The sequence below is a fragment of the Acipenser ruthenus genome, chromosome 30 (assembly GCF_902713425.1).
Source record: "Acipenser ruthenus chromosome 30, fAciRut3.2 maternal haplotype, whole genome shotgun sequence".
NCBI classification, from domain to species: domain Eukaryota; kingdom Metazoa; phylum Chordata; class Actinopteri; order Acipenseriformes; family Acipenseridae; genus Acipenser; species Acipenser ruthenus.
The window spans coordinates 6,985,425-7,057,513 of NC_081218.1; the positions used below are offsets into that span (position 1 = coordinate 6,985,425).

Consider the following 72,089-nt stretch of genomic DNA (forward strand, 5'->3'; position numbering starts at 1 on the left):
TCAACATCATAAAGCTTCTGAGCGAGAGGAGATCATTCAGCCATCACTTCAGCCACCCCCTTACAAAATAGTTCACAATGGTATTTGTACAGTTTCCCCCCTGCTTATACTGTGCATTTACCCTAGTTTGCCATGTTTACTATACCATACCTTGCTATTCTTTACAATGCTTGCCTATATGCTTTACCATGCTGTGCTTTTATACTTTACTGTGCTTTTACTGTGAGGAAACTTATATAAGGGTCGTGCGGTTCCTAGTAGCTGACTGACCTCAGAACTTGGTAACCGTTGGTAACCTGTTCCTTCCACTCCCTCCTCTGTGTAACCTGTCTTCAGTGTGCATGTGCAGCAACACTGAAAGAAACGGATGAATACTGACAGGAAGTCTTTATGAATCACCAGTAAACCTGTTTGTAACTGTTACCTGTTTCTAGCAGCAGCAAAGGTCATTCAAAATGATCTAGACAGCATTCAGAACTGGGCAGACACATGGCAAATGACATTTAATAGAGAAAAGTGTAAAGTACTGCACGCAGGCAATAAAAATGTGCATTATAAATATCACATGGGAGATACTGAAATTGAAGAAGGGAACTCTGAAAAAGACCTAGGAGTTTATGTTGACTCAGAAATGTCTTAAATCGAGACAATGTGGGGAAGCTATAAAAAAGGCCAACAAGATGCTCGGATATGTTCTGAGAAGTGTTGAATTTAAATCAAGGGAAGTAATGTTAAAACTTTACAATGCATTAGTAAGACCTCACCTAGAATATCGTGTTCAGTTCTGGTCACCTCGTTACAAAAAGGATATTGTTGCTCTAGAAAGAGTGCAAAGAAGAGCGACCACACAATATTCTACCTGAGGTCTTACTAATGCATTGTAAATTTTTAACATTACTTCACTTGATTTAAATTCAACACTTCCTACAATATATCCGAGCATCTTGCTAGCCTTTTTTATAGCTTCCCCACATTGTCTAGATGAAGACATTTCTGAGTCAACATAAACTCTTAGGTCTTTTTCATAGATTCCTTCTTCAATTTCAGTATCTACCATATGGAGATTATAAATATCATATGGGAGATACTGAAATTGAAGAAGGAATCTATGAAAAAGACCTAGGAGTTTATGTTGACTCAGAAATGTCTTCATCTAGACAATGTAGGGAAGCTATAAAAAAGGCCAATAAGATGCTCAGATATATTGTGAAAAGTGTTGAATTTACATCAAGGGAAGTAATGTTAAAACTTTACAATGCATTAGTAAGACCTCACCTAGAATATTGTGTTCAGCTGTGGTCACCTTGTTACAAAAAGGATATTGCTGCTCTAGAAAGAGTGCAAAGAAGAGCAATCAGAATTATCCCAGGTTTAAAAGGCATGTTGTATGCAGACAGGCTAAAAGAATTGAATCTGTTCAGTCTTGAACACAGAAGACTATGCGGTGATCTGATTCAAACATTCAAAATCCTAAAAGGTATTGACAATGTCGACCCAGGGGACTTTTTTGACCTGAAAAAAGAAACAAGGACCAGGGGTCACAAATGGAGATTAGATAAAGGGGCATTCAGAACAGAAAACAGGAGGCACTTTTTTACACAGAGAATTGTGAGGGTCTGGAACCAACTCACCAGTAATGTTGTTGAAGCTGACACCCTGGGATCCCTCAAGAAGCTGCTTGATGAGATTCTGGGATCAATAAGCTACTAACAACCAAACGAGCGAGATGGGATGAATGGCCTCCTCTCGTTTGTAAACTTTCTTATGTTCTTAAGTCAAAACGCGTGCCAAAGAATCATCACCAGGTTTAGTGAGTCAACATTCCTTCAGTTGTTAGTGTTTTACACGTGATAAAAGTTCCCACAGTAAAACCACAGCAGTGTAATAAAGCACAGTGACAGCATGGTAAAGTATAGACAAGCGGTACGGTAAAGCATATTAAAAACAAACCATGGTAAAATACCTCTTATACATGTAAGTTTCCCACAGTAAAAGCTTAGCACAGTGTAATAAAGCACAGTGAAAGCATGGTGAACCATGTTAGTAAACGTGGCAATGTTCCACATTGCGGCAACATGGAGGTCTGGAAATCACTCCTTATGAGTTTTTTTTTTAAGTTCAATCAATTAACTGTTCTGTTGCTTTTGCTTTTGAATACCGGTATCTAACTTTAAAAATGATGTGTTACCCCGAGTCTTCAGCCTGCAGTGTAATGCAGGGAGAGGTGTGCACTCCAAACTAACACACGCGCTCCCTCAACTACACAGCCAGCACCACCTTGTGGATAAACACTGAACTGCAGCCCCCTTCCACATTCTGCTCTGTCCTGATCAGTGAGGGCCACCCAGACTGGACCCCTCCCCTCTCTCCTCCCCTCTCTCCTCCAGCCTGTCACCTCTCTCTCCCTCCTTGTCATGAGAACATAATAAAAGTTTCAGATCGAGAAAAGGCCATTCAGCCCATCAAGGCTCGTCCCTTGTTAACGCACCATTCTCTCCTACTGGGAGGGGGAGTTGGCATTAATTTAAAAGCACAGAATCTGGTCTCTCTTAAATGTTCCTAGTGTTTTACACCCTGCTACTTTCCCTGGTCGGCTATTCCATGCATTTATAACTCTGTGTAAAAAAAGGGATTCCTGCCTTCTGTTCTAAACTTACTCAGCTTCCATTTATGCCTCTTGTTCTTCTCTCTGTGCTAAATTTGAAGTAGCGTCTTGGGTTAACTTTATCTAGACCATTTAGGAATTCATAGACTTCAATCAAGTTCTCTCTTTCCCTTCTTTTTTCTAGGCTGAAGAGATTTCATTATTTTAACCTGTCCTCATAGCTCATGTCATGGGATCAGCCTGGTTGTCCTTCTCTACCTTCTCGAGTGCAATGATGTCTTTTGTAGTGAGGTGACCAGAACTGCACACAGTATTCTAGGTGGAGTCTAACTATGGCATTGTATAATCTGAGCATCACCTCTCTAGACTTGTATTCCACACTTTTTGCAATATAGCCTAACATTCTTTTGCTTTTAAATTGCCTCTTCACCCTCTCCTCCTCCCTCGCCTCTCCCCTGCTCAGTGAAGGACACACTGACTCACTTGCCAGGGAGATGCAGCTTTTATATATCACAGAAAACACATCAAGGGTTTGCACAGCAATTGAATCTCATGAGTGATAGGCCGTTTGCTCAAAAGTGTGCGCTACAGTCTGAGAGAGGCGATAGAGAATGACCTTCAATGACCTTGCAGCGGCTCCCGTGTTTATATGCGCAGCACCACCGCCTCCTCATTGCTTACTCGAGCCGAGCAATAGCGTAAAATAAATATATAAATAACATTAAAAAATACTTTAATGCTGACATTAAATGCTGGGTGAGATTGGATCTGATTTAAGATGCTGACTGTGACTAGAGAAACACAAGAAATAAGAACAATGTCAACAATAATTATTTTAAATGATCGTCAACCATATTTTCTCTTTAAAAAACCACAAATGTAATATAGAACAGAACGAACCCCAGATTCATTTCGATATGTCTCACATCATATGCTACTTGGCTAAACTCGAGGCAAAAAAAAGTCATATATATATATATATATATATATATATATATATATATATATATATATATATATATATATATATGCTCCTGCTCTACTTCCCTTCATCTCCTCCCTTCTCAACACCTCTCCCCTTTCTGGTCTCTTTCTCTCTGCCTTCAAACAAGCCTCTATCACCCCCCTCCTCAAAAAACCTACCCTCGACCCCACCTCCCTCCAGAGCTACCGTCCTGTCTCCCTCCTACCCTTCCACTCCAAAACCCTCGAGCGGGCTGTACACCGCCAGCTCTCTGCTTTCCTGTCCAACCACTCTCTGCTCGACCCTCTCCAATCTGGCTTCCGCTCTGCTCACTCCACTCTGAAACCGCCCTCCTGTCTGTCACTAACTCACTAAACTCTGACCGAGCTGCCTCTCTCTCCTCTGTCCTAATTGTCCTCGACCTCACTGCTGCCTTTGACACTGTCGATCACTCTATTCTACTATCCTCTCTCGCTGACCTGGGAATCTCTGGCACTGCTTTGGCCTGGTTCTCCTCCTACCTCTCCAACCGCACTTACCAGGTAACCTGGCCTGGAGCAACCTCCACACCTCGCCCTCTCTTAACGGGAGTCCCCCAAGGGTCAGTCTTGGGTTCTTGGGTCCTGTTATCTCTCTACACCCGCTCCTTGGGCCCCCTCATTGCATCCTATGGTTTCTCATACCATTTCTATGCTGATGATGCTCAGATTTTCCTTTCCTTCCCCACCTCTGACTCCACCATCTCCTCCCGTATCTCTACCTGTCTGTCTGTTATCTCCTCCTGGATGCACTCGCATCACCTCAAACTCATCCTCTCTAAATCTGACCTCCTTTTCTTTCCCTCCTCCTCCTCCCTCTCCTCTGATCTCCCTATCTCCGTTCCTCTGGAATCTACCACACTCTCTCCCTCCTCCTCAGCTAAGAACCTCGGAGTCACCCTGGACCCCTGCCTCTCTTATTCCCAGCACATCTCCAATCTGGCACGCACTTGCCAATTCTTCCTGAGCAACATACGAAGAATCTGACCTTTCCTCACCAACTACACCACCCTGCTCCTGGTCCAGGCCCTGGTACTCTCCCGCCTAGACTACTGCAACTCCCTCCTGGCTGGCCTCCCTGCGTCCGCCACCCGTCCACTCCAGCTCATCCAGAACTTCGCTGCTCGCCTGGTGTTCTCTCTGCCTCGCTTTTCCCACGCAACTCCACTACTCCGCTCATTCCACTGGCTCCCGATCACCGCTCGCATCCAGTTCAAGACTCTTGTACTCGCCTACAGATGCCTTGACCAGACTGCATCCAGCTACCTCCAGACCCTCATCTCTCCCTACCCCCCACTCGACCTCTCCGCTCCTCCTGCACTAGAAGACTGGCTCTACCTCCTCTATGCTCCCCTGCCTCCAGAGCCCGCTCCTTCTCCCCCCTCGCCCCGCAGTGGTGGAATGACCTTCCTACAGATGTCAGGACTGCCCAGTCCCTCACCACCTTCCAGCGCCTCCTCAAGACTCACTTCTTCAGACAGCACCTGTAGAAACTCCTCTTTTCCATCTGGACACTTTATCACTCTTTCTTAAATGCGCTTTACTTGCTCTTATCTGCTCCCTATTTTACTGCATTTAATCCTGTACTTTAGAGTACTGTAATATGTCGTGTCATTTAATCTGTAGTATTTTGTATTTAATTATATCCTGTTGTAACTATCACTGACACTGTTATCTGCTCCGTTATTGAAATAATACACTTGTATTTGCTAGAACCAAAGTCATTGTATTTTATCTTGCTCTTAATTGTATTAATACTTGTACTGTGATTCTTGAAATGTATTTTTGTTTATAACTGTAAGTCGCCCTGGATAAGGGCGTCTGCTAATAAATAAATAATTATATATATATATATATATATATATATATATATATATATATATATATATATATATATATATATATATATATATATATATATACAGTAGCCACTTCCATTTATAGTACTTCAACACAGGAGAGTAAAAACTCTCCTGCTTTCATTCGATTACCATTTCTAGACTCCCAGTCCCTTACCTAATTACCACTCATTTCAGAAGATGGTGTTGTTAGTTACGGACTCATCTCGGACATGTTTACTCATCGAAAAAAAAATAACCCGCCCGCCCAGAGGATATTAAGCAGGGGGGTAAGGTTGCCACCCGTTCCGTATAATACGGAATCGTCCCGTATTGGTAAATAAAATGTTGTGTTCCGTTTCAAATCGATACGGAACGCAATTTGTTCCGTATTTTGCACCACTGAGCCAAATGTATTTTTCAAGCATGAGAAGTCAGAGATCTCCGTCTCTGGTGAAGCACCAACTTCCTACCGGAACCAGATCCATCTCAGAGTTAGCAGGTAATTATGGGAGGTGTAGTTCATTTGATTAACAAATGTTAACCTATATGTGGGGTTCAGGGGGCGGAGCTAGGCACCAACAACCTATCATCTGCTGTCATCAATTAAACCTACCTTATTTAAACATTAGTCACCTCTACCTCGCTGTCTTGTATTTTTTCGTTTCCTCCTCCTCCCTCCTCCTCCTCTAGCATCTCAACCGCCTTTGCATCGGTCTCCTCTGGGGGGGTTAGTGATGCCACTTTCTCCAACCCTTTGTTAAGCTCCGCTTCATTTACCTCATAGAGGAGGGTTCTCCATGAGTCAGAGGGGACCCCCGGCCAAACCCTTCCATCTGCATGTATGTTTCTTTTGGGATTCTTCTTTCAGGTCTGATGCCTCTATGTGAGGGTCCCCAAGCGGTGGCATCCCTCGTGTTTGTCGGGTCTCCTCAAAGACGGTGGCCCCTCTCCTGTTTGTCGGGTCTCCTCAGTGACGGAACCCCCCTTCTATTATGTTGGGCTTCAAAGAGGTGGAACACCACGCATTATATGTTTTAACAAATACTAACTTTATGTTTTCTTTCCGGTTCGCGAGCCTCTTCGTATGTCGGGTAACCTCAGAGACGGTGCCCCTCTCGTATGTCGGGTCACCTCAAAGACGGTGGCCCCCTCCTGTTTATCGTGTCTATCGATCAAGTAAATGTTGGGCCTGGAAGAGGCGGAGCCCCTCTCTCCATGTGTATATGTTTACTAACTCTGTCAATAAACACTATCAGGTGGCATAGCTCCGCCCCGTGAATTATTCACTTTACACATGCTGCGCGAAACTTATCGACTAGCGTGAGGCAGTTCTGAATCCTATTGGGTGGTGTGTGCCGCTGTCAGCTATGTAGCTTTGAAACATATAACCTAGCTGACCGATTGCGGACACGAACGCAAATTCGTTAACACCTCAAAAAAAAAAATAGAGAGACGAATGGGAGAAGGATTTTACACGGGTGAACAAAATTCATGACAATATTTTCAAAGTTCGGTGCACTGTGTGCAGAAAATTATTTTCGATCTCTCACGTCGGAGTTTGTGACCTTAGACAGCATGAAGCGGGAGAAGGCCATGCTCATAACGAACAAGGAGAACCAATCAGGCTATTCAATCATTGTTTGTTCCAGAGAGATCACCTGAAGCTGATAAGGTAGGCAGGCTACTGTACTTCTCCTTGCATAATTTATTCCTCTAGCTAAAGCGATTACAATTATATTAGCTATCGTTAGATAGCTAATGTTACCCACCGCAATTTCTAGCCATTCACGGACCCGATCACGAAGTTATGAATTATTTTTTTGTTTCTTGTGGACTTTAAGTGTAATTGTTTTAATTAATTACGAATTGGACAGTGTTGTTCTTGTGTAGTTTTGTCTTTTGATCATTTAACGAAATACATTTTTTGGGTCGCTCTCACAAATCAAAGCGCACCAACAATTAGTAGCTAACGTTACTCTTAACGTTTTAAATGGACTTTATACTTAACATGCGTGCTCTCATAATCCTTTCATCATTCTAAGTGTATTTTCTTGATGTGTGATTTGTAAATAGCGTTTTAATCTATAGATCATTTTCTGGGTTCTTATTATCTAAGATGTAGCCTATTTATATATTTGCATTTTAATAGTATGTATTGAACGTGTTGCTGTTATTATTTGCATTACACAATTTGTATTTAAATATTGAAATAACTAGCTAGTATTACTTAATGTAACTAGAGTTAAGTTTTTTTCCTTAGTCATTATTATTGATATATATATATATATATATATATATATATATATATATATATATATATATATATATATATAATGTTATTTAAAATCCAGATGAATCTGCAGATGGCATTGTGAAATGCATCACCAGCTCACTGGAGAGGTTTGGATTATCTCAGAACTCAGTTTCAACACACATGCCAGCTATGGTGTCCATCTCAAAACAAATGGAGCGACAGCCAAAACAGGTGTTCAGTAGAGCTAATCAAAAGTGAGCTCCTTGTGAGCCTCTATTTTGATGTGGGGTGTGCAGACTTCCAGTCCTTGATCATGGAGGAAAAAGCTCTCCTTGCTGCTGCAAGAAGCAACCAAAAATATGCATGGAAAAGGAAATAAAGAACTTAATGGCTGTGTGGCAATGTGCCCCGTCCCTGTGTGCATTTGTGTGTATGCGTGCGTGTGTAAATGTTGGTGTATAGATTGGTACACGGGATATAAACGGGTCTGTGTTTCACGTGTATTTAAAAAGTGTAGATTTGTATTTAGGCACGAGGAGAGCACAAATCACTTCACGTGCTGGTTAAATGTAATATGTGAGCACGGGGTTGCACAGAATTAATTCACGTGCTGGGATTCAAGTGAATAATTCATTAGTAATTGAATCCCAGCACAATAGTATATATAGACGCACATTTCTTGCACTCAGGGTTGGTGTTCGGTGAGTGGAGAACGGGAGAGAGAGAAGGAGAAAATAAAACAAAGTAAGAACGTAAATTAGTTGTATCTGCTCACCGTGTTTTGTTCGTCTGTCTGTGCACTGTTTAGTTCGTTTCGTTTGTCTATTTATTTTGGCGCAAGTGCCGTGTCCCGTGTTTTCTGTTTAAACCTTTTATTTTGTCATTAAACGCTGAGTGCAGCCATTGCACTCAGCATTTCTCATCACCATCACCGTCTCTGTGTATTCCTTTTCTGGTCTGACGCCACCCACTCTGGCCGTCTTTGTGACAGGCTGCCAATAAAGATTTAATATATGTTGCTTTAATCAGAAAACACTGCAGCTTAAAGTCTAACAGTTGCGTGTCTTTTTCTGATAAAAAGCTGAAACTTGGAGCATCTGATTTAAATTCCCCGCCGTTCTGAGATACGGGGGGAGGGGCGGAGCCAGCAACACAACGCAGAAACAAACAAAAGGCAGCCAGTATTCACTGTGGCAGCGGGTGAGGCGACAGCGTGGGAGAAGTACGAGTGGACAAGTACATCACAGTTAGAAGCAGTTTGAAAGCAGGTTGACAGCTGCAGAAGCTAAACTGAACTTCCAAAAAAAAAACAAAAAAAAAAACATGGTCTTCAAGCCAGTAATCTGTGACAACTGCATGATGTGGGAAATCTGAGAAAACCCAACAGAGCTCAACCAAGTTTGTGTAAAGTGCCGCACGATCCAAGACTTGGTTCAACGAGTAAGTCTGTTAGAAATGGAGCTGCAGGAAGAGACAGCAACAGGAGCTTGAGGAGCTGACACACCCACAATTCATGGAAGTCTGCACCCCTAGCAGACTGAAAGCCACCAGGGAGATGGAAGAGAGTCGAAACAGCTGGGTTCAGATAGGCAGAAGCAGGGAAAAAAAGAAACTTTATCAAACACAACCACCAGAAATCAAAACATCCAACAAATTTGAGCCACTTCAACATTTAGATGACCAAAACCAACATCAAGAGAATGAAAGAAACAACACCCAGGACCCTATAAACAGTGCTGACCAGGCAGCAAAAAGAAGGGAGGTCATGATTGTTGGGGACTCCATACTGAGAAACACAGCAAGTTCAGTTCGCAGTTTGGACCCCCTTACTACAACAGTGTGCTGCCTTCCAGGAGCCTCTGTCACGCACATCACTGAGAATGTGGACAGTCTCCTAGAGCGAACAGGAGACAACCCAGTAGTAGTCGTCCACATCGGTACAAACAACATTGGAAGAGACAGGCCAAGATCCCTGCAAAACAAATTCAGAGAGCTAGGAAGGAAATTAAAAGACAAGACCAAAACTGTGGTATTTTCTGGGATATTGCCGACACCTTGCAAAGGACCATATGGACAGCTGGAAATACAAAATCAAAATGCATGGCTGAAATCATGGTGCACACAGGAAGGCTTCACCTTTCTTGAACATTGGAGCACATTCTACAACAAGGACTATCTATGTAGGTGGGACGGACTGCACTTAAACAGAAAGGGAACCAATCTACTCGGAGAAAGGATCCTTGAGGAGGTTCAGAAGCATTTAAACTAGAAAGGAAGGGGGGAGAAAACAAAAAAAACAGAAGGGAGACCACATCAAAACAAGGGCCACAACTCAGGTAAGACAACTATTAAATGTATTTATCTTAATGCTAGAAGTCTCAGAAACAAAATGTTAGAACTTGAAGCTACTGCACTAACAAGTAACTACGATGTGATAGGTGTTACAGAAACTCGGTTGTCTGAGAGTGATGGAGACGAATATAATATTAGTGGGTACACACTGTATAGGAAAGACAGGCAGGACAGAAGAGGCGGAGGGGTAGCACTATACATAAGAAATAGTCTTGAAGCCCAGGTGTTAAATCTGGACAAAGAAAGCAACGCCGAATCAATATGGGTCAGAATAATGGACAAAAATTCAAAGGGCATAATAATAGGAGCATGCTATAGAGCGCAAATTTCAGACGCTGAGCAAAATAATCTGTTATACAATGACATTAGAAATGCGTGTAGAAAAGGAGAAGCCATACTAATGGGGGATTTCAACTTCCCCCGTATAAAATATGAGAACCCGGTGGGGAGCACGATGGACGGAATTGAAATGGTGGAAATGACAAATGACTGCTTCCTTACGCAATTTGTGAAGGCACCGACGAGAGGGGAGGCATGCCTTGATTTAGTCTTTTCAAATAATGAAGACAGAATAACTAAAACAGAGGTCAGAGAGCCATTGGCAAACTCAGACCACAACATGGTCTCATTTGAAGTGTTTTTTAAAACCCCAAAAGTAATGACTAAAGCTAAGGTTTACAATTTTAGAAAAGCAACTATGAAGGTATGAAACAGAGACTAACAGAAGTAGATTGGAGTAAAATAGAGAAAACATCCACAGAAAAAGGATGGCTGTTTTTTAAAAATGTAGTACTAGAGGCGCAAAACAATTACATCCCAAAAGTAGACAAATCTAAATCTAAAACAAAATGGTTTAATAGATCAATTAAATTAAAATATTCAGCGAAAAAAGGCACTTTACAGAGCGTTTAAAAGGGACCAAAAACAAAGTACACAGAAAGAGTACTTGGAACTGCAAACACAAGTCAAAAAGGAAGTTAGAAAGGCCAAGAGAGAGATAGAAATCAATATTTATAAGGGGGCTAAAACCAATTCCAAAATGTTTTTCCAATATTATAACAGCAAGAGAACATTCAAAGAGGAGGTTAAAGGTCTAAGAGACACAAATGGCAAAATCATAAATGAAGAAAAAAATAGCAAATATATTAAATGATTACTTTTCACAGGTTTTTACAAAGGAGGACACGGACAACATGCCCCACATGTCGACCTGTTCCTATCCAGTTTTAAATAACTTTAGCAAATCCCCTGGGCCGGATGAGATCCTCCCAATAGTACTCAAAGAAATGAAATAAGTTATTTACAAACCGCTAACGAAGATCATGCAACAGTCTCTTGACACAGGGGTTGTACCGACAGACTGAAAAATTGCAAACGTAATACCAATCCACAAAAAGGGAGGCAAAACCGAACCAGGTAACTACAGACCAATAAGCCTATGTAAACTTATGGAAACTATAATAAGATCTAAAATGGAAAATTAGCTATATCTTAACAATATCCTGGGAGACAGTCAGCATGGTTTTAGGAAAGGGAGATCGTGTCTAACTAACCTGCTTGACTTTTTTGAGGATGCAACATTGGCAATGGATAATTGCAAAGCATACGACCTGGTTTTAAATCCTAATCTACATTAATGATATAGATTCTGGTATAGTAAGCAAACTTGTTAAATTTGCAGACGACACAAAAACAGGAGGAGTGGCAAACACTGTTGCAGCAGCAAAGTTCATTCAAAATGATCTAGACAGCATTCAGAACTGGGCAGACACGTGGCAAGTGACATTTAATAGAGAAAAGTGTAAAGTATTGCCTGCAGGCAAAAAAATGTGCATTATAAATATCATATGGGAGATACTGAAATTGAAGAAGGGAACTATGAAAAAGACCTAGGAGTTTATGTTGACTGAGAAATGTCTTCATCTAGACAATGTGGGGAAGCTATAAAAAGGCCAACAAGATGCTCAGATATATAGTGAAAAGTGTTGAATTTAAATCAAGGGAAGTAATGTTAAAACTTTACAATGCATTAGTAAGACCTCACCTAGAATATCGTGTTCAGTTCTGGTCACCTCGTTACAAAAAGGATATTGTTGCTCTAGAAAGAGTGCAAAGAAGAGCGACCAGAATTATCCCGGGTTTAAAAGGCATGTCGTATGCAGACAGGCTAAAATAATTGAATCTATTCAGTCTTGAACAAAGAAGACTATGCGGTGATCTGATTCAAACATTCAAAATCCTAAAAGGTATAGACAATGTCGACCCAGGGGACTTTTTTGACCTGAAAAAAGAAACAAGGACCAGGGGTCACAAATGGAGATTAGATAAAGGGGCATTCAGATCAGAAAACAGGAGGCACCTTTTTACACAGAGAATTGTGAGGGTCTGGAACCAACTCCCCAGTAATGTTGTTGAAGCTGACACCCTGGGATCCTTCAAGAAGCTGCTTGATGAGATTCTGGGATCAATAAGCTACTAACAACCAAACGAGCAAGATGGGCTGAATGGCCTCCTCTCGTTTGTAAACTTTCTTATGTTCTTATGTTCTTATGTTTGGACACAACAGCATTGTTATTAGCTCATCATAAGCAATTTGTGAATCAGTAATAATTTATACTTTACTAACAATTTCTAAATTCACATATCTTAGTCATTTTGACAACCAATTCTGATTCTGTAAAGACTTCCAAACTCAGGCTGAGAATTTAGCAGAATTTGCAGAGAGTTTACGAAGAGCAATAGATCTTTTTTTGTATTTATTTATCTTTAGCTTTATGCAGCAAATTCTTTCTGTCATGTGACTTCCTGTCAGCAGAAGTTTCATCGGGAACCAGGGCAGGTTGCATGTCCACTGCTTAATTTGAAATGTGCAATAGCTTTGTCGTATTTATTTTATTTTAAAGAGGAAATTTATTTTAAAGGGAACCTGTAATTCCACATAGTTCTAGGTTGTTCATTGAGATTTGTTTGTATTGAATGTGTGTGAAATCCTGACATTTGTTTGAATTGCCAAGAATCTACAAAAGTGCCCTGGAACTAACATTATATATAATAAATGTTTTTGGCCAATAGAAAACATAAAAAGCCTATGATGCTTTCATTTGTCAAAATATCTTAAAATATATCAACTAATAATTATGTTTTAAGAGGTCTACTGTATATCTGTGAGAGAAATAAATGTGGGGGGGGGGGGGGGGGGGGCACGGGTGTTGCGTGGCGTTGCGTTAGGGTCTGTTCCTTATTTTTGAGGTCATGAGGTGGCAACCCTAAGGGGGGGCAACCAGGACATTTGACTAATACAGAAAAAATGAAAAAACTTAGTGGTGCAACGAAACGAAAAAAAAACAAAAGGAAAAGCAAGCTAGTGAAAAATGTCTGCTGGACAACATTCAGAGACTATCAAATTTAGGTTTTAAATCCTATAAAAATGAAGTAACGACAACAACAAATGAACCTGAATAACTGGTCGACTAGAGTTTTGGCGGCGCTACTGTTCCAAATAACGGGCCTGAAGAATTAGAAAGTACAGAACAAGGAGTCGGACCCAGTCTGCACACATCACCAATCAACGATCAAGGTAACTTCAATCTGCCGTTCGCTTTAACCCATAGACTTGTGGAATAACATTCTGCAGGATCACGAGTGCCCCGGTGTAACTTAAGTTCACTTTCAACTCGAAAATAACCATCAAGTATGGGTTATCGCCGTCAGGTGGTAGGGATTGGCTGAGCTTTATAACAAAGCTGCCGATAGGCCTCTGCGCGAGCTCATGTGTAAGCCTGCCCCCTTGGGAGCTTACAGAGATCCTCTTCCTTTTTTGCCTTCAGCCTATGTAGGACATTGAGCTGGTAGGTTTTCTCTCTGAGAGATCTACTTCACTGATTGTACTTGTTAGCTTTTAAGCTTGAGAAGCTGGCTATTGCCCCTTCTCAGAGTTTATTTCAGTATTCGCTCTGCTGAGCATTTAAAAAATATATATTTTATATATTATTTTCACTCTCAAGCTTTGCTTCGGCATTGCATTCTTTCGGCGTTGGCCTCTTCGCTGCCCGTCTTTCTTACATATGAATATTTATATATATGTATATTTTGGTTTTTTGTATTTGTCTGTTCTCTCCCGTTAGGTAGTAGAATAGAGTTTAGAGGACACGTTGTGCGCTTGGCCTTAGGCCGCGTAATTTTTTGCAGCCTCGGTCTCGCCTGCAGCTAGACCCAGTGTGGAGTCTGTTGCTGCAGTCACTCCAACAAATACCACCCGCGGCTTGTAAACATCACACCGCGTAGTAGCTGTAGGGCTGTAGCCCACCTTTACAGCGATTGTTTGCACTAGTTACAGTGCTGCTGCAGCACCTCTAAGGAAGACGACCGCCAAGTGCACCTATACAGTTGTCTCATTAAACACCATAGGTAAGTATAGCACAGCACCATTGTCTTTTAAGACAAAGACACTGTACTAGCACTTAGTGTCTCCACTCTGCGGGTCAGCTGACGCTTCGGCGTCTCGTGCATAGTGTCTCAATGCTTAGTACTCGCGCTTCAGCGCATAGCACTTCGGCGCTTTCGGTGTCAGCGCTTCGGCGCTTGGGGCTCAGTGCACTCACCCTAGGCGCTCGGTGCTCGACGCTCGGTGCATGCATTCTCAGTGCTCGATGCTTTGGTGCTCGGTGCACGCATCCTCAGTGCTCGACGCTCGGTGCACGCACCCTCGGTGCTCGATGCTTTGGTGCTCGGTGCACGCATCCTCAGTGCTCGACGCTCGGTGCACGCACCCTCGGTGCTCGATGCTTTGGTGCTCGGTGCACGCATCCTCAGTGCTCGACGCTCGGTGCACGCACCCTCGGTGCTCGATGCTTTGGTGCTCGGTGCACGCATCCTCGGTGCTCTGTGCTCGACGCTCGGTGCACGCATCCTCGGCGCTCGGTGCTCGACGCTCGGTGCACGCATCCTCGGTGCTCTGTGCTCGACGCTCGGTGCACGCACCCTCGGTGCTCTGTGCTCGACGCTCGGTGCACGCATCCTCGGCGCTCGGTGCTCGGCACACGTACCCTCGGCATTTCAGCGCTCAGTGCTCGGCGCTTGCACCCTCGACGCTCTACGCTTCGGTGCTCAACGCTTGGTGCTAGGCGCCTCGGTGCTCGGTGCACGCACCTCGACGCTCAACGCTCGGTGCCTGACCCCTCGGCGCTCGGTGCACGCACCCTCGACGCTTCAGCGCTCGGTGCCTGACCCCTCGGCGCTCGGTGCACGCACCCTCGACGCTTCAGCGCTCGGTGCGCGACGCTTCGACGCTTGGTGCTCGACGTTTCAGCGCACGGTATCGGTGCTTCGAATAACACATTATCGACACGCAACGCTTCGGTGATCGGGGTGTCATGAATATGTCCAGGTTCCACCACTGTGTCACCTGCCAGGCAAAATTGCCGGCGAACGACCCACATGAGGACTGTGTGGCGTGCCTGGGTCCAGACCACGCTGCATCTGCCTTAGCGGACAGGACGTTCTATGCATTGTGCGCCAATTTTCAAAAGCGCACTCTCTGCCAGAGGGAAAGGAAAGCGGTTGGGGGTCACTCTCCCTCCTCAGGGTCCTCTCACACCCTGTCTGCCCCGCCGTCTTCTTAGGCGACTCCGCTGGTGAAGCTACGGCTGTCCAGGAGTCCGTCTTCTCAGCTTACAGCCGGTCAAAGGTCTCCGGACACCAGAGCAACGTTCCCCTAGCCCGTCCATGCAGCCGTGAGGCCCCTCCCCTCGCAGGGAACGCCCTCGCTGGATCTCAAGATCCCGTTCCGGGTCACCTCTGAAGGGGACGCTCTCGTTCTCCTCGTTGAGACAGGCGCTATAGGGATGTTCAGCGTCTCAGAGCTTACCTCTAAGATGTCCCAGTTCATGGACGTTATGATGGGCCAGCAATCGCTGCTTATGTCCCTGGCTAATAGGGTGCCACGAGCCACGGACGAGCTGGTCGGGCCGATTGCCAACCAGCTGATGGTTCCTCCGCAGCCTCTGTCTGTCCCGGTCGTGATACAGCAAGCGAAGCGGGTGTTGGCATCCTTTCGACCAATAGACGCTGCGTTCATAGCCTTCGTGAAGACGCCAATGCTCTCAGGGCTGACAAAGGATCCTGCGTGCCCTAACAAGCAGTGCAGGATCACTGAGGTGCACCTCAAGAAGGGCTATTCGGCGGCTACAGAGACGGTTAGGCTGTCCATTGTGGCCAGCCTCCTATCACTGTATCAGGCAGCGCTTATAAAAGACCTCCCAGAGTGCCCTTCGGTGTCTCTTAGGACTGAGTTGGAGCTAGTTGCCCAACTCTTGGTGAAGCTAGCCCAACTAAATGTGCGGGGGCAGGGTAGAAGTATTGCGTCCCTGGTGGTGGCCAGAAGGCAGCTCTGGCTCTTGCAGGCGAGAGTTCAAGAACCTGACAAAGCCACTTTGTTAGATGCTCCCATTACACCGGGGCACACGTTTGGCCCAGCGGTAGAGGAGATGCTGCAACACTCTACTAAAGCCCGGGAGGCATCGCAGAAGATGGTGAAAATGTGGCCGCATAAGCCTTTTCAACCCAAACGCCCACAGGAACAACAGTGGCGTAGGACATCACCACAGCACCAAACACGTGCAGGGGGGTACTAAGACCTCTCCCGGAGGTACAGCAGCACATGGGCAGCCTACTTTTGTAAGGCCGCAGCGCGGAGGTTGGCGTCCTAGAGGAGGCAGTAGACCACGCCCTCATGGCTCCGGTCAGGCCCTTCGTGACCGAGCACAGCGAAAGCAGCCCTGACACATCCAGACAGCTTTCGACCCACCCCTACACTCTCCCACAGCTCCAATTCTGGCAACAGTGCACCAACGACACCTGGGTGCAAAAAAACATTTTCACCGGTTACACCCTTAAATTCCCCCAGGGAATGGTGGTAACTGCAGTGAAGGACTTCGCTCAGTCTTCAGCTCTGAATGTGGAAATACAGACTGCTCAACAAGTGTGCCATTCAGCAAGTAGATCCTGCTCTGATCGAGCAAGGGTTCTATTCAAAATACTTCCTAGTGCCCAAGAAGGACGACGGACTGAACAAATACCTACGGGTGTTATCATTCAAGATGCTTACGCACCGGCACATCATCCAGTCTGTCCATCGCGGCGACTGGTTTACCACCGTGGACCTGACAGATGCATACTTTCACGTTCCCATCTGCCCAGGCCACAGGAAGTACTTGCGTTTTGCCTTTCAGGGCAAGGCATACAAATTCCATGTCCTTCCATTCTATACTAGTCTGTGTCACAGTGTGCGCGTCTTACTAAGAAAACTTGCAACAAAAAAAAAAGCTATAGACCGAGATACGTTTTTTATTTAACATTATTCTTTTTAAAGCTTTTTCTGCTGATATGATTTTTATACAGACAGATTACTTCCACTCACCTTCCCACCAAACACATTCGTTTCGAAACGTGCCGCTGCTTGTGTGTGGTGGGCGGGGAGAGGCGACGCTGAGGTACGCTTGTGGCATAGCTCTGTAGTCGAGTAAAACAAAACAAAAAAGTGAATTAGCTGGCCAGTAAAACGCGGCGGGGGGGCTGGCTTCATAATAAACATTTTACTGTTAGGGATATGCACTTTAATGAAATGCCAAGGATTTTAATTTGTGATCACATGCGATGTTTGGGTTGGGACCCCGGTTTGAGAAACGCTGCCTCAGCAGATTTGGGTGTTATCTATGATTCCTGGGTCATTTCTTCTTTTCAAATCGCCGCAGTTTGTTTACGTTGAATCATGATTGTCGTAGTACAATGTTATGCCAGTAGTAATTGTAATAGTAATTGTACTAGTAATTGATAAATACAATCTAAGTATGACGGCAACGTTCACATTCAAATATTTTAATCCAGCCTCTAGCCTGCTTGATTTTGAAACATTGCGCATGGCTAAAATGAGATCGTCGTCGTCCCCTTTTGCTCTTTAATTCAACGCAAAAAATGGATCCAAGACACACGTCTGAAATAATACACAACAAAGTGTGAATACCCGAGTGTGCTACAAAACAAGCTAATGAATTATTCGGCGACAAGCTGAAAGCTAAGGAACACCTCTAGTACACAGCCTAGTTGAAGTAAGAAGATACAGGTACCTATAATGTGGTGTCGATGTGATATATTGTTGAGGTTCCAGATATAAGAGATAAAAGACAAAAAAAAGTAAACTTCTACTTTTGTGTTTTACAGCTATGTCTAATTTATGAAACTTAAATACTGAAAATATATATACAAATTTTCCAAAAGGTTCTGAGCCTAATAGACGGAAAAAATCATTTTTTGCCAATTAATATAGTTCCGTAATTGATATCCATGGCAGTTTTTGTTTGGTAATTCATTTTAATACGGTACTGTGTAACTCTGCATTGATAGTCTGTTATATTTGAAATATTACTGCATTGGTGGGACGACTGTTTTACTAACATTTTTTTACATGTTTTGAAAAATGAAACAATTATCTCTACAGTCTACAGATATATTTAATTAGAGGATTTATCACACTGCACACACACCCATCCTAGTTGTGCAGCTTTCCTAGAAAAAGGAGGACTGGACACGTTTCTGAGACAACTTCCTCATCAATGTCTTTAGTGTATTTTTAAAGACAAGACGGTTGTCAGTTAAGGGATGCCAAGATATTAGTAATCCAGGGTTTACAGTGGAGAAGAATGAGCTTCATCAGCCTCACCAGAAGCCCCTCTGTACATTTGTGTGTATCTATCTTATATAGACACAGAGTCTTTGGACATATTTAATCTATGTATAACAATGGTTATTTTTACAGGAGAGGAGCTGTATTTTGTAGGGAATCAAAATAATAAGGGAAGGCTTGTACAAGTTGTTAGGTCAGCTCAAGAAGCAGATGAAATCTTCAGACAATTTCATGGCAGTGCTCTTGGTGCTCATTGTGGCATTTCCAAGGATGCCACATCAATAAGTTACTACTGGCCTGGAATGACTCAAGACATAGAGAAATGGGTTTCTATAAACAGTTGAACCATCTTATCTAAACAAGACCACATTGTTCCACAGAGAAACTAAAGGACTTGTGCTCTACATGTGGAGAAAAGAACACAACACAATCAGTCATCTGAAGAGAAATGGGGACATTTCTAGTTTTTATTGCATATTGTGAAAGGTAGGGGGAGGAACAAAGGAAAATATAGTCCTGGGGTTAAAATGGGTAGCAGGACTTTTTCTCCCAGAATACATCTGGTCTTGAAATTAGGGCTGAAATGATTAGCTAACGATACTAGCGTAATGAGGAACACCTGCCTAAAATTAAAATTAAGGCATGTATTTAAGCGCACCTCTGTCTGTGTGAAGGTTAAGGCCTGAGGGAAGACCTCTTAATGGCTGTAATAAGCTGTAATGCACTGACCTGTGTTTTGTTTCACCAGTAAATGGCTTATCTGTCCAGTTGTGAGACAGGGATCTTGCAAAGGTTTGTTTGCACTCCTAGTTGGAGTTAGGTGTTTGTTTGTTCTATTTTATGAATAAACTTACATGTATTTCCCTTTTTTTAAATCTGTTTGAGCGCTGTTCATTTTACACAAGAGGTTTTTTGTGATGTTTTTTTTTCATTTTTGTCTTCCAGATTTCATGTGATTTGTGCACTCGATGGCTCCACCTTGTTTGTGTAAGAACCCACAGTTCAGTGATGACAACCTTTATTGCTATGCTGTCAGAAGAACATAAGCAACTAACCTCTCTGGACCTCCTTGTTGTGATAGTGGTTGTGGCAGGGCTGAGGCAATGCACATGTAAATAGTGTTTTGTTTAATTGTAAACAAAAAGTTTTTCAAATAACGTTTGTGTAAGATTTGGCAGGTTTGAATTCCCTCCCTGCCTAATTGAATTCCATGTGCAGCATGTGGCTAGTCCTTTGTTCCTGTTTATGTACCGTTGCTGGTACCCTAGTGGCGGCCACCTGCCACTGCAACTTGTTAATAAAACCTGGATACCTGAGTGGCGTTTTCAATCTCAACCTGTGTGTCTCTCATCAAATCAGCAGATATACACACACACAGTAACAGAACACCGCTGTTACATAACAAAGGTTTATAAACAAAAGTTTCATATAGTAAAATAGTGTGGAGGGTATTCTGCAATTTTCCAATCAGACTTTGTTGTTCAAACTGCTCTCCAAATAAACTGAAACATACTGAGTAAAAAATAAATACTGGAAATAAATGTATCAGCATTCAAAGCATGTTTATGTGTTTCTGGAGTTAAAACAAAGATACTATGTGAATTGCATTTTTCAGAGAGCATCACCGCCTGAAATATATGGGGATACCAAATAATAAATCTATAGACTATGCTATTATCAGCTGTCTGATTTGGTATCCTGTGTTTCTCACTATAAATGCACCCAATATTACTCAAACCCTTTGTGTGTGATAATGGGGCTGTGACAGAGTAGCGTTGCGGGCCCAGATGGTATCGGCAGGGAAGGATACTCAGAGGCAAGGAAGCTGCAGTTTAAGCACAGCTTCGCGTTTTAATAAACAAAATAACACAAAGTGCAAACAAAAAGGCACAAGGGCCAAACCAACAGGTGTTGTTTTTTTTTTTTTTTTTTTTTTTAAACAAAACTTCACAAGCACCAACTCCCTCCACCAAACAAAGGCTTTTCTCCCCTTTTTATACCATCTGGCTGGAGCCTAATTATCATCAATTATTCAATTAGCTCCAGCCACATAACCCCATCCCTGCCAGCCACCACCAAAACACCACAAAACAATATTATTTACAGGCAGGGCTCCTGCCACAGGGGCACAGGTAGACATACTGTGCAAGTTTGACATTTCTAGAGCCCCACTGCCTGAAATGCACTGGGGATACCAAATAATACAGCCATAGACTATGCTATTGTATGCTGTTTAATTTGGTATCTGTGTTTCTTATTGTATATACACCCAATATCAATCGTGTGAGTGTACTGTATATAAATATACAAACAAATATCTGTAAACAGTAACGTTATATCTAACACATTATACATTTTTAATATAATTTACACGACTCATGTCTATTCCAGACATAACAGCACAAAGTCACAACAACATTAAATTAATTCTCACATTCGTGAAAATGTTCGTGTTCGTGGTTATTTACTTTCAACTTTCAAGTTTTGAAATCCAAAAATATATATAAAAAAATGAAATCGGCACAATCGTTTATAAACAGGTAGTTCGCATAGTTGTTATTATTTGTTTATTTAGCAGACGCCTTTATCCAAGTCGACTTACAGAGAGTGAGAGACTAGAGTGTGTGAACTATGCATCGGCTGCAGAGTCACTTACAACTACGTCTCACCCGAAAGACGGACCATAAGGAGGTTAAGTGACTTGCTCAGGGTCACACAATGAGTCAATGGCTGAGGTGGGATTTGAACCGGGGACCCCCTGGTTATAAGCCCTTTTCTTTAACCGCTGGACCTCACAGCCGCCTAGTTAAGACATTAAGCATGAATTGTTTAAATATTGTTTTAGCTGTGCACGACAAAGACGTTTTTAATGAAAACAAACCATAAAATTATACACATCCCAAATAAATCATGTCGTCCTGTCGAAAAAGTTAGTAAATTATTGCAAAATGCAGCCGACAACTGATGCGCGTGCACATCACTCGTATTTACCTCAGCTACGAGCAAAACAAAAATCGGACGAGTCTGTCGGACACTCATTTTACGCATGCGTATTGCGCCTGGGATACCCATTTCAGAGCGGGTACTGAATTGGTTACAACACCGGCGCTCTAAGATTTGTGCTTCTTTCCTCCACTAAAATGTCTCCTTCTTAGAAAGCGTCAGTTTTAATTTCCAGTGAGTGCTGTCGGGTCCTGAACAGGGACTTTGCCCTGGCACGACATACCACCAAAAAGACAAACCATAACAAAAAACCGCCATAAATAAAAAAAATAAAATAAAAAAAATAATAAAAAAAAGCTGGCTGGCCAGGCAGAACAAGGCTGTGCAGTCACTGTGAGCTGGGAGAAGTCGAAACAGAGGCGCACTTCCTGCTGTCCTGCTCCAAACACTGCCATGAAATAAGGGACACATACCTCCCTAAATTCTTGAGTCAGTTGACCCAATTTTCCACACCTGCCTGACCCTGAGAAACTGCGGATCCTGCAGGTAGAGGAGGCTCTGACAACAGAGCTAGCAGCCCAGTACGTGTCTGCCTGTCACAGCCCGAGGGACAGTGTGTAGACACTCAATACAAATGCACTGTTTATTGATAAATTGGACAGGCCGGGTGGTACATTGTTTACATTCTGTTAAGAAGGAGGAATTGATATGGTGTGTTATTAACATTGTATTTTATTTATGTATTTTTATAACATTTGTGTTGAAATGCTTTGGCAACACTGGATCACTCCTGTCATGGTAATAAAACCAGTTTGAATTTGAATTTGAATTTGACTGCAGCGTCAGATCCATTCCTATTTATAGCGGCGCTGCATCCTTCAACAACATGGCCCCCACTGTCTCTCTCAATCTGGCTTGTGTAACTGCAACAGATGATCCGTCTTCACCAAGGTGGCGTCCCCGGCGGCCGCGCTGCACTGTGGGTACGCCCGTGACTGATGAATATTAATGATAAGAGCACCGACTGACCTGTAAACAAACAGGTAAATGATTGCCTGCGTTATTGATCTGATCCATCGCAGTCCCGGCGCCTTCATCTGTTTCTGCTGTGATTCTCCCTCCCAGCGCGGTTATCGCTCGGTTATGGGTGGTTTATTATAGCCTTGTAAACGAGGCTAGAGAAGATTAACCAGCTGTCATAAGAGACGCCTCCGGAACCGAGAACAGGTAAGTCATCATCATCATCATCATTATTATTATTATTATTATTATTATTATTATGGATGCTTGTCACAGGCGGTATGGAGCGGCTAGGTCCAGCGCTGCTCTGCATTGTCAATTATGATAACCATATTCCCTCGGCGCGGCCCGTGATCGATAGGGGTTTATTGTGTACGAATTAATTAATTAATTAATTAATTAATTAATGATTGACGTAGTCATTGTTAAAGTATATTAATTGGGTTTCACTGTAATTATTATTATTATTATTATTATTATTATTATTATTATTATGATAAATTATTATTATTATTATTTGTTTATTTAACAGACGCCTTTATCCAAGGCGACTTACAGAGACTAGGGTGTGTGAACTATGCATCAGCTGCAGAGTCACTTACAACTACGTCTCACCCGAAAGACGGAGCACAAGGAGGTTAAGTGACTTGCTCAGGGTAACACAATGAGTCAGTGGCTGAGGTGGGATTTGAACCGGGGACCTTCTGGTTACAAGCCGTTTCTTTAACCACTGGACCACACAGCCTCCTAAATGTGATGATAATACTAATTATTATTTGAAATAATAGCTCTCACTATTATTATTAACACTGAATTCTACCCATGTTGCCAGTCAAGCAGAGTGTCAATCAGACTGCATTAGTACAGTGAATGAGCAGCTAACTGTCCACTAACAGTACTATATTCATATATATCCTCTACATTCACTAACGTACTATATTCATTCTATACATTCATTAACAGTATGGCAATAAGACGCCTATTGCACAACAGTGCCCCCATTCGAGGTTTTACTACCAGCCTGATTAGCCCCAGTGTGTCTAGGTAACAAGCTCAGGTGTGGTCTTAAACTCCTAGTGAAACCAGGAATGGATCAAACTGCTATGCAATGGGAGTTGTATTTTAATTTTATTATTATTATTATTATTATTATTATTATTATTATTATTATTATTATTACCAGGATGTAAATAAGACTCCTCTTGTATAGCAGTTTCACTATGAGGTCGTTGATGATAAAACTGCTAAAAGCTAATTCTAACACTAGTACAGGAACACGACAAAATACTGCCTGTCGCTGTAAATAGGGGTATTGTGAATGTGAGTTTGGCAAGAATGGGGTTAATTCCATCCCTGCCAAGACCCACAGGTGTAATGTGGCCATTTCCTCATTAGCACTCAATTATCTAATTAGGAAATGGCCAAATTACACCTGTGGGTCTTGGCAGGGATGGAATTAACCCCATCCCTGCTAAACTCACATTCACAATACCCCTATTTACACCAGCAGGGCTTCCAACACAAACAACACAAACAGTTGAAAGTTATCTGCAGAAGACAGAGAGATGTGTGGAAGAGCAGAGTAACGGAGGTACTCGTAGAAAAAATAATGTATATGTAATATATATTAACAATGAGACACAAGTTCAGTTAGGAAGGAGCTCAGCCACTCGCTGGTTAATATTCATACTGCTGATGATGTTGTTTATTCTCAGTGTTTCCATGTTGCTGAGTGGGGAGGAGCTGGGAACAATATTGAACAGAGTTTAGACAGAATTCATTGGTTCCAAATAATACAGATTAAAGCCTATGCTTAGCACACTTTTAATTTTAGACGTATTAAAGTAAGACGTATTAAAGTAGATAAGTAGCTTTAGAAATAGTGGTTGATAATTAGCTGTATATTCACCTCTATTGGGAGTTGTGTTGTGGTTGGGTCAGCAGAACAAAGTCTGGAGGATAAGTGACTCTCTCTGCTCTGTCTGGCAGGCAGGGAATACAAGCATACTGGAATTACACTTCACTCTTTGTGTCTGTCTGTTCTGTACTGGAATTACACTTCACTCTGTGTGTTCTGTACTGGAATTACACTTCACTCTGTGTGTCTGTGTGTTCTGTACTGGAATTACACTTCACTCTGTGTGTTCTGTACTGGAATTACACTTCACTCTGTGTGCTCTGTACTGGAATTACACTTCACTCTGTGTGTCTGTGTGTTCTGTACTGGAATTACACTTCACTCTGTGTGCTCTGTACTGGAATTACACTTCACTCTGTGTGTCTGTGTGTTCTGTACTGGAATTACACTTCACTCTGTGTGTCTGTGTGTTCTGTACTGGAATTACACTTCACTCTGTGTGTTCTGTACTGGAATTACACTTCACTCTGTGTGTTCTGTACTGGAATTACACTTCACTCTGTGTGCTCTGTACTGGAATTACACTTCACTCTGTGTGCTCTGTACTGGAATTACACTTCACTCTGTGTGCACTGTACTGGAATTACACTTCACTCTGTGTGTTCTGTACTGGAATTACACTTCACTCTGTGTGCTCTGTACTGGAATTACACTTCACTCTGTGTGTCTGTGTGTTCTGTACTGGAATTACACTTCACTCTGTGTGTCTGTGTGTTCTGTACTGGAATTACACTTCACTCTGTGTGCTCTGTACTGGAATTACACTTCACTCTGTGTGTCTGTGTGTTCTGTACTGGAATTACACTTCACTCTGTGTGCTCTGTACTGGAATTACACTTCACTCTGTGTGCTCTGTACTGGAATTACACTTCACTCTGTGTGTCTGTGTGTTCTATACTGGAATTACACTTCAATCTGTGTGCTCTGTGTGCTCTTTACTGGAATTAAACTTCACTCTGTGTGTTCTTTACTGGAATTACACTTCACTCTGTGTGTTCTTTACTGGAATTACACTTTGCTCTGTGTGTTCTGTACTGGAATTACACTTCACTCTGTGTGTTCTGTACTGGAATTACACTTCACTCTGTGTGTCTGTGTGTTCTGTACTGGAATTACACTTCACTCTGTGTGCTCTGTACTGGAATTACACTTCACTCTGTGTGTCTGTGTGTTCTGTACTGGAATTACACTTCACTCTGTGTGTCTGTGTGTTCTGTACTGGAATTACACTTCACTCTGTGTGTTCTGTACTGGAATTACACTTCACTCTGTGCTCTGTACTGGAATTACACTTCACTCTGTGTGCTCTGTACTGGAATTACACTTCACTCTGTGTGCTCTGTACTGGAATTACACTTCACTCTGTGTGCACTGTACTGGAATTACACTTCACTCTGTGTGTCTGTCTGTTCTGTACTGGAATTACACTTCACTCTGTGTGTCTGTCTGTTCTGTACTGGAATTACACTTCACTCTGTGTGTTCTGTACTGGAATTACACTTCACTCTGTGTGCTCTGTACTGGAATTACACTTCACTCTGTGTGTTCTGTACTGGAATTACACTTCACTCTGTGTGTCTGTGTGTTCTGTACTGGAATTACACTTCACTCTGTGTGTTCTGTACTGGAATTACACTTCACTCTGTGTGTCTGTGTGTTCTGTACTGGAATTACACTTCACTCTGTGTGTTCTGTACTGGAATTACACTTCACTCTGTGTGCTCTGTGTGTTCTGTACTGGAATTACACTTCACTCTGTGTGTTCTGTACTGGAATTACACTTCACTCTGTGTGTCTGTGTGTTCTGTATTGGAATTACACTTCACTCTGTGCTCTGTACTGGAATTACACTTCACTCTGTGTGTCTGTGTGTTCTGTACTGGAATTACACTTCACTCTGTGTGTCTGTGTGTTCTGTACTGGAATTACACTTCACTCTGTGTGTTCTGTACTGGAATTACACTTCACTCTGTGTGCTCTGTACTGGAATTACACTTCACTCTGTGTGCTCTGTACTGGAATTACACTTCACTCTGTGTGCTCTGTACTGGAATTACACTTCACTCTGTGTGCACTGTACTGGAATTACACTTCACTCTGTGTGTTCTGTACTGGAATTACACTTCACTCTGTGTGTCTGTCTGTTCTGTACTGGAATTACTCTTCACTCTGTGTGTCTGTCTGTTCTGTACTGGAATTACACTTCACTCTGTGTGTTCTGTACTGGAATTACACTTCACTCTGTGTGCTCTGTACTGGAATTACACTTCACTCTGTGTGTTCTGTACTGGAATTACACTTCACTCTGTGTGTCTGTGTGTTCTGTACTGGAATTACACTTCACTCTGTGTGTTCTGTACTGGAATTACACTTCACTCTGTGTGTCTGTGTGTTCTGTACTGGAATTACACTTCACTCTGTGTGCTCTGTACTGGAATTACACTTCACTCTTTGTGTCTGTGTGTTCTGTACTGGAATTACACTTCACTCTGTGTGTCTGTGTGTTCTGTACTGGTATTACACTTCACTCTGTGTGTTCTGTACTGGAATTACACTTCACTCTGTGTGCTCTGTACTGGAATTACACTTCACTCTGTGTGCTCTGTACTGGAATTACACTCACTCTGTGTGCTCTGTACTGGAATTACACTTCACTCTGTGTGCACTGTACTGGAATTACACTTCACTCTGTGTGCTCTGTACTGGAATTACACTTCACTCTGTGTGCTCTGTACTGGAATTACACTTCACTCTGTGTGCTCTGTACTGGAATTACACTTCACTCTGTGTGCTCTGTACTGGAATTACACTTCACTCTGTGTGTCTGTGTGTTCTGTACTGGAATTACACTTCACTCTGTGTGCTCTGTACTGGAATTACACTTCACTCTGTGTGTCTGTGTGTTCTGTACTGGAATTACACTTCACTCTGTGTGCTCTGTACTGGAATTACACTTCACTCTGTGTGCTCTGTACTGGAATTACACTTCACTCTGTGTGCTCTGTACTGGAATTACACTTCACTCTGTGTGTCTGTGTGTTCTATACTGGAATTACACTTCACTCTGTGTGCTCTGTACTGGAATTACACTTCACTCTGTGTGTCTGTGTGTTCTATACTGGAATTACACTTCAATCTGTGTGCTCTGTGTGCTCTTTACTGGAATTACACTTCACTCTGTGTGTTCTGTACTGGAATTACACTTCACTCTGTGTGTCTGTGTGTTCTGTACTGGAATTACACTTCACTCTGTGTGTTTGTGTGTTCTGTACTGGAATTACACTTCACTCTGTGTGCTCTGTACTGGAATTACACTTCACTCTGTGTGTCTGTGTGTTCTGTACTGGAATTACACTTCACTCTGTGTGTTCTGTACTGGAATTACACTTCACTCTGTGTGCTCTGTGTGCTCTGTACTGGAATTACACTTCACTCTGTGTGTTTGTGTGTTCTGTACTGGAATTACACTTGTGTGCTCTGTACTGGAATTACACTTCACTCTGTGTGTCTGTGTGTTCTGTACTGGAATTACACTTCACTCTGTGTGTTTGTGTGTTCTGTACTGGAATTACACTTCACTCTGTTTGTTTGTGTGTTCTGTACTGGAATTACACTTCACTCTGTGTGCTCTGTACTGGAATTACACTTCACTCTCTGTGTCTGTGTGTTCTATACTGGAATTACACTTCAATCTGTGTGCTCTGTGTGTTCTTTACTGGAATTACACTTCACTCTGTGTGTTCTGTACTGGAATTACACTTCACTCTGTGTGTCTGTGTGCTCTGTACTGGAATTACACTTCACTCTGTGTGTTTGTGTGTTCTGTACTGGAATTACACTTCACTCTGTGTGTCTGTGTGTTCTGTACTGGAATTACACTTCACTCTGTGTGTTTGTGTGTTCTGTACTGGAATTACACTTCACTTTGTGTGTTTGTGTGTTCTGTACTGGAATTACACTTCACTCTGTGTGTTTGTGTGTTCTGTACTGGAATTACACTTCACTCTGTGTGCTCTGTACTGGAATTACACTTCACTCTGTGTGTCTGTGTGTTCTGTACTGGAATTACACTTCACTCTGCGTGCTCTGTACTGGAATTACACTTCACTCTGTGTGTCTGTGTGTTCTGTACTGGAATTACACTTCACTCTGTGTGTTCTGTACTGGAATTACACTTCACTCTGTGTGTTCTGTACTGGAATTACACTTCACTCTGTGTGTTCTTTACTGGAATTACACTTCACTCTGTGTGTTCTGTACTGGAATTACACTTCACTCTGTGTGTTCTGTACTGGAATTACACTTCACTCTGTGTGTTCTGTACTGGAATTACACTTCACTCTGTGTGTTCTGTACTGGAATTACACTTCACTCTGTGTGCTCTGTGTGCTCTGTACTGGAATTACACTTCACTCTGTGTGTCTGTGTGTTCTATACTGGAATTACACTTCAATCTGTGTGCTCTGTGTGCTCTTTACTGGAATTACACTTCACTCTGTGTGTTCTGTACTGGAATTACACTTCACTCTGTGTGTCTGTGTGTTCTGTACTGGAATTACACTTCACTCTGTGTGTTTGTGTGTTCTGTACTGGAATTACACTTCACTCTGTGTGCTCTGTACTGGAATTACACTTCACTCTGTGTGTCTGTGTGTTCTGTACTGGAATTACACTTCACTCTGTGTGTTCTGTACTGGAATTACACTTCACTCTGTGTGCTCTGTGTGCTCTGTACTGGAATTACACTTCACTCTGTGTGTTTGTGTGTTCTGTACTGGAATTACACTTCACTCTGTGTGCTCTGTACTGGAATTACACTTCACTCTGTGTGTCTGTGTGTTCTGTACTGGAATTACACTTCACTCTGTGTGTTTGTGTGTTCTGTACTGGAATTACACTTCACTCTGTTTGTTTGTGTGTTCTGTACTGGAATTACACTTCACTCTGTGTGCTCTGTACTGGAATTACACTTCACTCTCTGTGTCTGTGTGTTCTATACTGGAATTACACTTCAATCTGTGTGTTCTTTACTGGAATTACACTTCACTCTGTGTGTTCTGTACTGGAATTACACTTCACTCTGTGTGTCTGTGTGCTCTGTACTGGAATTACACTTCACTCTGTGTGTTTGTGTGTTCTGTACTGGAATTACACTTCACTCTGTGTGTTTGTGTGTTCTGTACTGGAATTACACTTCACTTTGTGTGTTTGTGTGTTCTGTACTGGAATTACACTTCACTCTGTGTGTTCTGTACTGGAATTACACTTCACTCTGTGTGTCTGTGTGTTCTGTACTGGAATTACACTTCACTCTGTGTGTTCTGTACTGGAATTACACTTCACTCTGTGTGCTCTGTGTGCTCTGTACTGGAATTACACTTCACTCTGTGTGTTTGTGTGTTCTGTACTGGAATTACACTTCACTCTGTGTGCTCTGTACTGGAATTACACTTCACTCTGTGTGTCTGTGTGTTCTGTACTGGAATTACACTTCACTCTGTGTGTTTGTGTGTTCTGTACTGGAATTACACTTCACTCTGTTTGTTTGTGTGTTCTGTACTGGAATTACACTTCACTCTGTGTGCTCTGTACTGGAATTACACTTCACTCTCTGTGTCTGTGTGTTCTATACTGGAATTACACTTCAATCTGTGTGTTCTTTACTGGAATTACACTTCACTCTGTGTGTTCTGTACTGGAATTACACTTCACTCTGTGTGTCTGTGTGCTCTGTACTGGAATTACACTTCACTCTGTGTGTTTGTGTGTTCTGTACTGGAATTACACTTCACTCTGTGTGTTTGTGTGTTCTGTACTGGAATTACACTTCACTCTGTGTGTCTGTGTGTTCTGTACTGGAATTACACTTCACTCTGTGTGTTCTGTACTGGAATTACACTTCACTCTGTGTGTCTGTGTGTTCTGTACTGGAATTACACTTCACTCTGTGTGCTCTGTACTGGAATTACACTTCACTCTTTGTGTCTGTGTGTTCTGTACTGGAATTACACTTCACTCTGTGTGTCTGTGTGTTCTGTACTGGAATTACACTTCACTCTGTGTGTTCTGTACTGGAATTACACTTCACTCTGTGTGCTCTGTACTGGAATTACACTTCACTCTGTGTGCTCTGTACTGGAATTACACTTCACTCTGTGTGCTCTGTACTGGAATTACACTTCACTCTGTGTGCACTGTACTGGAATTACACTTCACTCTGTGTGCTCTGTACTGGAATTACACTTCACTCTGTGTGCTCTGTACTGGAATTACACTTCACTCTGTGTGCTCTGTACTGGAATTACACTTCACTCTGTGTGTTCTGTACTGGAATTACACTTCACTCTGTGTGTCTGTGTGTTCTGTACTGGAATTACACTTCACTCTGTGTGCTCTGTACTGGAATTACACTTCACTCTGTGTGTCTGTGTGTTCTGTACTGGAATTACACTTCACTCTGTGTGCTCTGTACTGGAATTACACTTCACTCTGTGTGCTCTGTACTGGAATTACACTTCACTCTGTGTGCTCTGTACTGGAATTACACTTCACTCTGTGTGTCTGTGTGTTCTATACTGGAATTACACTTCACTCTGTGTGCTCTGTACTGGAATTACACTTCACTCTGTGTGTCTGTGTGTTCTATACTGGAATTACACTTCAATCTGTGTGCTCTGTGTGCTCTTTACTGGAATTACACTTCACTCTGTGTGTTCTGTACTGGAATTACACTTCACTCTGTGTGTCTGTGTGTTCTGTACTGGAATTACACTTCACTCTGTGTGTTTGTGTGTTCTGTACTGGAATTACACTTCACTCTGTGTGCTCTGTACTGGAATTACACTTCACTCTGTGTGTCTGTGTGTTCTGTACTGGAATTACACTTCACTCTGTGTGTTCTGTACTGGAATTACACTTCACTCTGTGTGCTCTGTGTGCTCTGTACTGGAATTACACTTCACTCTGTGTGTTTGTGTGTTCTGTACTGGAATTACACTTGTGTGCTCTGTACTGGAATTACACTTCACTCTGTGTGTCTGTGTGTTCTGTACTGGAATTACACTTCACTCTGTGTGTTTGTGTGTTCTGTACTGGAATTACACTTCACTCTGTGTGTTCTGTACTGGAATTACACTTCACTCTGTGTGCTCTGTGTGCTCTGTACTGGAATTACACTTCACTCTGTGTGTTTGTGTGTTCTGTACTGGAATTACACTTGTGTGCTCTGTACTGGAATTACACTTCACTCTGTGTGTCTGTGTGTTCTATACTGGAATTACACTTCAATCTGTGTGCTCTGTGTGCTCTTTACTGGAATTACACTTCACTCTGTGTGTTCTGTACTGGAATTACACTTCACTCTGTGTGTCTGTGTGTTCTGTACTGGAATTACACTTCACTCTGTGTGTTTGTGTGTTCTGTACTGGAATTACACTTCACTCTGTGTGCTCTGTACTGGAATTACACTTCACTCTGTGTGTCTGTGTGTTCTGTACCGGAATTACACTTCACTCTGTGTGTTCTGTACTGGAATTACACTTCACTCTGTGTGCTCTGTGTGCTCTGTACTGGAATTACACTTCACTCTGTGTGTTTGTGTGTTCTGTACTGGAATTACACTTCACTCTGTGTGCTCTGTACTGGAATTACACTTCACTCTGTGTGTCTGTGTGTTCTGTACTGGAATTACACTTCACTCTGTGTGTTTGTGTGTTCTGTACTGGAATTACACTTCACTCTGTTTGTTTGTGTGTTCTGTACTGGAATTACACTTCACTCTGTGTGCTCTGTACTGGAATTACACTTCACTCTCTGTGTCTGTGTGTTCTATACTGGAATTACACTTCAATCTGTGTGTTCTTTACTGGAATTACACTTCACTCTGTGTGTTCTGTACTGGAATTACACTTCACTCTGTGTGTCTGTGTGCTCTGTACTGGAATTACACTTCACTCTGTGTGTTTGTGTGTTCTGTACTGGAATTACACTTCACTCTGTGTGTTTGTGTGTTCTGTACTGGAATTACACTTCACTTTGTGTGTTTGTGTGTTCTGTACTGGAATTACACTTCACTCTGTGTGTTTGTGTGTTCTGTACTGGAATTACACTTCACTCTGTGTGCTCTGTACTGGAATTACACTTCACTCTGTGTGTCTGTGTGTTCTGTACTGGAATTACACTTCACTCTGCGTGCTCTGTACTGGAATTACACTTCACTCTGTGTGTCTGTGTGTTCTGTACTGGAATTACACTTCACTCTGTGTGTTCTGTACTGGAATTACACTTCACTCTGTGTGTTCTGTACTGGAATTACACTTCACTCTGTGTGTTCTTTACTGGAATTACACTTCACTCTGTGTGTTCTGTACTGGAATTACACTTCACTCTGTGTGTTCTGTACTGGAATTACACTTCACTCTGTGTGTTCTGTACTGGAATTACACTTCACTCTGTGTGTTCTGTACTGGAATTACACTTCACTCTGTGTGCTCTGTACTGGAATTACACTTCACTCTGTGTGTTCTGTACTGGAATTACACTTCATTCTGTGTGTTCTGTACTGGAATTACACTTCACTCTGTGTGCTCTGTACTGGAATTACACTTCACTCTGTGTGTCTGTGTTTTCTGTACTGGAATTACACTTCACTCTGTGTGTTCTTTACTGGAATTACACTTCACTCTGTGTGTCTGTGTTTTCTGTACTGGAATTACACTTCACTCTGTGTGTTCTTTACTGGAATTACACTTCACTCTGTGTGCTCTGTGTGTTCTGTACTGGAATTACACTTCACTCTGTGTGTCTGTGTGTTCTGTACTGGAATTACACTTCACTCTGTGTGTTCTGTACTGGAATTACACTTCATTCTGTGTGTTCTGTACTGGAATTACACTTCACTCTGTGTGCTCTGTACTGGAATTACACTTCACTCTGTGTGTCTGTGTGTTCTATACTGGAATTACACTTCAATCTGTGTGCTCTGTGTGTTCTTTACTGGAATTACACTTCACTCTGTGTGTTCTGTACTGGAATTGCACTTCACTCTGTGTGTCTGTGTGCTCTGTACTGGAATTACACTTCACTCTGTGTGTTTGTGTGTTCTGTACTGGAATTACACTTCACTCTGTGTGTCTGTGTGTTCTGTACTGGAATTACACTTCACTCTGTGTGTTTGTGTGTTCTGTACTGGAATTACACTTCACTTTGTGTGTTTGTGTGTTCTGTACTGGAATTACACTTCACTCTGTGTGTTTGTGTGTTCTGTACTGGAATTACACTTCACTCTGTGTGCTCTGTACTGGAATTACACTTCACTCTGTGTGTCTGTGTGTTCTGTACTGGAATTACACTTCACTCTGCGTGCTCTGTACTGGAATTACACTTCACTCTGTGTGTCTGTGTTTTCTGTACTGGAATTACACTTCACTCTGTGTGTTCTTTACTGGAATTACACTTCACTCTGTGTGCTCTGTGTGTTCTGTACTGGAATTACACTTCACTCTGTGTGTCTGTGTGTTCTGTACTGGAATTACACTTCACTCTGTGTGTTCTGTACTGGAATTACACTTCATTCTGTGTGTTCTGTACTGGAATTACACTTCACTCTGTGTGCTCTGTACTGGAATTACACTTCACTCTGTGTGTCTGTGTTTTCTGTACTGGAATTACACTTCAGTCTGTGTGTTCTTTACTGGAATTACACTTCACTCTGTGTGCTCTGTGTGTTCTGTACTGGAATTACACTTCACTCTGTGTGTTCTGTACTGGAATTACACTTCACTCTGTGTGCTCTGTGTGTTCTGTACTGGAATTACACTTCACTCTGTGTGCTCTGTACTGGAATTACACTTCACTCTGTGTGTCTGTGTGTTCTATACTGGAATTACACTTCAATCTGTGTGCTCTGTGTGTTCTTTACTGGAATTACACTTCACTCTGTGTGTTCTGTACTGGAATTGCACTTCACTCTGTGTGTCTGTGTGCTCTGTACTGGAATTACACTTCACTCTGTGTGTTTGTGTGTTCTGTACTGGAATTACACTTCACTCTGTGTGCTCTGTACTGGAATTACACTTCACTCTGTGTGTCTGTGTGTTCTGTACTGGAATTACACTTCACTCTGCGTGCTCTGTACTGGTTTTACACTTCACTCTGTGTGTCTGTGTGTTCTGTACTGGAATTACACTTCACTCTGTGTGTCTGTGTGTTCTGTACTGGAATTACACTTCACTCTGTGTGTTCTGTACTGGAATTACACTTCACTCTGTGTGTTCTGTACTGGAATTACACTTCACTCTGTGTGTTCTGTACTGGAATTACACTTCACTCTGTGTGTCTGTGTGCTCTGTACTGGAATTACACTTCACTCTGTGTGTCTGTGTGTTCTGTACTGGAATTACACTTCACTCTGTGTGTTCTTTACTGGAATTACACTTCACTCTGTGTGTTCTGTACTGGAATTACACTTCACTCTGTGTGTCTGTGTGCTCTGTACTGGAATTACACTTCACTCTGTGTGTTTATGTGTTCTGTACTGGAATTACACTTCACTCTGTGTGCTCTGTACTGGAATTACACTTCACTCTGTGTGTCTGTGTGTTCTGTACTGGAATTACACTTCACTCTGTGTGTTCTGTACTGGAATTGCACTTCACTCTGTGTGTCTGTGTGCTCTGTACTGGAATTACACTTCACTCTGTGTGTTTGTGTGTTCTGTACTGGAATTACACTTCACTCTGTGTGTCTGTGTGTTCTGTACTGGAATTACACTTCACTCTGTGTGTTTGTGTGTTCTGTACTGGAATTACACTTCACTTTGTGTGTTTGTGTGTTCTGTACTGGAATTACACTTCACTCTGTGTGTTTGTGTGTTCTGTACTGGAATTACACTTCACTCTGTGTGCTCTGTACTGGAATTACACTTCACTCTGTGTGTCTGTGTGTTCTGTACTGGAATTACACTTCACTCTGCGTGCTCTGTACTGGAATTACACTTCACTCTGTGTGTCTGTGTTTTCTGTACTGGAATTACACTTCACTCTGTGTGTTCTTTACTGGAATTACACTTCACTCTGTGTGCTCTGTGTGTTCTGTACTGGAATTACACTTCACTCTGTGTGTCTGTGTGTTCTGTACTGGAATTACACTTCACTCTGTGTGTTCTGTACTGGAATTACACTTCATTCTGTGTGTTCTGTACTGGAATTACACTTCACTCTGTGTGCTCTGTACTGGAATTACACTTCACTCTGTGTGTCTGTGTTTTCTGTACTGGAATTACACTTCACTCTGTGTGTTCTTTACTGGAATTACACTTCACTCTGTGTGCTCTGTGTGTTCTGTACTGGAATTACACTTCACTCTGTGTGTTCTGTACTGGAATTACACTTCACTCTGTGTGCTCTGTGTGTTCTGTACTGGAATTACACTTCACTCTGTGTGCTCTGTACTGGAATTACACTTCACTCTGTGTGTCTGTGTGTTCTATACTGGAATTACACTTCAATCTGTGTGCTCTGTGTGTTCTTTACTGGAATTACACTTCACTCTGTGTGTTCTGTACTGGAATTGCACTTCACTCTGTGTGTCTGTGTGCTCTGTACTGGAATTACACTTCACTCTGTGTGTTTGTGTGTTCTGTACTGGAATTACACTTCACTCTGTGTGCTCTGTACTGGAATTACACTTCACTCTGTGTGTCTGTGTGTTCTGTACTGGAATTACACTTCACTCTGCGTGCTCTGTACTGGAATTACACTTCACTCTGTGTGTCTGTGTGTTCTGTACTGGAATTACACTTCACTCTGTGTGTCTGTGTGTTCTGTACTGGAATTACACTTCACTCTGTGTGTTCTGTACTGGAATTACACTTCACTCTGTGTGTTCTGTACTGGAATTACACTTCACTCTGTGTGTCTGTGTGCTCTGTACTGGAATTACACTTCACTCTGTGTGTCTGTGTGTTCTGTACTGGAATTACACTTCACTCTGTGTGTTCTTTACTGGAATTACACTTCACTCTGTGTGTTCTGTACTGGAATTACACTTCACTCTGTGTGTCTGTGTGCTCTGTACTGGAATTACACTTCACTCTGTGTGTTTATGTGTTCTGTACTGGAGTTACACTTCACTCTGTGTGCTCTGTACTGGAATTACACTTCACTCTGTGTGTCTGTGTGTTCTGTACTGGAATTACACTTCACTCTGTGTGTTTGTGTGTTCTGTACTGGAATTACACTTCACTCTGTGTGTCTGTGTGTTCTGTACTGGAATTACACTTCACTCTGTATGTTTGTGTGTTCTGTACTGGAATTACACTTCACTTTGTGTGTTTGTGTGTTCTGTACTGGAATTACACTTCACTCTGTGTGTTTGTGTGTTCTGTACTGGAATTACACTTCACTCTGTGTGCTCTGTACTGGAATTACACTTCACTCTGTGTGTCTGTGTGTTCTGTACTGGAATTACACTTCACTCTGCGTGCTCTGTACTGGAATTACACTTCACTCTGTGTGTCTGTGTTTTCTGTACTGGAATTACACTTCACTCTGTGTGTTCTTTACTGGAATTACACTTCACTCTGTGTGCTCTGTGTGTTCTGTACTGGAATTACACTTCACTCTGTGTGTCTGTGTGTTCTGTACTGGAATTACACTTCACTCTGTGTGTTCTGTACTGGAATTACACTTCATTCTGTGTGTTCTGTACTGGAATTACACTTCACTCTGTGTGCTCTGTACTGGAATTACACTTCACTCTGTGTGTCTGTGTTTTCTGTACTGGAATTACACTTCACTCTGTGTGTTCTTTACTGGAATTACACTTCACTCTGTGTGCTCTGTGTGTTCTGTACTGGAATTACACTTCACTCTGTGTGTTCTGTACTGGAATTACACTTCACTCTGTGTGCTCTGTGTGTTCTGTACTGGAATTACACTTCACTCTGTGTGCTCTGTACTGGAATTACACTTCACTCTGTGTGTCTGTGTGTTCTATACTGGAATTACACTTCAATCTGTGTGCTCTGTGTGTTCTTTACTGGAATTACACTTCACTCTGTGTGTTCTGTACTGGAATTGCACTTCACTCTGTGTGTCTGTGTGCTCTGTACTGGAATTACACTTCACTCTGTGTGTTTGTGTGTTCTGTACTGGAATTACACTTCACTCTGTGTGCTCTGTACTGGAATTACACTTCACTCTGTGTGTCTGTGTGTTCTGTACTGGAATTACACTTCACTCTGCGTGCTCTGTACTGGAATTACACTTCACTCTGTGTGTCTGTGTGTTCTGTACTGGAATTACACTTCACTCTGTGTGTCTGTGTGTTCTGTACTGGAATTACACTTCACTCTGTGTGTTCTGTACTGTTATTACACTTCACTCTGTGTGTTCTGTACTGGAATTACACTTCACTCTGTGTGTCTGTGTGCTCTGTACTGGAATTACACTTCACTCTGTGTGTCTGTGTGTTCTGTACTGGAATTACACTTCACTCTGTGTGTTCTTTACTGGAATTACACTTCACTCTGTGTGTTCTGTACTGGAATTACACTTCACTCTGTGTGTCTGTGTGCTCTGTACTGGAATTACACTTCACTCTGTGTGTTTATGTGTTCTGTACTGGAATTACACTTCACTCTGTGTGCTCTGTACTGGAATTACACTTCACTCTGTGTGTCTGTGTGTTCTGTACTGGAATTACACTTCACTCTGTCTGTTCTGTACTGGAATTACACTTCACTCTGTGTGTCTGTGTTTTCTGTACTGGAATTACACTTCACTCTGTGTGTCTGTGTGTTCTGTACTGGAATTACACTTCACTCTGTGTGTTCTGTACTGGAATTACACTTCACTCTGTGTGTTCTGTACTGGAATTACACTTCACTCTGTGTGTTCTGTACTGGAATTACACTTGACTCTGTGTGTTTGTGTGTTCTGTACTGGAATTACACTTCACTCTGTGTGTCTGTGTGTTTTGTACTGGAATTACACTTCACTCTGTGTGTTCTGTACTGGAATTACACTTCACTCTGTGTGTTCTGTACTGGAATTACACTTCACTCTGTGTGTCTGTGTGTTCTGTACTGGAATTACACTTCACTCTGTGTGTTTGTGTGTTCTGTACTGGAATTACACTTCACTCTGTGTGTTCTGTACTAGAATTACACTTCACTCTGTGTGTCTGTGTTTTCTGTACTGGAATTACACTTCACTCTGTGTGTTCTGTACTGGAATTACACTTCACTCTGTGTGTTCTGTACTGGAATTACACTTCACTCTGTGTGTTCTGTACTGGAATTACACTTCACTCTGTGTGTCTGTGTGTTCTGTACTGGAATTACACTTCACTCTGTGTGTTCTGTACTGGAATTACACTTCACTCTGTGTGCTCTGTACTGGAATTACACTTCACTCTGTGTGTCTGTGTGTTCTATACTGGAATTACACTTCAATCTGTGTGCTCTGTGTGTTCTTTACTGGAATTACATTTCACTCTGTGTGTTCTGTACTGGAATTACACTTCACTCTGTGTGCTCTGTACTGGAATTACACTTCACTCTGTGTGTCTGTGTGTTCTGTACTGGAATTACACTTCACTCTGTGTGTTCTGTACTGGAATTACACTTCACTCTGTGTGTCTGTGTGTTCTGTACTGGAATTACACTTCACTCTGTGTGTTTGTGTGTTCTGTACTGGAATTACACTTCACTCTGTGTGTTCTGTACTAGAATTACACTTCACTCTGTGTGTCTGTGTTTTCTGTACTGGAATTACACTTCACTCTGTGTGTTCTGTACTGGAATTACACTTCACTCTGTGTGTTCTGTACTGGAATTACACTTCACTCTGTGTGTTCTGTACTGGAATTACACTTCACTCTGTGTGTCTGTGTGTTCTGTACTGGAATTACACTTCACTCTGTGTGTCTGTGTGCTCTGTACTGGAATTACACTTCAATCTGTGTGCTCTGTGTGCTCTGTACTGGAATTACACTTCACTCTGTCTGTTCTGTACTGGAATTACACTTCAGTCTGTGTGTTCTGTACTGGAATTACACTTCACTCTGTGTGTTCTGTACTGGAATTACACTTCACTCTGTGTGCTCTGTACTGGAATTACACTTCACTCTGTGTGTTCTGTACTGGAATTACACTTCACTCTGTGTGTCTGTGTGTTCTGTACTGGAATTACACTTCACTCTGTGTGTTCTGTATTATAATTACACTTCACTCTGTGTGTTCTGTACTGGAATTACACTTCACTCTGTGTGTCTGTGTGCTCTGTACTGGAATTACACTTCACTCTGTGTGTCTGTGTGTTCTGTACTGGAATTACACTTCACTCTGTGTGTTCTTTACTGGAATTACACTTCACTCTGTGTGTTCTGTACTGGAATTACACTTCACTCTGTGTGTCTGTGTGCTCTGTACTGGAATTACACTTCACTCTGTGTGTTTATGTGTTCTGTACTGGAATTACACTTCACTCTGTGTGCTCTGTACTGGAATTACACTTCACTCTGTGTGTCTGTGTGTTCTGTACTGGAATTACACTTCACTCTGTGTGTTCTGTACTGGAATTGCACTTCACTCTGTGTGTCTGTGTGCTCTGTACTGGAATTACACTTCACTCTGTGTGTTTGTGTGTTCTGTACTGGAATTACACTTCACTCTGTGTGTCTGTGTGTTCTGTACTGGAATTACACTTCACTCTGTGTGTTTGTGTGTTCTGTACTGGAATTACACTTCACTTTGTGTGTTTGTGTGTTCTGTACTGGAATTACACTTCACTCTGTGTGTTTGTGTGTTCTGTACTGGAATTACACTTCACTCTGTGTGCTCTGTACTGGAATTACACTTCACTCTGTGTGTCTGTGTGTTCTGTACTGGAATTACACTTCACTCTGCGTGCTCTGTACTGGAATTACACTTCACTCTGTGTGTCTGTGTTTTCTGTACTGGAATTACACTTCACTCTGTGTGTTCTTTACTGGAATTACACTTCACTCTGTGTGCTCTGTGTGTTCTGTACTGGAATTACACTTCACTCTGTGTGTCTGTGTGTTCTGTACTGGAATTACACTTCACTCTGTGTGTTCTGTACTGGAATTACACTTCATTCTGTGTGTTCTGTACTGGAATTACACTTCACTCTGTGTGCTCTGTACTGGAATTACACTTCACTCTGTGTGTCTGTGTTTTCTGTACTGGAATTACACTTCACTCTGTGTGTTCTTTACTGGAATTACACTTCACTCTGTGTGCTCTGTGTGTTCTGTACTGGAATTACACTTCACTCTGTGTGTTCTGTACTGGAATTACACTTCACTCTGTGTGCTCTGTGTGTTCTGTACTGGAATTACACTTCACTCTGTGTGCTCTGTACTGGAATTACACTTCACTCTGTGTGTCTGTGTGTTCTATACTGGAATTACACTTCAATCTGTGTGCTCTGTGTGTTCTTTACTGGAATTACACTTCACTCTGTGTGTTCTGTACTGGAATTGCACTTCACTCTGTGTGTCTGTGTGCTCTGTACTGGAATTACACTTCACTCTGTGTGTTTGTGTGTTCTGTACTGGAATTACACTTCACTCTGTGTGCTCTGTACTGGAATTACACTTCACTCTGTGTGTCTGTGTGTTCTGTACTGGAATTACACTTCACTCTGCGTGCTCTGTACTGGAATTACACTTCACTCTGTGTGTCTGTGTGTTCTGTACTGGAATTACACTTCACTCTGTGTGTCTGTGTGTTCTGTACTGGAATTACACTTCACTCTGTGTGTTCTGTACTGGAATTACACTTCACTCTGTGTGTTCTGTACTGGAATTACACTTCACTCTGTGTGTCTGTGTGCTCTGTACTGGAATTACACTTCACTCTGTGTGTCTGTGTGTTCTGTACTGGAATTACACTTCACTCTGTGTGTTCTTTACTGGAATTACACTTCACTCTGTGTGTTCTGTACTGGAATTACACTTCACTCTGTGTGTCTGTGTGCTCTGTACTGGAATTACACTTCACTCTGTGTGTTTATGTGTTCTGTACTGGAGTTACACTTCACTCTGTGTGCTCTGTACTGGAATTACACTTCACTCTGTGTGTCTGTGTGTTCTGTACTGGAATTACACTTCACTCTGTGTGTTTGTGTGTTCTGTACTGGAATTACACTTCACTCTGTGTGTCTGTGTGTTCTGTACTGGAATTACACTTCACTCTGTATGTTTGTGTGTTCTGTACTGGAATTACACTTCACTTTGTGTGTTTGTGTGTTCTGTACTGGAATTACACTTCACTCTGTGTGTTTGTGTGTTCTGTACTGGAATTACACTTCACTCTGTGTGCTCTGTACTGGAATTACACTTCACTCTGTGTGTCTGTGTGTTCTGTACTGGAATTACACTTCACTCTGCGTGCTCTGTACTGGAATTACACTTCACTCTGTGTGTCTGTGTTTTCTGTACTGGAATTACACTTCACTCTGTGTGTTCTTTACTGGAATTACACTTCACTCTGTGTGCTCTGTGTGTTCTGTACTGGAATTACACTTCACTCTGTGTGTCTGTGTGTTCTGTACTGGAATTACACTTCACTCTGTGTGTTCTGTACTGGAATTACACTTCATTCTGTGTGTTCTGTACTGGAATTACACTTCACTCTGTGTGCTCTGTACTGGAATTACACTTCACTCTGTGTGTCTGTGTTTTCTGTACTGGAATTACACTTCACTCTGTGTGTTCTTTACTGGAATTACACTTCACTCTGTGTGCTCTGTGTGTTCTGTACTGGAATTACACTTCACTCTGTGTGTTCTGTACTGGAATTACACTTCACTCTGTGTGCTCTGTGTGTTCTGTACTGGAATTACACTTCACTCTGTGTGCTCTGTACTGGAATTACACTTCACTCTGTGTGTCTGTGTGTTCTATACTGGAATTACACTTCAATCTGTGTGCTCTGTGTGTTCTTTACTGGAATTACACTTCACTCTGTGTGTTCTGTACTGGAATTGCACTTCACTCTGTGTGTCTGTGTGCTCTGTACTGGAATTACACTTCACTCTGTGTGTTTGTGTGTTCTGTACTGGAATTACACTTCACTCTGTGTGCTCTGTACTGGAATTACACTTCACTCTGTGTGTCTGTGTGTTCTGTACTGGAATTACACTTCACTCTGCGTGCTCTGTACTGGAATTACACTTCACTCTGTGTGTCTGTGTGTTCTGTACTGGAATTACACTTCACTCTGTGTGTCTGTGTGTTCTGTACTGGAATTACACTTCACTCTGTGTGTTCTGTACTGTTATTACACTTCACTCTGTGTGTTCTGTACTGGAATTACACTTCACTCTGTGTGTCTGTGTGCTCTGTACTGGAATTACACTTCACTCTGTGTGTCTGTGTGTTCTGTACTGGAATTACACTTCACTCTGTGTGTTCTTTACTGGAATTACACTTCACTCTGTGTGTTCTGTACTGGAATTACACTTCACTCTGTGTGTCTGTGTGCTCTGTACTGGAATTACACTTCACTCTGTGTGTTTATGTGTTCTGTACTGGAATTACACTTCACTCTGTGTGCTCTGTACTGGAATTACACTTCACTCTGTGTGTCTGTGTGTTCTGTACTGGAATTACACTTCACTCTGTCTGTTCTGTACTGGAATTACACTTCACTCTGTGTGTCTGTGTTTTCTGTACTGGAATTACACTTCACTCTGTGTGTCTGTGTGTTCTGTACTGGAATTACACTTCACTCTGTGTGTTCTGTACTGGAATTACACTTCACTCTGTGTGTTCTGTACTGGAATTACACTTCACTCTGTGTGTTCTGTACTGGAATTACACTTGACTCTGTGTGTTTGTGTGTTCTGTACTGGAATTACACTTCACTCTGTGTGTCTGTGTGTTTTGTACTGGAATTACACTTCACTCTGTGTGTTCTGTACTGGAATTACACTTCACTGTGTGTTCTGTACTGGAATTACACTTCACTCTGTGTGTCTGTGTGTTCTGTACTGGAATTACACTTCACTCTGTGTGTTTGTGTGTTCTGTACTGGAATTACACTTCACTCTGTGTGTTCTGTACTAGAATTACACTTCACTCTGTGTGTCTGTGTTTTCTGTACTGGAATTACACTTCACTCTGTGTGTTCTGTACTGGAATTACACTTCACTCTGTGTGTTCTGTACTGGAATTACACTTCACTCTGTGTGTTCTGTACTGGAATTACACTTCACTCTGTGTGTCTGTGTGTTCTGTACTGGAATTACACTTCACTCTGTGTGTTCTGTACTGGAATTACACTTCACTCTGTGTGCTCTGTACTGGAATTACACTTCACTCTGTGTGTCTGTGTGTTCTATACTGGAATTACACTTCAATCTGTGTGCTCTGTGTGTTCTTTACTGGAATTACATTTCACTCTGTGTGTTCTGTACTGGAATTACACTTCACTCTGTGTGCTCTGTACTGGAATTACACTTCACTCTGTGTGTCTGTGTGTTCTGTACTGGAATTACACTTCACTCTGTGTGTTCTGTACTGGAATTACACTTCACTCTGTGTGTCTGTGTGTTCTGTACTGGAATTACACTTCACTCTGTGTGTTTGTGTGTTCTGTACTGGAATTACACTTCACTCTGTGTGTTCTGTACTAGAATTACACTTCACTCTGTGTGTCTGTGTTTTCTGTACTGGAATTACACTTCACTCTGTGTGTTCTGTACTGGAATTACACTTCACTCTGTGTGTTCTGTACTGGAATTACACTTCACTCTGTGTGTTCTGTACTGGAATTACACTTCACTCTGTGTGTCTGTGTGTTCTGTACTGGAATTACACTTCACTCTGTGTGTCTGTGTGCTCTGTACTGGAATTACACTTCAATCTGTGTGCTCTGTGTGCTCTGTACTGGAATTACACTTCACTCTGTCTGTTCTGTACTGGAATTACACTTCAGTCTGTGTGTTCTGTACTGGAATTACACTTCACTCTGTGTGTTCTGTACTGGAATTACACTTCACTCTGTGTGCTCTGTACTGGAATTACACTTCACTCTGTGTGTTCTGTACTGGAATTACACTTCACTCTGTGTGTCTGTGTGTTCTGTACTGGAATTACACTTCACTCTGTGTGTTCTGTATTATAATTACACTTCACTCTGTGTGTTCTGTACTGGAATTACACTTAACTCTGTGTGTCTGTGTGTTCTGTACTGGAATTACACTTCACTCTGTGTGTTCTGTACTGGAATTACACTTCACTCTGTGTGCTCTGTGCTGGAATTACACTTCACTCTGTGTGCTCTGTACTGGAATTACACTTCACTCTGTGTGCTCTGTACTGGAATTACACTTCACTCTGTGTGTCTGTCTTCTCTAGTGAATTGCACATTCTTCCTGTGCCAAGGATTCTCTCACCATATCTCTGAGTGGAGGAGCTGTTGATATTGATATGCATGCTGTTATATTGTTATTCTCAGTGTCACCATGTCTCTGAGTGGAGGAGCTGCTTGATATTGATATGCATGCTGTTATATTGTTATTCTCAGTGTCACCATGTCTCTGAGTGGAGGAGCTGCTTGATATTGATATCCATGCTGTTATATTGTTATTCTCAGTGTCACCATGTCTCTGAGTGGAGGAGCTGCTTGATATTGATATGCATGCTGTTATATTGTTATTCTCAGTGTCACCATGTCTCTGAGTGGAGGAGCTGCTTGATATTGATATGCATGTTGTTATATTGTTATACTCAGTGTCACCATGTCTCTGAGCGGGGAGGAGCTCCTGTGCAGCACGCAGCAAGTCATTGCTGGGCTGGAGGCACTGAGGGGAGAGAACCGCAATCTCCTGGACAAGCTGCAGGGGGCGCTACAGAGCAGGCAGCCAGAGGACTGCACCGGACTGGAGCAGGAGAAGAGTGGCATCATACTGGAGTCCCTGGAGAGAATCGAACTGGGACTGGGAGAGGCACAGGTGAGGGGTGGAGAGAGGAAAGACTTTTATGTGTACTTTATTGTCAATTAAAAAATTAATAAATACAGATAAACAAAATAGAAAGCAATTTAATCAGTTACAATTTTTTTATTTCTTTATTTTTTCCCCCAAAGTGCAAAAGATAGATACACACTAGGATCCAAAAATGTAGCAAATGCAGCAAACCTAGAGGTCTTCGTTTTCTAATTTGCATATTGCACCATGAATACACCAGATCATTTCAAACAAACTGAGATTATGCATTTGTTTATAGTAATTATAATCAATTCTCACAGGGTGTTTCACTAGCATTTTAAATATAGTCAAGACGTCATGGCTCAAAAGACCTTCGACTAGCCTTTCCTGCTCTTATACATTGCCATTTTAGCCTGCCCTAAAATAACATTTGCTAGTTGATCAATAAACTTAAACACTGTTTCATTAAAATGTAGGTTAAGATCTCTAAAAAGTGCTTCTAAAATTGTAGAAAGTGCTTGTAAACGGGTGCAGGACACAAAACAATGACAAACCGAGTCAGAACTGAATGGTTAAGAACACAATAAAGAATGAAAGCAGTGATGGTATGTAACACCCTCCACTGCAGATCTCCTGCCATCTTATTCAGCAGTGGCTTGTACAGATTGCTCCAGGCTGGCTCTGGCTCTACCCCCACCCCCAGTCTGTCCCTCCAGTGTGTGTCGGGGAAGCTGCCTGAGCTGTGCTTGGGGCTGGACCTTCACACACACTCTGTACAGGGTCTTACCCTTGATGCTGTCCAGAGACTCTCTCAGTCCCTTCACGCTCAGCAGGGGCCCCAGGGGGCTGTTGTTTTGGTTCAATGCAGGGACACATGCGGTCATGGAAATGGGGGCTGTGGGTGGGGGAGCTGATGTTCCTTAAAAAACAATAAAAAAAAAACCCTCAGGAGCAAAGCCCTTCCGGAGGTTAAGCAGCACGGAGCGAACTCAGGAATCTGTCTACACAGCGCAGGCCCAGCACCGCGGCCAGGCCCTCCACACTGCGCCAGCAGTGCTGTCGTAGGTGCATCAGGTGGCGCAGCTGTACAGCTCTGACCAGCAGCTGAGTGCAAACAGGTAGGCTGGGAACCTCAGAATCCAGTCTGGGGTTGTAAATGATGCGCATCTCCAGAAGTCCACTGGCTGCACCCTCAGCAGGCTCCAGGCCCCCAGCATTTTCCTGTAGAAACTGGGCAGCTTTGATGTATTCAGTCTGGTGGTGTCCATCAGAAACAAGCTTGTATCCAGCTGGAGCACCCGCACCTCTCAGAGCAGGCCACAGGCCAGCGGTCTCCAAGGCAGTGTTCGGACCGTACAGCAGCATTTGCATTGACTGCAGACGGAAAGTGGCAGTCCGACTGGTGAGGTCAGTCAGCCCCTGCCCCCACCTCCTCCTCGTGAAGGTACAGCATGCCCCGCCTCAGCCAATGCAGTCTGTCCCAGAAGGTCCAATAGCACACTGCACCAGTGCCAGCAGTCCTCTCGGCGGCTCCAGAAAGACATGCCAGCCTGTGCCGCACTGTGGAGGTTGGTAATAAGGGCCTTACCTCTGTGTGACAGCGTTCCCTGCCCAGCTGCCCCTGCACCTCCTCCAGCACTCCTTCCCAGTTTCCCTGCACACTGGCCTTGTCCCCCAGGTACACCCCCAGGTATTTGAGGCCTCCCCCACTCCATTGTAATCCTGCTGGGAGGGTCGAGGGTCTGCAGTCTGTCCAGTCCCCTATAAGCACTGCACTGTGCTTTGCCCAAATTTCTTTTTGCTGAAGACAAAGCCCTGTAGTCCCTTATAGCAGTGCAGAGACCCCTGACATCCTCCTGGCTCCTCACTATCACCGCAATGTCATTGGCATACGTGTAGAGTCAAGGGGAGCGTTGGGACAGTGTGGGAGAGACAGTCCACTTACGACTCTCCTCAGCTCGGGCAGCAGCGGCTCAGTAGCCAGAGAGTACAACATCCCCGACATGGAGCAGCCCTGTCTGATTCCCCTCTGCACTTTAAAAGGACCACTTAAGCCACTATTCATTTTCAGCACACTCTGAATGTCACCATACATCACCTGATTCATGGCTAAAAAAACAGGGTTGAACCCAAATGCCTTCATTGTACTAGGGCACGAATGATAGGGTTTTTTTTTTTACTATCGATGCATCGTTTTCATAAAGACCTGATGCATCGATGCATCGTTTTTTCATAATGCAAAAGAAACATGTAAATAATAAGTAAATATATTTTCATTAAATCTAATCACAAAAAGTAAACGTTTATCCAGTTGAAATTAAAACTACACATTTCTAATTATTTGTCTAGTCACACTGTTGGCGAGGTTCCCCACAAAATGTTAATAAAACATTACAAATGACAGCAACCGGATTAGAGGAAAAAAAAACTCCAACGGGGAACACAAGAATAACTATTTACAAGTCCAACGTAAAAGTCTGTGCTCTCTCAGAGCTTATTTTCTGTTTTTTCTCAAGCATCCCCGCTTTGCTGAACACTCGCTCACTCGGGACCGATGTTGCAGGGATGCTTATTCCACCAAATCAGGGGATCTTCGCTGATGTTTAATGGAGTTTCTGAAGCATAAATCGTCCTCTCTTGTTGGATTAAGGTTTCCTTGTGTGTGTTTGTTGCCGTTCACGAAGTAACAATTCCATTGCTTTTTCAGTCTTCGTGGTTATTTTATCCATCGATGGTTATTCCAACGATTCGATGCATCGATGCATTGTCCCAGTCCACAGATATTGGAGTTCCATCCTGTCAAAAGCCTTTTCCTGGTCTAGAGAAATCATACCAGTATTGAGACCCAATAGCCTAGAGACGTCCAAAACATCCCGAATCGGAAAAAATATTGTCACGGATTGACCTGTTAGGCATGCAGTATGCTTGATCAGAGTGTATCACATGCCCCAGCACCTCTTTCAGTCTATTGGCCATGGCCTTGGATAGTATTTTATGCACACAGCGAGGCGACAGGTCTCCAGTTCTTTATGACACACAGGTCCCCCTTTTTTGCTCAGCTCTTGCAGGGCATCAGAGAGCTCCTGCAGCGTGAGTGCCCTCTACAAGCTGCCCTTCTCCTCTTCAGGGGTTTGTGGTAGATCGCTTTACCCTCTCCAGGCTGCCCTTCTCCTCTTCAGGGACCTGTGGTAGATCACTGGATCATATCCAGGCTGCCCTTCTCCTCTTCAGGGGCCTGTGGTAGATCGCTGTATCATATCCAGGCTGCCCTTCTCCTCTTCAGGGACCTGTGGTAGATCGCTGTACCTGCTCCAGGCTGCCCTTCTCCTCTTCAGGGGCCTGTGGTAGATCGCTGTACCCTCTCCAGGCTGCCCTTCTCCTCTTCAGGGACCTGTGGTAGATCGCTGTATCATATCCAGGCTGCCCTTCTCCTCTTCAGGGACCTGTGGTAGATCGCTGTACCCTCTCCAGGCTGCCCTTCTCCTCTTCAGGGACCTGTGGTAGATCGCTGTATCATATCCAGGCTGCCATCCTCATTGTCCTGCAGCTCACTGGAGAACAGTTGGGAGTAAAAGTCCACCGCTGTCCTGCGGATCTCCCCCAGCTCCTGCATCTCTCGCCCTGGTGCTGAGCACAGGCAGAGGATCATCTTACTCTGGCCCTGATTCTTCTCCAGACCAAAGAAATGCAGTGTGGGGGCATCCACCTGTGACACACTCTGGAACCTGAATCAAAACTTGCAGAACAGAAATGCAGCACATTATTGTCATATTTTGCTGTACAGCATAATCACCCCAAGTGCAGCCACTCATGTAGCAATATAGCAGGGCCATAGCCAGCCATGGAAAATCACCAAGACACTTGCCTCATTTTATTCCGCCATTCTGCATGTTGTTCGCTGAAGTAGAAAGAAGTCTTAGTTAATCGGCTTGTTCACTTTTTAATAAAAATAGAAACACATCAGTCGCTCAACATAAGTAAATAGGGAAATTGGGAATGAATGTATGCACACAACGAGGGATGAAATGCATTTTATTTTTGTGGCAAAGCAACGTAAGGGCCTAAATAAATATTAGTATGATTTTAACCGAGGCCCGTGCCTCTGTGCCTCGTAGCTGACTACGGCCTTGTATAGTCATTTAGGGTTAAGTTGAAATATAACTAGTGTTTGCTTATAGCAACTTCAGAGAATGTGTCTGTGTAGCTTTTTGTCACGGTACAAATACCAATAAAATAAATTCCCTTTAGATGTTTTGCACCAGGTGCCAGATTGCAAGTGCTGTGATAACAAGCAAGCGTGAGAAATCGTTGCTCTGTTTTAGAGCCTGCAGTCTTTTTTTCTTCTCTTTCCCTGGTCTTGACACTATTCATTTATAAACAAGCCATTGAAGGATCATTTAAGAAAGCAGTACATTTTACCTACAGAATGGCCACCTGGTGATGCTAGTTAAGAGAATAAAAATGGCGCGAGTGACACAGTGAAGAAGAGGAAGAAAAGACAAGAAACGAAAAAGGGAGATGAACAAAAAAACTGGTACTTATTTACCGGTAGGTTTTTACAGTAATTGGTACTGTTCCAGTGTTTAATTTGGAAATGAGGAAAACACTGCAAGTCTATTAAAGCAAGGATGGCAATACATTGACTAAGGTAAAGCTTATATTTACTGTTTTTTTTTTTGTTTGTTTTCTCACAACGTATTTTATTTTGAATATGCCTACAACAATTAGACAAACACTGCGTTGCCCAAATATATGAAGCATGATAATCATGGCCAAATCACTCAACCCTATTTAAATCATGTAAAATATGTCCCTTGATGGGTAAAATGGTCATGGAAATTTTAATAATAGGTCATGGAAAGTCATGAAAAAATCCTGGAATTGTACATTCTTTGAAGTGTACGAACCCTATCGACTCAGTGATGCTCTTTGTGGCACTCACAGTGTACTACTGCCGGATCTGCAGCTTCCCAACATCCCACCACTTTGTTCTCTCCACCTCTGCCAAAAAAACCAAAAACATTCCTTAAAATGTAGATTGAGTTAGAAGTGTGTTAAAATACCAACGAGAACTCCTTGGCTTTAGGGATGGGATTAAAACAGTACAGATTACAAGACAGTGGTTTGATATTCCTGTGAGGGTTATGTAAAAATGCTAAAACGATGTTTAAAACAATAACCGATCTAATCTAGCTAGAGAGGGTGGTATCCCTAATCTGCAACCAGGTATACTGTCTTTTACTGAGCATGGGGCTCCATGTGGTTCCTATCTAATTTATCATTTATAAAGCAATTAAAATCCCCTTCAAGAATAATATATTCTTTAGAGTTACAATTTGACATTGTTACATTCAAAGTGATAGAAACTCCATTATCTCCTTTCTATCCGTAGGCACAAAAACATTAATAAAAACAAAGCTTTTTTGTTCGACTACAGCTTTGACTACAAGCAGCCGTCCCTGAATGATCTCATCTGAGATGAGAGAATGTGGTTTAAATAAAAAATAAACCTGCTATTCCTGCACTCAAAGAAGACCTATAACTTAAAATAACACCCCCCTACCATTCCTTATTCAAATCACTGTGTTTCCTGTAAAACGGCAACATCAATGTTTTTTAAATATTCAGAAACAGCAGCTCTTGTCATTACGTCTGCACTTTTCATTAAACTGCCTATTAAAATTAAAAAGGGAGAACAGGAAAACTGATAAAAAGATAGAAATGTGATCCATCCATCTTTTAGCTTGTAGATTTTGAACGATACCTTATCTTATTTAAAATGTTCTTAATCCTCCACCTCTCCTGATCTAACATGTTCAATGCCCGAGCCTTCATCAAGTGTTGAGCTGAATTTACAAATAACTTAATATCAGGAAAATGGTATTCAAAAACCACATTCCCATTGGCTTTCGTTCCCCCTCTCTAAGAAATCTTTAATGCTGTTGAGGCTGTATTCTCCCTGTGTAGCCCCTCCCTCGCCATCGCTATCAGACCCGGAGGAGTCCTTGTTATCTGCAGTGGCAGCGCTGGCTCTGTTTCCCTGCACAGGTAGCTAGCTCTTCGGGCTTTTCTATCTATGCCTATCGGTAGCAGACCTTTGAGTGCTTCTTTTTTTAGCCAGTTTCTTTGTCTGGCTATGAACTGCTCAGTTCTTGGGATCTCGCAGCTTCAGTCTGCCCATTAGCCTCAGTATTTAGGCTGTGTATTGGGTAGCTGCTCTCTACCACCGCTACTATCACCTGTCTCTTCTCCTTGAACCTCTGCGCTATTATTGCCCTGACCATCAGCCTGTTTGTTTGGCTGACTTTCACTGGCAGTTCCGCCACCCCCCTCTGTCTGCAGTTTGGGGTGCTGCACACCGGCCTCAGGAGCGGCGTTTCTCCCCTCAGCACTCTGGCCAGCCTCCTCCTCGTCTGTTCATACTCAGAACAGTTAACTACATGCCCCTCTCTTCCGCACCTGAAACACTTAATCGATTCCGAGTAGGTGTAGGTGGGATATCATTGGAAGTTGAGAGAAGGGAATCTTGCTGCAGCTCTGAACCACCACCACCAGTGCTCACCTGCCTCCCCTCTCCCTCCTCTTAATTTCTTCCATCCTCACCTCTGTCTTCCCCTCTCCTTCCCACCTCTATCCAGGTGATGATGGCTCTCTCTGCCCACCTGGGGGCGCTAGAGGCTGAGAAGCAGAAACTGAGGGCTCAGGTCCGGAGGCTCTGCCAGGAGAACCAGTGGCTGCGTGACGAGCTGGCCGGGACCCAGCAGAGACTGGGAGAGAGGGAGCAGGAGCTCGTCACCCTGGAGGAGCAGAACAGACACCTGAGCTTCATGAGCAGCATCCGCAAATACGATGAGGACCAGGAGCACAGCGGGGCACTGGTGAGACTGGGGAGGGATGGGGAGGAACTGTGAAACTAGGGAGTGTCTCACTGTCAGTCTTTGGCCCTGTGGCAGATGCTACAAACTCTGCAGCTATTACTGCTCATTGTATCCTCACAGTGGAGGATGAAGTGGGTTTCAGTCTCAATCTCTCTGTGTTGTTATTCAGGACCTGTTTGTCTCCCCTGCAGGATGAGAAGGAAACTGCCTCTTTGAAGGACTCTCTCGATGACCTGTTCCCCACAGACGAGGAGGAGCAATCCCAAAGTAAGAGCTTCTTTTCTTTTTCTTTCTCTCTGTCTGTCTCTTTCACATCTTGACTCCTCCCTTCTTTCATTGCCTCCCCTAATTGTTTGTTATTGGTTTTTGATCTCCTATGTGTTTCTCTCCCCACTCTTTCTCTTGTCAGTATCCTGATTGCTGGTGTTCTGTGTCTCTCTCCTCGGTGTCTCAGCAGTGCAGCAGGGTGGTTATGAGATTCCTCTCCTCTCCAGTACGCTGGTTGTTGATGCTTGTCCTGTCTCTCTCCTTAGTGTCTCGGCCTCACAGCAGTGCAGCAGGGTGGTTATAAGATTCCTCTCCTCTCCTCTCCTCTCCAGTACGCTGGTTGTTAATGGTCGTCCTGTCTCTCTCCTTAGTGTCTCGGCCTCACAGCAGTGCAGCAGGGTGGTTATAAGATTCCTCTCCTCTCCTCTCCTCTCCTCTCCAGTACGCTGGTTGTTAATCGTCGTCCTGTCTCTCTCCTCAGTGTCTCGGCCTCACAGCAGTGCAGCAGGGTGGTTATGAGATTCCTCTCCTCTCCAGTACGCTGGTTGTTGATGCTTGTCCTGTCTCTCTCCTCAGTGTCTCGGCCTCACAGCAGTGCAGCAGCAGCAGCTCAGCAGGGTGGGTATGAGATCCCGGCCCGGCTGCGCACGCTTCATAACTTGGTGATCCAGTATGCCTCTCACGGCCGCTACGAGGTGGCCGTGCCACTGTGCAAGCAGGCCCTCGAGGACCTGGAGAAATCCTCCGGACACAACCACCCCGACGTGGCCACCATGCTCAACATCCTGGCACTCGTGTACCGGTGAGGGGGCGGGGCTTATACTAGACTGCTCAACATCCTGGCACTTGTGTACCAGTGAGGGGACGGGGCTTATACCAGATTACTCAACATCCTGGCACTCGTGTACTGGTGAGGGGACGGGGCTTAGACTAGGCTAGACTGAACTGGGGGGACTGCATACACTAGGTAGTCTTATACATGTTGAGGGATCTAAAGACTGGGGTGGGGGGCAGATATTGCATTAGACTGGACTGGACTAAACTGGACTGCTTAATATTCTCTGGGGGGGGGGGTTGTGTAGTATACTTCACTGACCTGCCCAGTGCTGCTGTGTTGGACAGGACAGGACAGGACAATACTATACAGCTTTCTCCACCACTCTCCTGTCTGTATGCACCAGTGTTGTATTATATCTCTCTGTAACCCCTGCACTGTTTAAAGATTTGTTTCTGTTTTTTTAGAGACCAGAACAAATACAAAGAGGCTGCAAACCTTCTAAATGATGCCCTGGCTATTCGGGAGAAAACTCTGGGAATGGACCACCCAGCGGTCAGTATAGAGCATAGTCACCCAGCCAGGGGTCAGTATAGAGCATGGTCACCACCCAGCGGTCAGTATAGAGCATGGTCACCCAGCCACTGGTCAGTATAGAGCATGGTCACCACCCAGCGGTCAGTATAGAACAAAATATAATTAAAATACATTCAAACTTCTATTAAGGTCAGTTCAGGGACCAACTAAATGTGTTTTTAATTGTGGGTGTCCTTACTGCTGTACTGCTGAAGCACAGAGACATTCCTGTAGCATTCCAGAGTTCCAGAGTTCACGAGTTCACCTTGTCACACCGCTCTCTGCTTGCAGGTGGCAGCGACGCTGAATAACCTGGCAGTGCTGTACGGGAAGAGGGGCAAATACAAGGAGGCAGAGCCACTGTGTAAACGAGCCCTGGAGATCAGAGAGAAGGTGAGAAGCCCCATCACCCCCTCCCTCGTACACTAGGGCAGGACCCCCATGTCAATGAGATGCACCTCAGCAGGAATGACAATGACCCCACCCTCTCTCTCCAGGTCCTGGGGACGGACCACCCTGACGTTGCGAAGCAGCTCAATAATCTGGCTCTGCTCTGCCAGAACCAGGGCAAGTACCAGGAGGTGGAGCTTTACTATGAGAGAGCCCTGCACATCTACCAGAGCCGGCTGGGCAGCGATGACCCCAACGTAGCCAAGACCAAGAACAACCTGGTGAGGGGAGAGGAAAACAGAGAGGGGAGCAGAGAAGGGTAGGGTAGGATAGGGAGGGGAGGGGAGGGGTGAAGAGGGGCGTCTGACTGTTTGTTTTTTGTCTGCAGGCCTCGTGTTACCTGAAACAGGGGAAGTACCGGCAGGCGGAGGCTCTTTACAAGGAGATCCTGACACACGCACACGAGAGGGAGTTCGGGTCAGTCGAGGGTACGAGACACACCGTATGCACGGGGGGAGGAGAGGGAGGGAGATAGAGAGGAGAGTTGTTGAGGGGAGCCCTGCGGTGTTGAAGTGAGCCCTGCGGTGTTGAGGTGAGCCCTGCGGTGTTGAGGTGAGCCCTGCGGTGTTGAGGGGAGCCCTGCGGTGTTGAGGGGAGCCCTGCATTGTTGAGGACGGTCCTGAGATGTTGAGGACGGTCCTGCGGTTTTGAGGGGAGCCCTGCGGTGTTGAGGACGGTCCTGCGGTGTTGAGGACGGTCCTGCGGTGTTGAGGGGAGCCCTGTCTCTAGTGTGACCGTCTGCTGGGTTCAGTGGTCACTCTCCGAGCCCTCGGTACAGTGCTGCCTCTGTGTTTCTGTGTCAGTAGAGTTAGGGACGAGCTTTTAAGGGCAGGGTGATACTGCAAGTGATTCCAGTTCCCACTAACATGCTCTTCTTTTCTCCATCTCTCTCCCCCTACCTCTCTCAGGAGATGGGCGGCCCATTTGGATTCACACAGAAGAAGGGAGCAACACACAGGTCAGAACAACTTCTGCACTCTGTCCATCACCCTGTCCCTTTGCACTCACACACTCTCTCCCTCCTTTCTCTCTCCCTCTCTCAGGACGGGCTGGGCAGTCTCAAGCGCAGTGGTTCGTTCACGAAGCTTCGAGAGTCGATCCGCCGGAGCAGTGAGAAGCTTGTCAGGAAGCTGAAAGGAGTGGGAGCGACAGAGACAGCGCCCCGGAACCCTGGGTGAGAGCGTCCCTCCCCCTCCCCTCCCCTCCCCTCCCCTTCCCTCCCCCTCCTCCCTCCCTCCTCCCCCCTCCTCCCCACTCACTCTGTTCTTTTCTCCCACAGTATGAAGCGAGCAAACTCCCTCAATGTGCTCAACGTGGGGGGGAAGGCTGCGTCCGACTCCTGTCAGGTGAGTCCCTCATTACCCCCTCGCTATGGACGTCCCTTTATCAGAGTGATGCAGTCATTGTGGTTTTAGAGCTTAAAGATGGCACTGAGGCTCCACTGAGCCCCCTCCCACACCCTGGATTTGAAATCCTTTCTCTAATTCAATGAAAAGCGGCTGCCATTCAACAGGAACCATTTGAGATGCTGACTTCATATTATAATCTGATGGCCCCCTTCAACTTCGACCTGTGACCTGCGACAGCTGCTATATTGGGGTCATGTGACTCTTTGGTTACCGGATGATAAAGACCTTACACTACTGGCTGCATATTCAGTACATAACTGTATTCTATTAATGTAGTGGATTGTGGGTATTGTAGGAAGAATTAGCCCTATCGTACACTGCTATATTGAATGATTTTCTGTTATTTCTCATTCTCTCTCTCTCTCTCTCTCTCTCTCTCTCTCTCTCTCTCTCTCTCTCTCTCTCTCTCTCTCTCTCTCAGCCAAGTCCTAGCAGTCTGACAGAGTCCCGAGGCCTCAGCTCCAGCACTCAGAGTCTGGCTCGACGCGGATCACTGAATGCAGCCAGCTAGCACACACCTAGCACAGAGCCAGCACACCATCAAGAACAGAGCCAGCACAGACCAAGAACACCCAGCACACCATCAAGAACAGAGCCAGCACAGACCAAGAACACCCAGCACACACCAAGAACAGAGGCAGCACACATCAAGAACACCCAGCACAGACCAAGAACAGAGCCAGCACACACCAAGAACACCCAGCACACCATCAAGAACAGAGCCAGCACAGACCAAGAACACCCAGCACACCATCAAGAACAGAGCCAGCACAGACCAAGAACACCCAGCACAGACCAAGAACACCCAGTACACACCAAGAACAGAGCCAGCAGACAAAGAACACCCAGCACACATCAAGAACACCCAGCACAGACCAAGAACAGAGCCAGCACACACCAAGAACACCCAGCACAGACCAAGAACAGAGCCAGCAGACAAAGAACACCCAGCACACCATCAAGAACAGAGCCAGCAGACAAAGAACACCCAGCACACCATCAAGAACAGAGCCAGCAGACAAAGAACACCCAGCACACCATCAAGAACAGAGCCAGCACAGACCAAGAACACCCAGCACACACCAAGAACAGAGCCAGCAGACAAAGAACACCCAGCACACCATCAAGAACAGAGCCAGCACACCATCAAGAACAGAGCCAGCACAGACCAAGAACAGAGCCAGCACAGACCAAGAACAGAGCCAGCACAGACCAAGAACACCCAGCACACCACCAAGAACAGAGCCAGCACAGACCAAGAACAGAGCCAGCACAGACCAAGAACACCCAGCACACCATCAAGAACAGAGCCAGCACACCATCAAGAACAGAGCCAGCATAGACCAAGAACACCCAGCACACACCAAGAACAGAGCCAGCACACACCAAGGACACTCAGCACACCATCAAGAACATAGCCAGCACACATCAAGAACACATGCAGCCCTCACACAGTCTCTACTGCTCAGGACCTGTCTTTCTGTCAATGTGTGTTTGTGTGTGACACACACTGTACCACCCGTCACCCTTGTTGTGTTGATCCTGCAGGGGGCGCCAGTCTCCCTCTCCACGGCGCTGCAGTTCTGTTTCAATCAGCTCTCTTCTGTTTTCATGTGTATTGCAGTCTGGTGCTGAGCCGACTCCAGAGCGCTCACTGGAGCTGTGTTCAAAGACTGCTGTGCAAAGACAAAGAAACCTTTCAACCACAGCAGATACAGTGCGCTGATTTTAGCTTTGTCTGTTTTTTTTGTTTAGATTTTAATGACTTCTAATATGTTCCTAAGTGTTTGGTGGCTAACTCTAATCATGGTGAGAGTGTATTTCATTCTCTTGCACTCATTGTATGAGAGACAAAGCAAAGAGTGCACAAGAAACACACTCTCAACATGATTTGAGGGAGGCACCAAACACTTAGAAACTTATTATTATTATTATTATTATTATTATTATTATTATTATTATTATTATTATTATTATTATTATTATTATTTTAAATGCTCCTGGTGTATGTTACACACGTGTCAGACTGCAGTTAACAGAGCACACAATAGTCCCTTTAAAGAGTGCTGACCAGCTTTAAAATCCATTCTCTTACCTCTTATTAGCTTTAATAACATTATCACAGGTCCTCCCTTTAAAGGTTAATTTCTCTAGTAAGACACTTCCGACTTGAACTGTCTCTGTGTGCAGGTAGAATGGGAGTGTGTGTTTGTAATATCATTTTGACTGTGTGTACTTTACTGTATTCATACTGTATTGTGTGATAAGCAGTCTATTAAGATCATGTCTCCAGAACATTAAACAGAGAAGCAGGAGATCTTCAGTAGAAGAAGCTAAGTGACATAGGAACCGTTTTGACACGGTGTGTTTCAGTAGTCTCCCCCCTAACTCAAACTCCACGACCTTCCGAAGCTCCAGTCTCGAAGGGACTGATCCACACGCAGCTCAAACAGTGCCGAGTCTCGCTGATCCACACAGAGCTCAAACAGCACACAATGCCGAGTCTCCCTGATCCACACAGAGCTCAAACAGCACACAATGCAGAGTCTCCCTGAGCCACACAGAGCTCAAACAGCACACAATTTCGAGTCTCGCTGATCCACAGAGCTCAAACAGCACACAATGCCGAGTCTCCCTGATCCACACAGAGCTCAAACAGCACACAATGCAGAGTCTCACTGATCCACACAGAGCTCAAACAGCACACAATTTCGAGTCTCCCTGAGCCACACAGAGCTCAAACAGCACACAATGCCGAGTCTCCGAGCCACACAGAGCTCAAACAGCATGCAGTGCCGAGTCTCACTGATCCACACAGAGCTCAAACAGCATGCAGTGCCGAGTCTCACTGATCCACACAGAGCTCAAACAGCACACAATGCCAAGTCTCCGAGCCACACAGAGCTCAAACAGCATGCAGTGCCGAGTCTCACTGATCCACACAGAGCTCAAACAGCACACAATCCTGAGTCTCGCTGAGCCACACAGAGCTCAAACAGCATGCAGTGCCGAGTCTCACTGATCCACACAGAGCTCAAACAGCACACAATGCCAAGTCTCACTGATCCACACAGAGCTCAAACAGCACACAATGCCGAGTCTCCCTGAGCCACACAGAGCTCAAACAGCATGCAGTGCCGAGTCTCCCTGAGCCACACAGAGCTCAAACAGCATGCAGTGCCGAGTCTCGCTGATCCACACAGAGCTCAAACAGCACACAATCCAGAGTCTCGCTGATCCACACAGAGCTCAAACAGCATGCAGTGCCGAGTCTCACTGATCCACACAGAGCTCAAACAGCATGCAGTGCCGAGTCTCACTGATCCACACAGAGCTCAAACAGCATGCAGTGCCGAGTCTCACTGATCCACACAGAGCTCAAACAGCATGCAGTGACGAGTCTCGCTGATCCACACAGAGCTCAAACAGCACACAATGCAGAGTCTCGCTGATCCACACAGAGCTCAAACAGCATGCAGTGCCGAGTCTCACTGATCCACACAGAGCTCAAACAGCATGCAGTGCCGAGTCTCACTGATCCACACAGAGCTCAAACAGCACACAATGCCGAGTCTCCGAGCCACACAGAGCTCAAACAGCACACAATGCCGAGTCTCCCTGATCCACAGTCTGACTCTCATAATCACATTGACAGTCTCAGCTGTGTCAGTCCTCCTGTAAAATAATTTTGGTATAACAAAGGAGCCTCTCCTGGTCATCTTAATGTGGTCCAGGCTGGACCTGCTACTGGGGGGGGGTTACAATTCCTGACTATACATCTGTCTGTGTGAGGAATCAGCAAGAAAAGTACAGCAATGCAGGAGAGGATCAGTGCATCACAACCAGAGCTCATTAATCCAGAACAGGATCACAACCAGAGCTCAATAATCCAGGAGAGGATCAGCGCATCACAACCAGAGCTCAATAATCCAGGAGAGGATCAGCACATCACAACCAGAGCTCAATAATCCAGGAGAGGATCAGCGCATCACAACCAGAGCACATTAATCCAGGAGAGGATCAGCACATCACAACCAGAGCTCAATAATCCAGGAGAGGATCAGCACATCACAACCAGAGCACATTAATCCAGGAGAGGATCAGCACATCACAACCAGAGCACATTAATCCAGGAGAGGATCAGCGCATCACAACCAGAGCACATTAATCCAGGAGAGGATCAGCACATCACAACCAGAGCTCAATAATCCAGGAGAGGATCAGCACATCACAACCTGAGCTCAATAATCCAGGAGAGGATCAGCGCATCACAACCAGAGCACATTAATCCAGGAGAGGATCAGCACATCACAACCAGAGCTCAATAATCTAGGAGAGGATCAGCACATCACAACCAGAGCTCAATAATCCAGGAGAGGATCAGCACATCACAACCAGAGCTCAATAATCCAGGAGAGGATCAGCGCATCACAACCAGAGCTCAATAATCCAGGAGAGGATCAGTGCATCACAACCAGAGCTCAATAATCCAGGAGAGGATCACAGCATACAACCAGAGCGCAATAATCCACGAGAGGATCAGTCTTGGCTGTATTTCTGTACTGTCTACACTGTGTATCCCTGTGGCAATGCGCCCCGCCCCTGTGTGCATTTGTGTGTTATATGTTGTATGTTGCGTGCGTGTGTTAATGTTGGTGTATAGAGATTGGTACACGGGATATAAACGGGTCTGTGTTTCACGTGTATTTAAAAAGTGTAGATTTGTATTTAGGCACAAGGAGAGCACAAATCACTTCACGTGCTGGTTAAATGTAATATGTGAGCACGGGGTTGCACATAATTAATTCACGTGCTGGGATTCAAGTGAATAATTAATTAGTAATTGAATCCCAGCACAACAGTATATATAGAGACACGTAGCACTCAGTCGGGGTTGGGTGTTCGAGAGTGGAGAACGGGTGAGAGAGAAGGAGAACGTAAAAGTGAAGTAAAATAATAATCTAGAAGTGTTTGTACTCACCGTGTTTGTTTGTCTCTCCGTGCACCGTTTGTTAAGTGTTTAGTACGTTTTGTTTGTCTATTTATTTTGGCGCAAGTGCCGTGTCCAGTGTTTTTGTGTTTCAAACCTTTTATTTTCTGTTCTGTTTATTAAATGCTGAGCGCGATCACGCGCTCAGCCTCACCAAAACCCCAAGTCTCTGTCTGTTTACTTCCTGCTTCTGGTCTGACGCCACCCACTCCGGCCATCTTTGTGACAATCCCTCAGATATTTAAAAGTATTTTTTGTCAGCGGTTTCATTTCTTGTTAGCAACTCAGACCCATGTCAAAGCCCTTTAACATTGCTGTGTTTCTCTGAACAGCTTTAATTGAACCAATAAAGCCTCCATCTAGACCCAGAAGTAGTAAATTATATAATTGATCCTGTTAAACCTGCAGTGGAATGGCCTCCAGGACCGTGAGACTGGACGCCCCTGATCTAACAGCCTTCTAAAGAAGCATGGTAGTGGCCGCACATCTAGCAGGTGTCTCAGTAGCAAAGACAGCTATGCTGTGATAGTGGTCCGAGCCCCTGCCCCGTCCTGGTTTCTATTCAGTCTCTGATCGAGGGGTGCAGAGGTGACTGGGGGTATGTGCTGCACTAAGGCAGGACAGAATCTTCATCACTAGCAGACCCAGCCTGGCTGCACAGTGTTAGGATTGAGTCTATAAGAGTTACCGGCTGCAGCAGAATGAGTGTGGTTTCAATAGACTGATTTTATATTGAGATTTTGATCGAGTGGTTCTGATTCTGGTTCTGATTGTGTGACTCACTCTGGTTCTAATTGAGATCTGGTTCTGATTTCAGAGAGCAGACCAGGAGCTTCTTTCCTTCAGGTCAGTGAGAGTTTAATAATAACAGACCCCATCATATTTAAACAGTCACATAAAAATGAACTCCGAATTACAGACCCTCTGTATCATGTTCAAAATGAACTCAGAACTGATTCAGATAAAGTAAGACTGGAGTATGAAAAAGCTTATTTTATTGTTGCACTTTAGCATCAAATATAAACACATTAAATACAAACAAAAAGAATCCCAAACCCTGAAGAGAGCTCAGGGTGCCTGCAGTCACTGTGATGAGATGAATGGCAATGTACTCTGCATTGGGCTCTTCATTCCTAGCAGTGTGCGTGAGTGTCTGAGTGACTGTGTGCTGAGCAGTTTCTGTGTATTGTGTTGTGTGATCTGCATGATCTCCTCACACTGCAGCACTGTCAGGTTATATTGTGTTGTGTGATTGTATTGTGTAGACACTGTGTTGTTATATCTGGTGTGCGATCTGGGCGATCTTCTTCAGCATCTCCTCAGACTAAAGCTGGTCCAGAGTGAGCAGAGACAGACCCAGCTGATCCTCCTGAAATCAGAGGAAACAGGAATCAAATCATCACTGTATCCATCTCTACTGACCCATCATTAGCCAGCCATCTCTCCATCCATCCATCCATTCATATCTAACCATCCAGCAATCAATCCATACAGCTCTATCCACCTCTACTCATCTCAATCCAGACAAAACTATCCATCTCTACCCATCTCTCAATCCAGACAACACTGTATCCATCTCTCAATCTAGATATCACTGTATCCATCTCTATGCACCTCTACCCATTTCTATCCAGACATCATTGTATCCATCTCTACTGACCCATAATTAACCATCCATCCATCTCTAAACATCCAGCAATCAATCCATACAGCTCTATCCACACATCACTGTATCCATCTCTACCCATCTGTCAATCAGATGGGGAGCAAGACAGGCGAAATTGAAATGGTAGAAATGATAAATGAGGCATCCCTTGATTTAGTCTTTTCAAATGACGAAGACAGAATAACTACAACAGAGGTCAGATAACCATTGGCAAACTCAGATCACAACATGGTCTCATTTGAAGTGATTTTTAAAACCACAAAAGTAACGACTAAAGCTAAGGTTTACAATTTTAAAAAGGCAAACTATGAGGGAATGGGGAATGAAGCAGACTAAGAGAAGTAGACTGGAGCAAAATAGAGAAAACATCCACAGAAAAAGCATGGCTATTTTTAAAAAATGTAGTACTAGAGGCGCAAAACAATTACATCCCAAAAGTAGACAAATAAAAAATCTAAAACAAAATAGTTTAATAGATCAGTTAAAAAAAAAATATCCAAAGAAAAAAGGCACTTTACAGTGCGTTTAAAAGGGACCAAGAACAAAGTACACAGAAAGAGTTTCAGGCTTTCAGAGAGAGGTAGAAATCAATACTGCTAAGGGGGCTAAAACCAATTCCAAAATGTTTTTCCAATATTACAACAGCAAAAGAACATTCAAGGAGGAAGTAAAATGTCTCTGAGATACAAATGGCAAAATCACAGATGAAGAGAAAAAAATAGCAAACATATTAAATGATTACTTTTCACAAGTTTTTACAAAGGAGGATACGGACAACATGCCCCACATGTCGACCTGTTCCTATCCAGTTTTAAATAACTTTAGCATAACAGAGGCAGAAGTGTTAAAGGGACTAGGAGCTCTTAAAACAAATCCCCTGGGTAGTACTCAAAGAAATGAAATAAGTTATTTACAAACCGCTAACCAAGATCATGCAACAGTCTCTTGACACAGGGGTTGTACCGACAGACTAGAGAATTGCAAACGTAATACCGATCCACAAAAAGGGAGACACAACCGAACCAGGTAACTACAGACCAATAAGCCTGACCTACATTATATGTAAACTTATGGAAACTATAATAAGATCCAAAATGGAAAATTACCTATATGGTAACAGTATCCTGGGAGACAGTCAGCATGGTTTTAGGAAAGGGAGACCGTGTCTAACTAACCTGCTTGATTTTTTTGAGGATGCAACATTGAAAATGGATAATTGCAAAGCATACAACATGGTTTATTTAGATTTCCAGAAAGCTTTTGACAAAGTCCCGCATAAAAGATTAATTCTCAAACTGAATGCAGTAGGGATTCAAGGAAATGCATGCACATGGATTAGGGAGTGGTTAACATGTAGAAAACAGAAAGTACTAATTAGAGGAATTAGTACTAATTAGTACTAGGAATTAGTACTAATTAGAGGAAAATGGAGCGAGGTAACCAGTGGTGTACCACAGGGATCAGTATTAGGTCCTCTGCTATTCCTAATCTACATTAATGATTTTGATTCTGGTATAGTAAGCAAACTTGTTAAATTTGCAGATGACACAAAAAAAGGAGGAGTGGCAAACACTGTTGCAGCAGCAAAGGTCATCCAAAATGATCTAGACAGCATTCAGAACTGGGCAGACACATGGCAAATGACATTTAATAGAGAAAAGTGTAAAGTACTGCACGCAGGCAATAAAAATGTGCATTATAAATATCATATGGGAGATACTGAGATTGAAGAAGGAATCTATGAAAAAGACCTAGGAGTTTATGTTGACTCAGAAATGATTTCATCTAGAGGAAGCTATAGAAAAACCCAACAAAATGCTCGGATATATAGAGGGAAGTAAGACCTCAATCTAGAATACTGTGTTCAGTTCTGGTCACCTCGCTACATAAAGGATATTGCTGCTCTAGAAAGAGTGCAAAGAAGAGCGACCAAAATTATTCTGGGTTTAAAAGCCATGTCGTATGCAGACAGGCTAAATTAACTGAACCTATTCAGTCTTGAACAAAGAAGACTACTCGGCGATCTGATTCAAGCTTTCAAAATTCTAAAAGGCACCGACAATGTCGACCTAAGGGACTTTTCTGACCTGAAAAAAAAAAGAAAATAGGAGGCACTTTTTTACATAGAGAATTGTGGGAGTCTGGAACTGTATCCATCTCTATGCACCTCTAACCATCTCTCAATCCAGACATCACTGTATCCATCTCTATCCATCTCCCACCTGGCAGAAGGGCTGAGCCATCTCTCAGGAAGTGCTTGGAGAGCTGCATAGACTCATTGATGTGTGAGGGGGGGGGGGGGTCAGGAAGTGCTTGGAGAGCTGCACAGTCTCGTCGATGGTCAGGTTCAGGCTGCTGTCAGTGATGTGCTCCTGGATCCAGCGAGGAAGCTTCCCTCTCTTGTCAGCACGAGCGTAACGCTGGCGGGGGGGGGGGGGAATGATCAAAGGAGTGGTGAGAGGAGGTGAGTTTTTAAAAGCATGTTGAGAGTTTGTCAGTTTACCCACGCTGCAGTGTGAGCGAGGCAGCCCTACCCCCTCTCACCTTGTCTGCGAAGATCATGAGCCCGTAGTCAGTCTTGCCCCGGATCACTCTCCCCACACACTGGGCTGCGTGTCTCATGGCATCGAAGGTCAGAAAGTCGTTCTCTCTGATCTGGAACTGATCCTGCAGGTACTCCAGAAGAGCCTTGAGAGGGAGGAAGTGTGACAGGGGGTGTGAGAAGAGAGAGGGTGTGTGAGAGAGAGAGGGAGGGGGTGTGTGTGTGAGAGAGAGAGAGGGATGGAGGGGGTGTGAGAGAGAGAGAGGGAGGGGGGGGGTGAGAAAGACAGAGGAGACTCAGGTACCCCAGACAAGCCTTGAGATGGAGGAAGTGTGACAGGGGGTGAGAGAAGAGAGAGGGTGTGTGAGAGAGAGAGGTCGGGGGAGGGTGTGAGAAAGAGAGGAGGTACCCCAGATGAGCCTGAGAGAGCGGGGGGTGGGGAGGGGACAACTGAGGGATAGGGTGGAAGTGAGAGAGAGAAAGAGAGACACACACACACACACAGAAAGGCTGAGACAGTGCAAGAGAGGTGAGAGGGGGAAACAGTAACAGAATAACTAGGGAATGAGCAAGTACAGAGAGGGAGGAGTGCACTGACCTTGAGCAGGCGGCTCTGTGTGTACACATAGGGGACTCCGAACATGATGACCGCCCGGCCGAAGTGATGAACTGAGAGTGGGAGAGAGGATCAGTGAAAACAATCCAGACTGCGTTTAATGAGAAATGTGCTACTGCTTTAATGAGGTCACTATACATCGTTATGAATCCCCATACCCCTCTGCTCCCCAATTTACAAAAACATCAAATCAGAACAATGCTCCCCAACTCACCAAAATCGATCCCCTCTGACACCTTGCCTCTGGCCACAGACAGCAGGATTGCACACCGACCATTTTCACAGGCCTGGAACGAGAAGCAGCTCTCAGAGAAACAATCACTGCTCCTCCACTGTGCCCCTCCCCTTCTCCCCAACGCTCCCCAAACCCTCCCTCCCCTGCTCCCCAAAGCCACCCTCCCTCCCCTGCTCCCCAAACCCACCCTATCTCCCCTTCTCCCCAACGCTCCCCAAACCTTCCCTACCCTGCTCCCCAAACCCACCCACCCTCCCTCCCCTGCTCCCCAAACCCACCTTCCCTCCCCTTCTCCCCAACGCTCCCCAAACCCTCCCTACCCTGCTCCCCAAACCCACCCACCCACCCTCCCTCCCCTACTCCCCAAACCCACCTTCCCTCCCCTTCTCCCCAACGCTCCCCAAACCCTCCCTACCCTGCTCCCCAAACCCACCCACCCTCCCTCCCCTGCTCCCCAAACCCACCTTCCCTCCCCTTCTCCCCAACGCTCCCCAAACCCTCCCTACCCTGCTCCCCAAACCAACCCTCCCTCCCCTGCTCCCCAAACCCACCCTCCGTCCCCTGCTCCCCAAACCAACCCACCCACCCTTCTTCCCCTACTCCCCAAATCCACCCTCCCTCCCCTGCTCCCCAAACAAACCCTCCCTCCCCTGCTCCCCAAACAAACCCTCCCTCCCCTGCTCCCCAAACCCACCCTCCCTCCCTCCCCTGGTCCCCAAACCCACCCACCCACCCTTCTTCCCCTGCTCCCCAAACCCACCTTCCCTCCCCTGCTCCCCAAACAAACCCTCCCTCCCCTGCTCCCCAAACCCACCCTCCTTCCCCTGCTCCCCAAACAAACACACCCTCTCTCCCCTGCTCCCCAAACAAACCCTCCCTCCCCTGCTCCCCAAACAGACTCACCCTCCCCTACTCCCCATACAGACCCACCCTCCCCTACTCACCAAACAGACCCACCCTGCTCCCCAAACCAACCCACCCACCGTCCCTCACCTGCTCCCCAAACAAACCCTCCCTCCCCTGCTCCCCAAACCAACCCACCCTCCCTCCCCTGCTTCCCAAACTCACCCTCCTTCCCCTCCTTCCCCTGCGACCCGACCCGCTTTCATAAGACCTGCAACCCGACCTGAATCCGCAAGTGTTTGCGTCAACTGACTCTCTCACGTTCTCACATTCACACACAGGTATCTCTACCATTGTCCACAGACTGAGTTTACACAATAGGCTATACAGCGTTTGTAGCTTTCTCTAGTAGTCTGGATATATTTTAACATTGTAACATTAACTATCTCTACTTACTTTACTATAAAATATCTGTCTATTCCTTTCGTGCCAAAATTCTTTTGGAATAATTTGATCAGCGGTTTGCAGGTTTCAGAAAGCAAAGAGCAAGCTTCCAGTTGTTTGCTGATCCAATTTCAGTTGATGTGGAAACAGCACCAAGTTTTTTCCACATGGAGCTCATTGATCTTCAATGCAACACACCTCTGAAGGTGTGAATAAATCCAAGGAAAACCAAGGAGCTGCCACTGTTCAACTGTTCAGTTTAATACTTCATGAAAGGATTGAAATTGGCCCTCATGTAAATTGAGTTTGAGACCCCTGCACTGCATGATATAAACCCTGTGTTATCTTTTGTTTAACCTCGTCCACAGACATTTTTAACATCACCAAGCAGACAGGATATAAGGATCTTAAGAACATAAGAACATAAGAAAGTTTACAAACGAGAGGAGGCCAGTCAGCCCATCTTGCTCGTTTGGTTGTTAGTAGCTTATTGATCCCAGAATCTCATCAAGCAGCTTCTTGAAGGATTGCACAGAATTAATTCACGTGCTGGGATTCAAGTGAATAATTAATTAGTAATTGAATCCCAGCACAACAGTATATATAGAGACACGTAGCACTCAGTCGGGGTTGGGTGTTCGAGAGTGGAGAACGTAAAAGTGAAGTAAAATAATAATCTAGAAGTGTTTGTACTCACCGTGTTTGTTTGTCTCTCCGTGCACCGTTTGTTAAGTGTTTAGTACGTTTTGTTTGTCTATTTATTTTGGCGCAAGTGCCGTGTCCAGTGTTTTTGTGTTTCAAACCTTTTCTGTTCTGTTTATTAAATGCTGAGCGCGATCACGCGCTCAGCCTCACCAAAACCCCAAGTCTCTGTCTGTTTACTTCCTGCTTCTGGTCTGACGCCACCCACTCCGGCCATCTTTGTGACAATCCCTCAGATATTTAAAAGTATTTTTTGTCAGCGGTTTCATTTCTTGTTAGCAACTCAGACCCATGTCAAAGCCCTTTAACATTGCTGTGTTTCTCTGAACAGCTTTAATTGAACCAATAAAGCCTCCATCTAGACCCAGAAGTAGTAAATTATATAATTGATCCTGTTAAACCTGCAGTGGAATGGCCTCCAGGACCGTGAGACTGGACGCCCCTGATCTAACAGCCTTCTAAAGAAGCATGGTAGTGGCCGCACATCTAGCAGGTGTCTCAGTAGCAAAGACAGCTATGCTGTGATAGTGGTCCGAGCCCCTGCCCCGTCCTGGTTTCTATTCAGTCTCTGATCGAGGGGTGCAGAGGTGACTGGGGGTATGTGCTGCACTAAGGCAGGACAGAATCTTCATCACTAGCAGACCCAGCCTGGCTGCACAGTGTTAGGATTGAGTCTATAAGAGTTACCGGCTGCAGCAGAATGAGTGTGGTTTCAATAGACTGATTTTATATTGAGATTTTGATCGAGTGGTTCTGATTCTGGTTCTGATTGTGTGACTCACTCTGGTTCTAATTGAGATCTGGTTCTGATTTCAGAGAGCAGACCAGGAGCTTCTTTCCTTCAGGTCAGTGAGAGTTTAATAATAACAGACCCCATCATATTTAAACAGTCACATAAAAATGAACTCCGAATTACAGACCCTCTGTATCATGTTCAAAATGAACTCAGAACTGATTCAGATAAAGTAAGACTGGAGTATGAAAAAGCTTATTTTATTGTTGCACTTTAGCATCAAATATAAACACATTAAATACAAACAAAAAGAATCCCAAACCCTGAAGAGAGCTCAGGGTGCCTGCAGTCACTGTGATGAGATGAATGGCAATGCACTCTGCATTGGGCTCTTCATTCCTAGCAGTGTGCGTGAGTGTCTGAGTGACTGTGTGCTGAGCAGTTTCTGTGTATTGTGTTGTGTGATCTGCATGATCTCCTCACACTGCAGCACTGTCAGGTTATATTGTGTTGTGTGATTGTATTGTGTAGACACTGTGTTGTTATATCTGGTGTGCGATCTGGGCGATCTTCTTCAGCATCTCCTCAGACTAAAGCTGGTCCAGAGTGAGCAGAGACAGACCCAGCTGATCCTCCTGAAATCAGAGGAAACAGGAATCAAATCATCACTGTATCCATCTCTACTGACCCATCATTAGCCAGCCATCTCTCCATCCATCCATCCATTCATATCTAACCATCCAGCAATCAATCCATACAGCTCTATCCACCTCTACTCATCTCAATCCAGACAAAACTATCCATCTCTACCCATCTCTCAATCCAGACAACACTGTATCCATCTCTCAATCTAGATATCACTGTATCCATCTCTATGCACCTCTACCCATTTCTATCCAGACATCATTGTATCCATCTCTACTGACCCATAATTAACCATCCATCCATCTCTAAACATCCAGCAATCAATCCATACAGCTCTATCCACACATCACTGTATCCATCTCTACCCATCTGTCAATCAGATGGGGAGCAAGACAGGCGAAATTGAAATGGTAGAAATGATAAATGAGGCATCCCTTGATTTAGTCTTTTCAAATGACGAAGACAGAATAACTACAACAGAGGTCAGATAACCATTGGCAAACTCAGATCACAACATGGTCTCATTTGAAGTGATTTTTAAAACCACAAAAGTAACGACTAAAGCTAAGGTTTACAATTTTAAAAAGGCAAACTATGAGGGAATGGGGAATGAAGCAGACTAAGAGAAGTAGACTGGAGCAAAATAGAGAAAACATCCACAGAAAAAGCATGGCTATTTTTAAAAAATGTAGTACTAGAGGCGCAAAACAATTACATCCCAAAAGTAGACAAATAAAAAATCTAAAACAAAATAGTTTAATAGATCAGTTAAAAAAAAAATATCCAAAGAAAAAAGGCACTTTACAGTGCGTTTAAAAGGGACCAAGAACAAAGTACACAGAAAGAGTTTCAGGCTTTCAGAGAGAGGTAGAAATCAATACTGCTAAGGGGGCTAAAACCAATTCCAAAATGTTTTTCCAATATTACAACAGCAAAAGAACATTCAAGGAGGAAGTAAAATGTCTCTGAGATACAAATGGCAAAATCACAGATGAAGAGAAAAAAATAGCAAACATATTAAATGATTACTTTTCACAAGTTTTTACAAAGGAGGATACGGACAACATGCCCCACATGTCGACCTGTTCCTATCCAGTTTTAAATAACTTTAGCATAACAGAGGCAGAAGTGTTAAAGGGACTAGGAGCTCTTAAAACAAATCCCCTGGGTAGTACTCAAAGAAATGAAATAAGTTATTTACAAACCGCTAACCAAGATCATGCAACAGTCTCTTGACACAGGGGTTGTACCGACAGACTAGAGAATTGCAAACGTAATACCGATCCACAAAAAGGGAGACACAACCGAACCAGGTAACTACAGACCAATAAGCCTGACCTACATTATATGTAAACTTATGGAAACTATAATAAGATCCAAAATGGAAAATTACCTATATGGTAACAGTATCCTGGGAGACAGTCAGCATGGTTTTAGGAAAGGGAGACCGTGTCTAACTAACCTGCTTGATTTTTTTGAGGATGCAACATTGAAAATGGATAATTGCAAAGCATACAACATGGTTTATTTAGATTTCCAGAAAGCTTTTGACAAAGTCCCGCATAAAAGATTAATTCTCAAACTGAATGCAGTAGGGATTCAAGGAAATGCATGCACAAACCCTCCCTACCCTGCTCCCCAAACCCACCCACCCTCCCTCCCCTGCTCCCCAAACCTACCTTCCCTCCCCTTCTCCCCAACGCTCCCCAAACCCTCCCTACCCTGCTCCCCAAACCCACCCACCCACCCTCCCTCCCCTGCTCCCCAAACCCACCTTCCCTCCCCTTCTCCCCAACGCTCCCCAAACCCTCCCTACCCTGCTCCCCAAACCCACCCACCCTCCCTCCCCTGCTCCCCAAACCCACCTTCCCTCCCCTTCTCCCCAACGCTCCCCAAACCCTCCCTACCCTGCTCCCCAAACCAACCCTCCCTCCCCTGCTCCCCAAACCCACCCTCCGTCCCCTGCTCCCCAAACCAACCCACCCACCCTTCTTCCCCTACTCCCCAAATCCACCCTCCCTCCCCTGCTCCCCAAACAAACCCTCCCTCCCCTGCTCCCCAAACCCACCCTCCCTCCCTCCCCTGCTCCCCAAACCCACCCACCCACCCTTCTTCCCCTGCTCCCCAAACCCACCCTCCCTCCCCTGCTCCCCAAACAAACCCTCCCTCCCCTGCTCCCCAAACCCACCCTCCTTCCCCTGCTCCCCAAACAAACACACCCTCTCTCCCCTGCTCCCCAAACAAACCCTCCCTCCCCTGCTCCCCAAACAGACCCACCCTCCCCTACTCCCCATTCAGACCCACCCTCCCCTACTCACCAAACAGACCCACCCTGCCCTGCTCCCCAAACAGACCCACCCTCCCCTCCTCTCTCTGACCTCCTGGTATTTCTCCAGTGCCATGCTGGTCTCGGCAGCATCCTGGGTCTCGATGAAGATCAGCTTGTTTCTCTGGATGTTCTCCAAGATCCCCTGCAGGAGCCAAATACACAGAGAATAACCATCAGTGAATAAACATCACTGCACTGATACAGAGACCAACCCTCACAGAGACACCCTCACAGAGACTCACCCTCAGAAACTAACCATCCTTTACACAGAGAATACTGTATACTAACCATCCCTCACTGTAGAGTCCTGCGTGGGTCCGATTTTTACGACCCGCTTCCTACCTGCACCTGCTACTATAGGACCCGACCCGAACCCGCAACCTGCTGCAGCAGCGCCTTCTTACCCGCGAC

The 72,089-nt window shown here is 44.1% G+C and overlaps 1 protein-coding gene across 2 annotated transcripts; it reads left to right on the forward strand.

Moving 5' to 3' along the window:
- The first annotated feature begins 22,632 nt into the window (after positions 1-22,632).
- LOC117968578 (kinesin light chain 1-like) lies at positions 22,633-56,640 on the forward strand. Of its 2 annotated transcripts, none has more exons than XM_034916346.2 (13): positions 22,633-22,904; positions 45,107-45,602; positions 52,217-52,456; positions 52,648-52,723; positions 53,300-53,525; positions 53,966-54,053; positions 54,366-54,467; positions 54,572-54,745; positions 54,853-54,952; positions 55,433-55,482; positions 55,568-55,698; positions 55,804-55,870; positions 56,355-56,640. In XM_034916346.2, exons 2-13 carry the CDS (start codon positions 45,390-45,392, stop codon positions 56,442-56,444), a joined length of 1,557 nt encoding a protein of 518 aa, XP_034772237.2. In that variant the 5' UTR covers positions 22,633-22,904; positions 45,107-45,389; the 3' UTR covers positions 56,445-56,640. The 2 variants fall into 2 exon arrangements, with proteins under 2 accessions (XP_034772237.2, XP_034772238.1); XM_034916347.2 differs by having other exon boundaries at positions 45,383-45,602.
- The last annotated feature ends 15,449 nt before the right edge of the window (positions 56,641-72,089 follow it).

Coding starts and splice junctions, on each gene's coding strand:
- LOC117968578 (XM_034916346.2), top strand. CDS start 45,390: ATGTCTCTGAGCGGGGAGGAGCTCCTGTGCAGCACGCAGCAAGTCATT. Junction 54,468..54,571: donor CCCTGGAGATCAGAGAGAAG/GTGAGAAGCCCC, acceptor CTCTCTCTCCAG/GTCCTGGGGACGGACCACCC. Junction 55,483..55,567: donor AAGAAGGGAGCAACACACAG/GTCAGAACAACT, acceptor TCCCTCTCTCAG/GACGGGCTGGGCAGTCTCAA.